Here is a 72089-nt window from a genome sequence, read left to right on the forward strand (position 1 = left end):
GAACCTTATGTTTGGGAAAGGAAAGGATATTACAGAAACGTGTATTATGAGTGTTTTTAAGTTCCTTAAGAACCAAAAAGCTAAAACCCACAAGTAACACTCTTTATTTAGAAAAATTTTTTTTTTTTATTGATCTTCATAGGTACCGAGATGCCAAAATTCAGGGAAAATTCAGGGCAATTATGTGATTAAAAAGTTAATTTAAGCTTTTTTTTCGGACTGTTATTTACCAAACCCTAAAGTGCATCCAAAGCCACCTGTATGGGGAAATTACTCGACTTTATCAGAAACCTCTCATTTGAGTGTTTTCTTTTTTTAGCATGTTAGGCATCAAAAGGATAAATAATATGGAAGTCACTCAATATGGGAATTCAAAACAAAATTACTGAAAACGTGTCTTTTCCGTGTTTTACGTACAAAAACGCTAAAACGGAAGCAAACCAACCAACATGAAGAAATAGAATAACATTACCAAAAAGGTATATTTTGAGTGTTTTTGAGCCTGCTAACCACAAAACACGCGAAAATGGATGCAAAGCACTCTATATTGGGAAACAAAAGGACTTTACGAGAAACGTGTATAATAAGTGTTTTATGGTTTCACAAGAACCACAAAGCAAAAAACGCAAAAACTCGTATATATGAATAAGTTTCTTAGATATCAAAATGCTGAAACTCATGAAGAACACTCTTAATATAGAAACAGAACAACCTTACAAAATGCGTGTATTTTGAGAGCTTTTCACATTCTTAGTTACCAAAACCTCAAATTACTTGCGAAACCAGATTTTTGTGGGAAAAAATGACATTATCAACAAAAGTGTCTTTTGAGTGTTTTTGAGCGTGATAGGATATAAAGCACTAAAAAGGAGGGGAATCACATTAAATTCGAATAAAACCAATTTTTACCAAGAACTTGCCTTTAAGTGTTTTTGAGCTCCTTATATACGAAAACGCTAAAACTCCTGCAAAACACACTTTATGGAGAAACAGAATAACATTACCAAAAACATGTATTTTTGAGTGTTTTTGATCATGTTATCTATAAAAACGCTTAAATACATAGAAAAAACCTTATGTTTGGGAAACTAAAGGACATTACGAGAAACGTGTATTATGAGTGTTTTTAAGTTCCAAAAACTAAAACCCACAAATAACACTCTTTATTTAGAAAAATTAATAAATAAATAAAAAAAAATAAAAAATTGAATTTTTTTTATTTTTGTCATTCATTTTCATAGGAACCGAGATGACAAAATTCTCAGAAAATTCAGGGCAATGATATGATAAAAGAATATTATCAAAAAAGTTGATTTTAGCTTTTTTTTTCGGACTCTTACGTACCAAACCCTAAAGAGCATGCAAAGCCTCCTTTATGAGGAAATTGAATGACTTTACCAGAAATCTGTCTTTTGAGTGTTTTTCAGCATGTTAGGCACCAAAACGATAAATAATAATGAACTCACTTAAAATGGGAATCCAAAACTAAATTACTTAAAACGTGTCTTCTCAGTATTTTACGTAGAAAAACGCTAAAACGGATGCAAACCAACCAATATCAAGAAATATAAAAATATTACCAAAAATTTTGAGTGTTTTTGAGCTTGTTACCTACAAAAAAACGCGAAAATTGATGCAAAGCACTCTATATTGGGAAAGAAAGGGACATTGCGAGAAAAGTGTATAATGAGTGTTTTATAGTTCAAAAGAAAAATAAGGCAAAAAACCAAAAAAATCGTGTATATGGAGAAGTTTCCTAGACACCAAAATGCTGAAACTCATGAATAACACTCTTAATTGAGAAACAGAGCAACCTTACTAAATCCGTGTATTTTGAGTGCTTTTCACATTCTTAGTTACCCAAAACCCAAATTGATTGCGAAACCGCAATCAATGTGGTAAAAAAAATGACATTTTCAGAAAAGTGTCTATTGAGTGTTTTTGAGCGTGATAGGCAGTAAAATGACTAAAAAGAAGGGGAATCACATTACATGGGAATAAAACCAATGTTTACCAAGAACTTGCCTTTAAGTGTTTTTGAGCTCCTTATTTACCAAAACTCAACTTATTTACCAAAAACTCATTATACATGTTTCTCGTAATGTCCTTTTCTTTCCTAATATAGAGTGCGTTTCATCCATTTTCGCATTTTTTTGTAGGTAACAAGCTCAAAAACACATCAAAATATATCTTTTTGGTAATGTTATTCTATTTCTTCGTATTGGTTGGTTTGCATCCGTTTTAGCGTTTTTCTACGTAAATCACTGAAAAGACACGTTTTCAGTAATATTATTGAAATTGCTGAAAAAAAACACTCAAAAGACAGGTTTCTGGTAAAGTCAAGTAATTTCTCCATATAGTTGGCTTTGCATGCACTTCAGGGTTTGATACATAACTCCGGAAAAAAGCTAAAATTTTTTTTTTATAATGATTTTTTTTACAAAATTTCCCTGAATTTTTCCAGAATTTTAGTATCTTGGTACCTATGAAGATGAATAACAATTTTTTTTTCTATATAAAGTGTTATTTGTGAGTTTTAGCTTTTTGGTACTTAAGGAACTTAAAAACACTCATAATACACGATTTTCGTAATGTCCTTTTCTTATAGAAACATAAGGTTCTTTACATGTTTTTATAGGTAACATGATCAAAAACACTCAAAATACATATTTTTGGTAATGTTCTTCTGTTTCACCATAAAGTGTATTTTGCATGCGTTTTAGTGTTTTGGTATATAAGGAGCTCAAAAACACTTAAAGTCATGTTTTTGGTAAAAGTTGGTTTTATTCCCATGTAATGTGATTGTTCTACTTTTTAATACTTTATTGCATATCACGCTCTAAAACACTCAAAAGACATTTTTCCTGTAATGTCTTTTTTCCCACATAAAACTAGTTTTGCTTGTAATTTCGGATTTTCGTAACTAAGAATGTGAAAAACTCTCAAAATATTCACATTTGGTAAGATAGTTCTGTTTCTCAATTAAAAGTTTTATTCATGAGTTTCAGGATTTTGGAATGTAAGATACTTTTTTATATACACGAGTTTTTGCGTTTTTTGCCTTGTGGTTCTTGGGAAACTATAAAACACTCATTATACACGTTTCTCCTAATGTCGTTTTGCTTCCCAATATAGAGTGCTTTCTATCCATTTTCGCGTTTTTTGTAAGTAACAATTTCAAAAACACTCAAAATATACCTTTTTGGTAATGTTATTCTATTTCTTCATTTTGCTTGGTTTGCATCCCTTTTAGCGTTTTTTTTTAAGTAAAACACCGAAAAGACACCTTTTCTGTAATTGTGTTTTGGATTCCCATATAGATTGACTTCCTTGGGTTTTATCGTGTTGGTTCCTAACATGCTGAAAATCTTTTATAAGCCAGTTTCCTGAACTTTCCCCGAATTTTGGCACCTCGTTACCTGTGAATATGAATAAGAATGAAAAAAAAATATAGTATTTTTTTATTTATTTATTTATTTTTTCTCAATAAAGAGTGCAATTTGTGGCTTTTAGCTTTTTCGTACTTAATGAACTTAAAAACACTCATAATACACGTTTCTCGTAATGTCCTTTCGTTTCCCAAAAATAGCGTTCTTTGCATGTATTTCAGCGGTTTTATTGGTAACATGATCAAAAACACTCAAAATACATGTTTTTGGTAATGTTTTCTGGCAAAGACGTTTGATTTCCTAATAAAGGTGGTTTTGTATGCACTTTAGGGTTTGCTACATAACAGTCGAAAATAAAAGCTAAAATTAACTTTTTTGGTAATGTTATTTCACAAAATTTATGAATTTTGCCCGAATTTTGGCATCTTGGTATCTGTGAAGATGAATAAGAAAAAAAAATATCGTATTTTTTTATTTATTTATTTATTTTTTCTCAATAGAGAGTTATTTGTGGCTTTTAGCTTTTTGGTACTTAATGAATTTAAAAACACTCATAATACACGTTTCTCGTAATGTCCTTTCGTTTCCCACAAATAGGATTCTTAGCATGTATTTAATCGTTTTATTGGTAACATGATCAAAAACACTCAAAATACATGTTTTTGGTATTGTTATTCTGTTTCTCCATAAAGTGTGTTTTGCATGCGTTTTGGTAAATAAGGAGCTCAAAAACACTTAAAGGCAAGTTCTTGGTAAACATTGGTTTTATTCCCATGTAATGTGATTCCCCTTCTTTTTAGTGCTTTACTGCCTATCACGCTCAAAAACACTCAATAGACACTTTTCTGAAAATGTTATTTTTTTTTTTACCACGTAAAGGCAGTTTCGCAATCAATTTGGGTTTTGGGTAACTAAGAATGTGAAAAGCACTCAAAATACACGCATTTAGTAAGGTTGTTCTGTTTCTCAATTAAGAGTGTTATTCATGAGTTTCAGCATTTTGGTGTCTAGGAAACTTCTCCATATAAACGATTTTTTGCGTTTTTTGCCTTATTTTTCTTTTGAACTATAAAACACTCATTATACACTTTTCTCGCAATGTCCCTTTCTTTCCCAATATAGAGTGTTTTGCATTAATTTTCGCGTTTTTTTGTAGGTAACAAGCTCAAAAACACTCAAAATTTTTGGTAATATTTTTATATTTCTTGATATTGGTTGGTTTGCATCCGTTTTAGCGTTTTTCTACGTAAAATACTGAGAAGACTCGTTTTAAGTAATTTAGTTTTGGATTCCCATTTTAAGTGAGTTCATTATTATTTATCGTTTTGGTGCCTAACATGCTGAAAAACACTCAAAAGACAGATTTCTGGTAAAGTCATTCAATTTCCTCATATAAGAGGCTTTGCATGCTCTTTAGGGTTTGGTACGTAAGAGTCCGAAAAAAAAAGCTAAAATCAACTTTTTTGATAATATTCTTTTATCATATAATTGCCCTGAATTTTCCGAGAATTTTGTCATCTCTGTTCCTATGAAAATGAATGACAAAAATAAAAAAAAATTCAATTTTTTATTTTTTTGATTTATTTATTAATTTTTCTAAATAAAGAGTGTTATTTGTGGGTTTTAGTTTTTGGTACTTAAGGAACTTAAAAACACTCATAATACACGTTTCTCGTAATGTCCTTTAGTTTCCCAAACATAAGGTTCTTTCTATGTATTTAAGCGTTTTTATAGATAACATGATCAAAAACACTCAAAAATACATGTTTTTGGTAATATTATTCTGTTTCTCCATAAAGTGTGTTTTGCAGGAGTTTTAGCGTTTTCGTATATAAGGAGCTCAAAAACACTTAGAGGCAAGTTCTTGGTAAAAATTGGTTTTATTCGAATTTAATGTGATTCCCTTGCTTTTTAGTGCTTTATATCCTATCACGCTCAAAAACACTCAAAAGACCCTTCTTTTGATAATGTCATTTTTTCCCATATAAATCTGGTTTCGCAAGCAATTTGGGGTTTTGGTAACTAAGAATGTGAAAAGCTCTCAAAATACACGCATTTTATAAGGTTGTTCTGTTTCTATATTAAGAGTGTTCTTCATGAGTTTCAGCATTTTGATATCTAAGAAAATTATTTATATATACGAGTTTTTGCGTTTTTTGCTTTGTGGTTCTTGTGAAACCATAAAACACTTATTATACACGTTTCTCGTAAAGTCCTTTTGACTCCCAATATAGAGTGCTTTGCATCCATTTTCGCGTGTTTTGTGGTTAGCAGGCTCAAAAACACTCAAAATATACCTTTTTGGTAATGTTATTCTATTTCTTCATATTGGTTGGTTTGCTTTCGTTTTAGCGTTTTTGTAGGTAAAACACGGAAAAGACACGTTTTCAGTAATTTTGTTTTGAATTCCCATATTGAGTGACTTCCATATTATTTATCCTTTTGATGCCTAACATGCTAAAAAAGAAAACACTCAAAAGAGAAGTTTCTGATAAAGTCGAGTAATTTCCCCATACAGGTGGCTTTGGATGCACTTTAGGGTTTGGTAAATAACAGTCCGAAAAAAAAAGCTTAAATTAACTTTTTAATAATAACCTTTTATCACATAATTGCCCTGAATTTTCCCTGAATTTTGGCATCTCGGTACCTATGAAGATCAATAAAAAAAAAAAAAATCCTATTTTTCTATTTATTTATTTATTTATTTTTTCTAAATAAAGAGTGTTATTTGTGGGTTTTAGCTTTTTGGTTCTTAAGGAACTTAAAAACACTCATAATACACGTTTCTGTAATATCCTTTCCTTTCCCATACATAAGGTTCTTTGTATGTATTTAAGCGTTTTAAAAAACACTCAAAATACCTATTGTTGGTTATGTAATTTTGTTTCTATATAAAGTGTGTTTTGCATGCGTTTTAGCGCATATAAGGAGCTAAAAAAACACTTAAAGGCAAGTTCTTGGTAAACGTTCGTTTTATTCCATGTAATGTGATTGCCCTGTTTTTTAGTTCTTTATTGCCTAACACTCTCAAAAACACTCAGAAGACTCTTTTCTGGTAATGTCATTTTTTTCCCATATAAAGCTATATTCGCATAGAATTTCGTTTTTTTCTAACTAAGAATATGAAAAAACACTCAAAATACACGCATTTAGTAAGGTTGTTCTGTTCGTCAATTAAGAGTATTATTCATAAGTTTCAGCATTTTGGTATCTAATAAACTTCTCCATATATACGAATTTTTGTTTTTTGCCTTGTGGATCTTGTGAAACTATAAAACACTCATTATACACGTTTCTCGTAATGTTCTTTTGTTTCCCAATATAGAGTGATTGGCATGCATTTTCGCGTTTTTTTGTAGGTAACAAGTTCAAAAACACTCAAAATATACGTTTTTGGTGATGTTTTTCTATTTCTTCGTATTGGTTGGTTTGCATCCGTTTTAGCGTTTTTTTTCTACGTAAAACACTTAGAAGACATGTTTTCAGTAATTTTGTTTTGGATTCCCATATTTACTGATTTCAATGGTATTTATCGTTTTGGTGCCTAACATGCTAAAAAACACTCTAAAGACAGGTTTCTTGTAAAGTCGTTTAATTTCCATGCATCTTAAATTAACATTTTTTCATAATATTCTTTTTTCCACATAATTTGCCTGAATTTTGCCAGAATTTTGGCATCTTGGTACCTATGAAGATGAATAACAAAAATACAAAAAAAAATTGCTATTTTTTTATTTATTTATTTTTTTCTCTATAAAGAGTGTTATTTGTGGGTTTTAGCTTTTTGGTACTTAAGGAACTTAAAAACACTCATAATACACGTTTCTCATAATGTCCTTTCGTTTCCCAAATATAGGGTTCTTTGCATGTATTTAAGCGTTTTTATAGGTAACATGATCAAAAACACTCAAAATACATGTTTTTGGCAATGTTATTCTTTTTGTCCATAAAAGGTGTTTTGCATGCATTTTAGCGTTTTGGTATGTAATGAGCTCAAAAACACCTAAAGGCAAGTTCTTGGTAAAAGTTGGTTTTATTCCCATGTAAAGTGATTGCCCTGCTTTTTAGTGGTTTATTGCCTAACACTCTGAAAAACACTCGAAAGACATTTTCTGGTAATATTATTTTTTTCCCTCATAAAGCTAGTTTCGCATGGAATTTGGGGTTTTGGTAACTAGAAATGTGAAAAACACTCAAAATACAGGCATTTAGTAAGGTTGTTCTCTTTCTTAATTAAAAGTGATATTCATGAGCAAGTTCTTGGTAAAATTTGGTTTTATTCCCATGTAATGTGATTGCCCAGCTTTTTAGTGCTTTATTGCCTAACACGCTCAAAAACACTCAAAAGACACTCGTTTGGTAATGTCATTTTTTTTTTCCACATAAAGCTAGTTTCGCATGCAATTTGGGGTTTTGGTAACTAAGAATGTCAAAACTCTCAAAATACACACATTTGCTAAGGTTGTTCTGTATCTCAATTAAGAGTGTTATTTATGAGTTTCAGCGTTTTGGTACTTAAGAATCTCAAAAACACTTATAATGCACGTTTCTCGTAATGTCGCTCTTTTTCTTCATATAGGGTGCTTTGCATGGATTTCGGCATTTTTTTCACATAATAGTTGAAAAACACTGACAATACACGCTTTTGGTAATAAGAACATAAGAACATAAGAAATAAGTAAATCTGCAAGAAGGCATCAGGCCTACAAGTGGCAGTACTTGTATGAAATATGCCTACCTATTTCCACCTATCATCCCCATCCATAAATGTGTAATTTTCTCTTACTGTTCCCAAATGCCTCAGCACTAACAGCTTGATTACTACGTCCGTTCCAATCATCTACTACTCTATTTGAGAACCAATTCCTTCCTGTCTCCTTTTTGAACATCAAGTTTTCAGGCTTGAACCCATTTTTCTTGTTCTATCATATTTACAGATTCTTAGAATTTTCCTTATGTTCCCTTTATTATTACCCATATACCACTAAAAGACTTGTATTAGGTCCACTCTTAACCAACGTCTCTTTAAAGAATGTAAATTAAAGAGCTTGAATATCGTTTCGTAAGGAATATTCCTCATCCTCTGTATCCTTTTAGTCATTTTCCTTTGTACTGATTCTAGTAGACCTTTATCCTTCCTGTGATGTGGTGGCCAGATTTGGACAGCGTAGTCTATATGAAGTCTGACCAGCGCCAAATGTAACTTTAATATTACTTCGGGAGTTCTACTTTTAGCACTCCTGAAAATGAATCATAATACACTATTTGCTTTGTTTCTGGCCTCTTTCCATTGCTTTCTTAGACGGAGTTCAGATATAACCTTAAATCTCAAATCTTTTACTTACCCTGAACCTACCAGAACTTGGTTGTTCATTATGTAACTACAGTGTGGGTTTCTTCTACTTACGCTAAGTGCTTTTCATTTGTTGACATTAAACTGCATTTGCCATCTGTCCGTCCATTCGTTTAACATATTCAAATCTGCCTGCAAGGCGATGGTATGCGATTCTGACCTAATTAATCTACATATTCTCGTGTCATCCGCAAATTTACTAACAACACTACTAATTCCACTATCCAAGCCATTGACATATATAACAAACAACATCGTCCCTAATACTAATAATCCCTTTGTCACCCCACTAATTACTTGACCCCACTCCGATTTAGAGCCGTTTATTACAACACTCTGTCGCCTGATTCTTAGCCATGACTTTATCCAATCTAAACAACTCATATCTTTCGTGCGCCCTAACATTTCTCAGTAGCCTCTGATGGGGTACCTTGTCAAACGCTTTACTAAAGTCCTGATATAGGATGCCATAACTATCACTATTATCTGCCGCCTTGTAAACCTTACTGTATAAATTTACCATGTTTCTCATGTAAGACTCCCCATTCCAGAAGCCGTGCTGTAACTGAGTTATCAAGTTATGTTTCTCTAAATGCTCTTAAATGTTCTTCGCTATTATTGACTCCATTATTTTACATTTAACAGAAGTTAAGCTGACAGGTTAGACGTTAAAGTTTTATCTCCTTTCTTAAAAGTAGGTACTATATTCGCCTGCCTGCAAATTACCGACACCTCACATGACTAAAGTGATTTCCTAAGGACAGAAACTAACAGATTACTTATATCCTCTTTCCTTTCCTTAAATACTGTGGAATATATTTTATCTGGTCCTGGTGACTTGAACTTTTCAACTTATCTATCTCCTGTTCCACTATCTCTTTTAGTTATGGTAATATCTGTCAGCTTCTCATCCTCTTCTACTCTAAATATCTTCTCACTATTCGGCAAATCCTGCATGTTTTCCTGGGCAAAGACAATTAAAAAATACTCGCTCACAATTTTACTAATCTCCTCTCAACAACTAATCAGGTCCCATTCTGCTGTCTTTAAGGAACTATTGTTTCTCTATTCTTCGTCTTATATGCCTGATAAAATCCTTTGAGGTCCGTCATCGCTTGGCTGGCTACCTTTAATTCATAACTATTTTTAGCTTTCCTTATTAAACTCCTGACTTTTGTAATTCACTATATTATGGCCTTAAAACCACATCCCTTGTCTTTAATCTCATATATACTTCTCCTTCGCCCTATGTAGTGTTTTAACCTCAGTCATCCATTTAGAATCATTCTTCTGCGATCTTTTTTCTTCTGTAAGGGATGTTCCCTAACTGTCCTGAATGTAATTTATCAACGAAATATTTATTTCGCTTCTCCATAAAGGGTGTTTTGCATGGGTTTTAGCGTTTCTGTAAATAAGAACCTATAAAACACGTTTTTAGTAATGTTGTTTTGTATTCCTTTATAGAGTGCTTTCGATGCTTTTTAGCGTTCTGGTGTCTAACACGTTGAAAAACAAAACCACAATGCAAAAAACGCAAAAACTCGTCAATATGCTGAAATTCATGAATAACACTCTTAATTGAGACACAGAGCAACCTTACTAAATGCGTGTCAGAAACACTAAAAGGCAGGTTCTTCGTAAAAGTTAGTTTTATTCCCATGTAATGTGATTGCCCTAACACGCTCAAAAATACTCAAAGACACTTTTCTGCTAATGTCATTTTTTTCCCACATAAAGCTAGTTTCGCATGGAATTTTGGGTTTTGGTAACTAAGAATGTAAAAAAACACTCAAAATACACGCATTTAGTAAGGTTGTTCTGTTTCTTGATTAAGAGTGTTATTCATGAATTTCAGTATTTTGGTATATTAGAAACTTCTCCATACAGTTGAGTTTTTGCGTTTTTTGCCTTGTGATTCTGGTGAAACTATAAAACACTCATTATACACGTTTCTCGTTATGCCCTTTTTTTCCTTATATAGAGTGCATCGCATATATTTTCGCGTTTTTTTTTTTTTTTATGTAACATGCTCAAGAACATACAAAATATATTTTTTGGTAATGTTATTCTATTTCTTCATATTGGTTGGTTTGCATCCGTTTTACCGTTTTTCTACGTAAATCTTTTAAAAGACACGTTTCCAGTAATTTTGTTTTGGATTTCCATATAGAGTGACTTTCATATTATTTATCGTTTTATTGCCTAACATGCTTGTTGGTGCCTTTTGCCTCCCAGTATAGAGTGCTTTCCATCCATTTTTGCGTTTTTTGTAGGTAACAATTTCAAAAACACTCATAATTATTCTATTTCTTCATTTTGGTTGGTTTCCATCCGTTTTAAAGTTTTCTACGTAAAACACCGAAAAGACACGTTTTCAGTAATTTTGTTTTGGATTCCCATATAGATTGACTTCCTTGGGTTTTATCGTGTTGGTTCCTAACATGCTGAAAAACACTCATAAGACAGTTTTCTGACAAAGACGTTTAATTTCCCCATATAGGTGGCTTTGCATGCAATTTAGGGGTTTGGTACATAACAGTCCGAAAAAAAAGCAAAATTTAACTTTTTTGATAATGTTCTTATTTCATATAATTTCCTGAACTTTGCCCGAATTTTGGCACCTCCTTACCTGTGAAGATGAATAGGAAAGAAAAAAAAATATCGTGTTATTTCTGGCTTTTAACTTTTTGGTAATTAATGAACTTAAAAACACTCATAATACACGTTTTCGTAATCTCCTTTTGTTTCCCAATAATAGTGTTCTTTGCATGTATTTAAGCGTTTTCATTGGTAACATGATCAAAAACACTCTAAATACATGTTTTTGGTAATATTATTCTGTTTCACCATAAAGAGTGTTTTGCATGCGTTTTAGTGTTTTGTTATATAAGGAGCTCAAAAACACTTAAAGGCAAGTTCTTGGTATAAATTCGTTTTCCTCCAATGTAATGTGATTGCCCTCCTTTTTAGTGCTTTATTGCCTATCACGCTCAAAAAACACTCAAAAGACACTTTTCTGGTAAGTCATTTTTTTTTCCCACAAATCTATTTTCGCATGCAATATGGGGTTTTGGTAACTAAGAATGTGAAAAGCACTCAAAAAACACGGATTTATTTAGGTTGTTCTGTTTCTCAATTAGGAGTGTTATACATGAGTTTTAGCATTTTTGTATCTAGGAAACCTCTCCATATTCAGGAGATTTTGCATTTTTTGCCTTGTGGTTCTTTTGAACTATAAAACAGTCATTATACACTTTTCTTGCAATGTCCTTTTGTTTCCCGATATAGAGTGCTTTGCATCAATTTTCGCGTTTTTTGTAAGTAATAAGCTCAAAACACTCAAAATATATCTTTTTAGTAACGTTTTTCTATTTCTTGATATTGGTTGCTTTGCATCCGTTTTAGCGTTTTTCTACGTAAAACACTGAGAAGACACGTTTTCAGTAACTGTTTTGGATTCCCATATAGAGTTCCTTATTATTCATCGTTTTGGTGCCTAATATGCTAAAAAAAAACACTCAAAACACAGATTTCTGGTAATGTCGTTTAATTTTCTCATATAGGAGGCTTTGCATGCAATTTAGGGTTTGGTACATCACAGTTCGAAAAAAAACGCTGAAATTAACTTTTTTGATAATATTCTTTTATCATACGATTGGCCTGATTTTCCTAGAATTTTGGCATCTCGGTACTATGAAGATGAATAAAAAAAAAATAAATAAATAAACAAAATCCTATTTTTTTATTTTTTATTTTTTTTATTTTCTAAATAAAGAGTGTTATTTGTGGGTTTTAGCTTTTTGGTACTTAAGGAACTTAAAAAAAACACTCGTAATACACGTTTCTCGTAATGTCCTTTTGTTTCCCAAACATAATGTTCTTTGCATGTATTTAAGCGTTTTTATAGATAACATGATCAAAAACACTCAAAATATATGTTTTTGGTAATGTTATTCTGTTTCTCCATAAAGTTTGTTTTGCGTGCGTTTTAGCGGTTTGTTATATAAGGAGCTCAAAAACACTTAAAGGCAAGTTTTTGGTATAAATTGGTGTTATTCCAATGTAAAATGATTCCCCTGCTTTTTAGCGCGTTATTGCCTATCACGCGCAAAAACACTTAAAAGACACTTTTCTGGTAATGTCATTTTTTTCTCACATAAAGGTGGTTTTGCATGCAATTTGGAGTTTTGGTAACTAACAATGTGAAAAGCACTCAAAATTCTCCCATTTAGTAAGGTTGTTCTGTTTCTCAATTAAGAGTATTATTCATGAGTTTTAGCATTTTGGTATCTAGGAAACTTCTCCATATACACGAGTTCTTGTGTTTTTTGCCTTTTGGTTCGTTTGAACTATAAAAAACTCATTATACACTTTTCTTGCAAAGTCCTTTTGTTTTCTCATATGGAGTGCTTTGGATCAATTTTCCCGTTTTTTTTTTTGTAGGTAACAAGCTCAAAAACACTCTATAATATACCTTTTTGGTAATGTTTTTCTTTTTCTTGATATTGGTTGGTTTGCATCCGTTTTAGCGTTTTTCTACGTAAAACACTGAAAAGACACGTTTTCAGCAATTTTGTTTTGGATTCTCATATAGGGTGAGTTCCTTATTTTTTATCGTTTTGGCGCCTAACATGCTGAAAAACACTCAAAAAAACACATTTCTGGTAAGGTCGTTTAATTTCCTCATATAGGAGTCTTTGGATGCACTTTAGGGTTTCGTATATAACAGTCCGAAAAAAAGCTAAAATTATCTTTTTTGATAATTTTCTTTTATCATATAATAGCCCTGAATTTTCCCAGAATTTTGGGATCTCGGTACCTATGAAGATGAATAACAAAAAAAAAAAAAAAAAATCATATTTTTATATTTTCTTACTTTTTTTCTAAATAAAGAGTGTTATTTGTGGGTTTTAACTTTTTGGTACTTAAGGAACTTAAAAACACTTATAATACACTTTTCTCGTAATGTCCTTTTGTATGTATTTAAGCGTTTTTATAGATAACATGTTCAAAACCCTCACAATATATGTTTTTGGTAATTTTATTCGGTTTCTCCATAAAAGGTGTTTTCCATGCGTTTTAACGTTTTGGTACGTAATGAGGTCAAAAACACTTAAAGGCAAGTTCTTGGTAAAATTTGTTTTTATTCCCATGTAATGTGATTACCCTGCTTTTTAGTGCTTTATTGCCTAACACGCTGAAAAACACTCAAAAGACAATTTTCTTGTAATATCATTTTTTTTTTTCCCACATAAAGCTAGTTTTGCATGGAATTTGGTGTTTTGGTAACTAAGAATGTGAAAAAAAAAACTCAAAACACAGGCATTTAGTAAGGTTGTTCTATTTCTCAAATAAAAGTGTTATTCATGAGTTCCAGGATTTTGTTATGTAAGAAACTTTTCTAATGCACACATTTGGTAAGATATTTCTGTTTTAAAATTAAAAGTGTTATTCATGAGTTTCAGCTTTTTGGTATGTAAGAAACTTCTTTATCTACAGGAGTTTTTGAGCTTTTTACCTTGTGGTTCTTGTCAAACTATAAAACACTCATACAGGTTTCTCGTAATGTCCTTTTCTTTGCCAATATGAAGTGCTTTCCATCCATTTTTGCATTTTTTGTAGGCAACAAGCTCAAAAACACATCAAAATATATATTTTTGGTAATGTTATTCTTTTTCTTCATATTGGTTGGTTTACATCCGTTTTAGCGTTTTTCTACGTAAATCACTGAAAAGACACGTTTTCAGTAATATTGTTGAAATTGCTGAAAAACACTGAAAAGACAGGTTTCTGGTAAAGTCGTGTAATTTCCCCATATAAGTGCATACACTTCAGGGTTTGTACATAACTCCGGAAAAAAGCTAAAATTATGTTTTTTATAATTTTTTTTTTTTACAAAATTTCCATAAATTTTGCCATAATTTTGGCATCTCGGTACCTATGAACATGAATAACAAAAAAAAAAAAAAAAAAAATTCTCTATAAAGAGTTATTTTTGGATTTTAGCTTTATGGTACTTAAGTAACTTAAAAACACTCATAAAACACGATTTTTGTAATGTCCTTTTGTTATACAAACATAGGGTTCTTTGAATGTATTTAAGCGTTTTTATAGGTTACATGATCAAAAACACTCAAAATACATGTTTTTGGTTATGTTACTCTGTTTCTCCATATAGGGTGTTTTGCATGCATTTTAGAGATTTGGTATGTAAGGAGTTAAAAAACACTTAAAGTCAAGTTCTTCGTAAAAGTTGGTTTAATTCCCATGAAAAAGTAATTGTTCTGCTTTTTAGTGCTTTGTTGCATAACACGCTCGAAAACACTAAAAACACACTTTTTTGGTAATGTCATTTTTTTTCCCACATGAAGATAGTTTCGCATGTAATTTGGCATTTTCGTAACTAAGAATATGAAAAACACTCAAAATACACAATTTGGTAAGGTAGTTCTGTTTATCGATTAAAAGTGTTATTCATGCATTTCATCATTTCGGTATGTAAGAAATTTCTCTATATACACGAGTTTTTGCGTTTATTGCCTTGTGGTTCTTTTAAAACTATAAAACACTCATTATACACGTTTCTCGTAATGTCCTTTTGTTTCCTAATATAGAGTACTTTACATCCATTTTTGCATTTTTTTTGTTGGTAACAAGCTCAAAAACACTCAAAATATATCTTTTTGGTAATGTTATTCTATTTCATAATATAGGCTGGTTTCCATCCGCTTTAGCGTTTTTCTACGTAAAACACTGAAAAGACACGTTTTCAGTAATTTTGTTTTGGATTCACATATTGACTGACTTCCATATTATTTATCGTTTTGGTGCCTAACATGCTAAAAAACACTGAAAAGACAGGATTTTGTTAAAATCGTTTTATTTTCCCTATATAGGTGTCTTTCCATGCACTTTAGGGTTTGGTACATAACAATCCGAAAAAAAAGCTATAATTAACTTTTTTGGTAATTTTCTTTTTTCCACATAAATTCCCTGAATTTTTGCAGAATTTTGGCATCTCGGTACCTATAAGGATGAATAACAAAAAAAAATCCCATTTTTTTATTTTTTTGTTTATTATTTTTTTTCTAAATTAAGTGTTATTTGTGGGTTTTAGCTTTTAGGTAGAGAAGGAACTTAAAAAACACTCATAATACACGTTTCTCGTAATATCCTTTCGTTTCGCAAACATAAGGTTCTTTCCATGTATTTAAGCGTTTTTATAGATAATATGATCAAAAACACTCAAAATACATGTATTTGGTAATATCATTCTGTTTCTCCATAAAATGTATTTTCCATGCATTTTAGCGTTTTTGGTATGTAAGGAGCTCAAAAACACTTAAAGGCAAGTTCTTGGAAAAAATTGGTATTATTCTAGTGTAATGTGATTGCCCTTCCTTTTAGTGCTTTATTGAGTAACACGCTCAAAAACACTCAAAAGACATGCAAGGCCTCGCATAGGAGGAAATTAGAGACCTTACCAGAAATCTGTGTTTTGAGTGTTTTTCAGCATGTTATGCACCAAAACGATAAATAATAAGGAACTCACTCTCTGTGGGAATCCAAAAGAAAATTACTGAAAACGTGTCTTCTCAGTGTTTTACGTAGAAAAACGCTAAAACTGATGCAAACCAACCAATATCAAGAAGCAGAAAAACATTACCATAAATGTATATATTGAGTGTTTTTGAGCTTGTTACCTACAAAAAAAAACGCAAAAATTGATACAAAGCACTGTATATTGGGAAACAAAGGGACATTGCGAGAAAAGTGTATAATGAATGTTTTATAGTTAAAAAAAAATTACAAGGCAAAAAACGCAAAAACTCGTGAATATGGAGAAGCTTCCTACCTAATAAAATGCTGAAACTCATGAATAACACTCCTAATTAAGAAACAGAACAACCTTACTACATGCGTGTCAAAAACACTAAAAGGCAAGTTCTTCGTAAAAGTTGGTTTTATGCCTATGTAATGTGATTGCCCTGCTTTTTAATGCTTTATTGCCTAACACGCTCAAAAACACTCAAAGACACTTTTCTGGTAATGTCATTTTTTTCCCACATAAAGTTAGTTTCGCATGGAATTTAGGATTTTGGTAACTAAGAATGTAAAAAATACACTTAAAATACACGCATTTAGTAAGGTTGTTCTATTTCTTGATTAAGAGTGTTATTCATGAGTTTCAGCATTTTGGTATCTTAGAAACTTTTCCACACAGACGAGTTTTTGCGTTGTTTGCCTTGTGATTCTTGTGAAACTATAAAACACTCATTATGCACGTTTCTCGTTATGTCCTTTTTTTTCCTAATATACAGTGCTTTGCATCCATTTTTGCATTTTTTTTTTATGTAACAAGTTCAAAAACACACAAAATATACTTTTCTGGTAATATTATTCTATTTTTTCATATTGGTTGGTTTGCATCCGTTTTAGCGTTTTTCTGCGTAAATCTTTTAAAAGACACGTTTTCAGTAATTTTGTTTTGGATTTCCATATAGAGTGACTTTAATATTATCTATCGTTTTGGTGCCTAACATACGTAAAAACACTCAAAAGACAGGTTTCTTGTAAAGATGTTAAATTTTTCCCAAATAGGTGGCTTTGCATACACTTTATAGTTTGTTACATAACTTCAAAAAAAAAAAGATAAAATTAACATTTTCGATAATGTTCTTTTTTCCAAATAATTTATCTGAATTTTGGCAGAATTTTGGCATCTTGGTACCTATAAACATGAATAACAAAAAAATAAAAATGCTATTTCTTTATTTATTTTTTCTCTATAAAGAGTGTTATTTGTAGGTTTTAACGTTTTAGTACTTAAGCAACTTAAAAACATTCATAATACACATTTCTCGTATTGTCCTTTCGTTTCCCAAATATAGGGATCTTTGCATGTATTTAAGCGTTTTTATAGGTAACATGATAAAAAACACTCAAAAACACTTGTTTTTGGTAATGTTATTTTGCTTCTCCATAAAGCAGTGTTTTGCATGCTTTTTAGCGATTTGTTATGTAAGGAGCTGAAAAACACTTCAAGGCAAGTTCTTGGTAAAAGTTGGTTTTATTCCAATGTAATATGATTGCCCTGCTTTTTAGTGCTTTATTGCCTAACACGCTCAAAAAAACTCAAAAGACACTTCTGGTAATGTCATTTTTTTTTCCCACATAAAGCTAGTTTCGCATGCTATTTGAGGTTTTGCTAAGAATGTGAAAAAAAACACTCAAAATACACGCATTTGGTAACGTTGTTCTGGTTCTGAATTAAGATTGTTATTCATAAGTTTCAGCATTTTGGTGTCTAAGAAACTTCTTTATATACACGATTTTATGCGCCTTTTGCCTTGTGGTTCTTGTGAACCACAAGTTCCTTTGCCCGAAAAAAATAAGACACTCATTAGAGACGTTTCTCGTAATGTCCTTTTCTTTCCCAATAGGGAGTGCTTTGCATTTATTTTCGCGTTTTTTCAAGGTAAGAAGCTCAAAAACACTCAAAATATACCTTTTTGGTAATGTTATTCTATTTCTTCATATTGGTTGGTTTGCATCCATTTTAGCGTTTTTCTACGTAAAACACCGAGAAAACACGTTTTCAGTAAATTTGTTTTCGATTCCCAAAGAATATTGCCAGAATTTTGGCATCTTAGTACCTGTGAAGATGAATAAAAAAAAAATTGTATTTTCTTTTATTTTTTCTCTATAAAGAGTTTTATTTGTGGGTTTTAGCTTTTTTGGTACTTAAGGAACTTAAAAGCACTCACAATACACGTTTCTCATAATGTCCTTTCGATTCCCAAACATAAAGTTCTTTGCATGTATTTAAGCGTTTTTATAAATAACATGATCAAAAACACTCAAAATACATGTTTTGGTAATGTTACTCTGTTTCTCCATAAAAGGGTGTTTTTGCATGCGTTTTAGCGTTTTGGTATTTAAGGAGTTAAAAAAAAAAACCTTAAAGGAAAGTTCTTCGTAAAAGTTGGTTTTATTCCCATGTAATGTGATTGTTCTACTTTTTAGTGCTTCGTTGCATATCACGCTCGAAAACACTCAAAAGACACTATAAAACACTCATTGTACACGTTTCATGTAATGTTCTTTTGTTTCTCAATATTGAGTGCTTTCCATCCATTTTCGCATTTTTTCTAGGTAACAAGCTGAAAATCACTCAAAATATATCTTTTTGTTAATGTTATTCTATTTCTTCATATTGGTTGGTTTGCATTCGTTTTAGCGTTTTTCTTCGTAAATCACTGAAAAAGACACGTTTTTAGTAAAATTTTTGAAATTGCTGAAAAACATTCAAAAGACAGATTTCTGGTAAAGTCGTGTAATTTTTTCATATAGGTGTTTTGGTACATAATTCCGGAAAAAATCTAAATTTTTTTTTATATGTTCTTTCATTTTACAGACATAGGGTTCTTTGCATGTATTTAAGCGTTTTTATAGGTAACATGATCAAAAAACACTCAAAATACATGTTTTTGGTGATGTTATTCTGTTTCTCCATGAAGGGTGTTTTGCATGCGTTTTAGCGTTTTGGTATGTAAGGAGTTAAAAACATTTAAAGGCAAGTTCTTCGTAAAACTTAGTTTTATTCCTATATAATGTGATTATTCTGCTTTTTAGTGTTTTGTTGCATATCACGCTCAAAAACCCTCAAAAGACACTTTTCTGATAATGTCATTTTTTCCCACATAAAGCTAGTTTCGCATGTAATTTGGGATTTTCGTAACTAAGAATGTGAAAAACACTCAAAATACACACATTTGGTAAGGTAGTTCTGTTTCTCAATTAAAAGTGTTATTCATTAGTTTTAGCATTTTGGTATGTAAGAAACTTCTCAATATACACAAGTTTTTGCGTTTTTTGTCTTGTCGTTCTTGTGAAACTATAAAACACTCATTATACACGTTTCTCGTAATGTCGTTTTGCTTCCTAATATAGAGTGCTTTCCATCCATTTGCGCGTTTTTTGTAGGTAAAAAGCTCAAAAACACTTTTTGGTAATGTTTTTTCAATTTCTTCATTTATGTTGGTTTGCATCCGTTTTAGCGTTTTTCTACGTAAAACACTGAGAAGACACGTTTTCAGTTTTTTTTCTTTTGGATTCACATATTGCCTGACTTCCATATTATTTATCGTTTTGGTGCCTAACATGCTGAAAAACACTGAAAAGACAGGTTTCTGGTAAAGTCGTTTAACTTCCTTATATAGGTGGCATGCACTGTTTGGTACATAAAAATCCGAAAAAGAGCTATAATTAACTTTTTTGATAATGTTCTTTTTTTCCACATAAATTCCCTGAATTTTGGCATAATTTTGGCATCTTGGTACCTATGGAAATCAATATAAAAAAAAGCTATTTTCTTTCTTTATTTATTTTTTTCTCTATAAAGAGTGTTATTTATGGGTTTTAACGTTTTGTTACTTAAGGAACGTAAAAACGGTTCTAATACACGTTTCTCGTGATGTCCTTTCGTTTCCCTAACATAGGGTTCTTTGCATGTATTTAAGCGTTTTTATAGGTAACATGATCAAAAGCACTTAAAACACATGTTTTTAGTAATGTGATTCTGCTTCTCCATAAAGGAGTTTTTTGCATGTGTTGTAGCGTTTTGGTTTGTAAGGAGGTCAAAAACACTTCAAGGCAAGTTCTTGGTAAAAGTTGGTTTTATTCCCATGTAATGTAATTGCCCTGTTTTTTTTTTGTGTGTGATTTATTGCCTAAAACGCTCAAAAACACTCAAAAGACACTTCTGGTAATGTCATTTTTTTTCCAACATAGTTTCGCGTTTTATTTGGGGTTTTGCTATGAATGTGAAAAACACTCAAAATACACGCATTTGGTAAGGTTGTTCTGTTTCTCAATTAATAGTGTTATTCATGAGTTTCAGTATTTTGGTATCTAAGAAATTTCTTTATATACACAAATTTTTGCGTTTTTTACCTTGTAGTTCTTGTGAACCACAAGTTCTTTTGCTCAAAAATAATTATACACGTTTCTCGTAATGTCTTTTTGTTTCCCAATAAGGAGTGCTTTGCATCCATTTTCGCGTTTTTTGTAGGTAACAAGCTAAAAAACACTCAAAATGTACTTTTTTGGTAATGTTATTTTTTTTCTTCTTATTGGTTGGTTTGCATCCGTTTAAGCGTTTTTCTACGTAAAACACCGAAAAGACACGTTTTCAGTAATTTTGTTTTAGATTCCCATATAGAGTGACTTGCATGTTATTTACCGTTATGGTGTCTAACAAGCTTAAAAACACTCATAAGACAGTTTTCTGGCAAAGACGTTTAATTTCCCCATATAGGTGGCTTTGCATGCACTTTAGGGTTTGGTACATAACAGTACGAAAAAAAAAGCTAAAATTAACTTTTTTGATAATTGACTCATAATTTCATGAATTTTGCCCAAATTTTGCAAAAAACATACAAAATGTATGTTTTTGGTAATGTTATTCTCTTTCTCCATAAAGTGTGTTTTGCTTGCGTTTTAGCGTTTTGGTATATAAGGAGCTTAAAACACTTAAAAGGCAAGTTCTTCGTAAAAATTGATTTTATTGCCATGTAAAGTGATTCCCCTACTTTTTAGTGCTCTGTTACCTATCACGCTCAAAAACACTCAATAGACACTTTTCTGGTAATGTCACTTTTTTTCCCACATAAAGCTGGTTTCGCATGCAATTTGGGAATTTGGTAACTAAGAATGTGAAAAGCAGTCAAAACACACGCATTTAGTAAAGTTGTTCTGTTTCTCAATAAAGAGTGTTATTAATGAGTTTCAGCATTTTGGTATCTATGAAACTTCTCCATATACACGAGTTTTTGCGTTTTTTGCCTTTTGGTTCTTTTGAACTATAAAACATTCATTATACACTTTTCTCGCAGTCCTTTTGTTTCCCAATATAAAGTGCTTTTTTATCAATTTTCGCATTTTTTAGAGGTAACAAGCTCAAAAACACTCAAAATATACCTTTTTGGTAATGTTTATTTCTACTTTTTGATATTGGTTGGTTTGCATCCGTTTTATCGTTTTTCTACGTAAAACACTAAGAAGACAAGTTTTCAGTAATTTTGTTTTGGTTTGCCATATAGAGTGAGTTCCTTATTATTGATCGTTTTGGTGCCTAACATGCTGAAAAACACTCAAAACACAGATTTCTGGTAAGGTCGTTTAATTTTCTCATATAGGAGGCTTTGCATGCACTTTAGAGTTTGGTACATAACAGTCCGAAAAAAAAAGCTAAAATTAACTTTTTTGATAATATTCTTTGGTTCAAAAAATTTTCCTGAATTTTCCCAGAATTTTGGCATCTCGGTATCTATGAAGATGAAAATAAAAAATTCATATTTTTTTTTCTAAATAAAGTGTTATTTGTGTGTTTTAGCTTTTTGGTACTTAAGGAACTCAAAAAAAAAAAAACACTGATAATACACGTTTTTCGTAATGTCCTTTTGTTTCCCAAACATAATGTTCTTTCCATGTATTTAAGCGTCTTTTATAGATAACATGATAAAAAACCCAAATTACATGTTTTTGGTAATGTTATTCTGTTTCTCCATAAAGTTTGTTTTGCATGCGTTTCAGCGGTTTGGTATATAAGGAGCTCAAAAACATTTAAAGGCAAGTTCTTTGTAAAAATTGGTTTTATTCCAATGAAAAGTGATTGCCCTGCTTTTTAGTGCTTTATTGCTTATCACGCTCAAAAACACTCAAAAGACATTTTTCTAGAAATGTCATGTTTTCCCATATAAATCTGGTTTCGCATGAAATTTGCGTTTTTTGTAACTAAGAATATGAAAACACTCAAAACACAAGAATTTGGTAAGGTTGTTCTGTTTCTCAATTAAGAGTGTTATTCATGAGTTTCATCATTTTGGTGTCTAGGAATCTTCTCCATATCATATACACATGTTTTTGCGTTTTTTGCCTTGTTGTTCTTTTGAACTATAATACACTCATTATACACTTTTCTTGCAATGTCGCTCTGTTTCCCAATATAGAGTGCATTGTATCAATTTTAGCATTTTTTTGTAGGTAACAAGCCCAAAAACACTCAAAATATACATTTTTGGTAATGTTTTTTCTATTTCTTGATATTGGTTGGTTTGCATCCATTTTAGCGTTTTTCTACGTAAAACACTGGGAGGACACGTTTTCAGTAATTTTGTTTTTGATTCCCATATTAAGTGAGTTCCTTATTTATTTATCTTTTTGGTGCCTAACATTCTGAAAAACACTCAAAAGACAGATTCCTTTTAAGGTCGTTTAATTTCCTCATATAGGAGGCTTTGTATGCACTTAAGTTTTTGGTATATAACAGTCCGAAAAAAAAGATAAAATTAACTTTTTTGATAATTTTCTTTTATCATATAATAGCCCGGATTTTTTCCAGAATTTTGGCATCTCGGTATCTATGATGATGATTAACAAAAAAAAATAAATAATATATTTTTTTTTTTTATTTATTTATTTTTCTAAATAAAGAGTGTTATTTGTGGGTTTTAGCTTTTTGCTACTTAAGGAACTTAAAAACACTCATAATACATATTTCTCGTAATGTCCTTTTGTTTCCCAAACATAAAGTTCTTTGCATGTATTTTAGCGTTTTTATAGATAACATGATCAAAAACACTCAAAATACATGTTTTTGGTAATGTTATTCTTTTTCTCCATAAAAGGTGTTTTGCCTGCATTTTAGCGTTTTGGTATGTAATGAGCTCAAAAACACCTAAAGGCAAGTTCTTGGTAAAAGTTGGTTTTCTTCCCATGTAATGTGATTGCCCTGCTTTTTAGTGGTTTATTGCCTAACACTGAAAAACACTCGAAAGACATTTTCTGGTAATATTTTTTTTTCCCACATAAAGCTAGTTTCGCATGGAATTTGGGGTTTTGGTAACTAAAAATGTGAAAAACACTCAAAATACAGGCATTTAGTAATTTTGTTCTGTTTCTTAATTAAAAGTGATATTCATGAGCTTCAGCTTTTTGGTATGTGAAAAACCTCTTTAATACACACATTTGGAAAGTTAGTTCTGTTTCTCAATTAAAAGTGTTATTCATGAGTTTCAGCATTTTGATATGTAAGAAATTTCTTTATGTACACGAGTTTTTGAGTTTTTTGCCTTGTGGTTCTTATGAAACTATAAAACACTCATTATACACGTTTCTTGTAATGCCTTTTTCTTTCCTAATATAGAGTGCGTTTCATCCATTTTCGATTTTTTTTGTAGGTAACAAGCTCAAAAACACATCAAAATATATCTTTTTGGTAATGTTATTCTATTTCTTCATATTGGTTGGTTTGCATCCGTTTTAGCGTTTTTCTACGTAAATCACTGAAAAGACACGTTTTCAGTAATATTGTTGAAATTCCTGAAAAAACACTCAAAAGACAGGTTTAAGGTAAATTCGAGTAATTTCTCCATATATGTGGCTTTGCATGCACTTCAGGGTTTGGTACATAACTCCGGAAAAAAAGCTAAGATTATTTTTTTCATAATGATTCTTTTTTTTACAAAATTTCCCTGCATTTTTCCAGAATTTTTGTATCTCGGTACCTATAAAGATGAAGAACAATTTTTTTTCTCTATAAAGTATTATTTGTGAGTTTTAGCTTTTTGGTACTTAAGGAACTTAAAAACACTCATAATAGACGATTTTCGTAATGTCCTTTTCTTATACAATCATGGGGTTCTTTACATGTATTTAAGCGTTTTTATAGGTAACATGATCAAAAACACTCAAAATACATATTTTTTGGTAATGTTATTTTGTTTCTCTATAAAGGGTGTTTTACATGTGTTTTAGCGTTTTGGCATGTAAGGAGTTAAAAAACACTTAAAGGTAAGTTCTTCGTAAAAGTTGGTTTTATTCCCAAGTAATGTGATTGTTCTGCTTTTTAGTGCTTTGTTGCATATCACGCTCAAAAACACTCAAAAGACATTTTTCTGTAATGTCATTTTTTTCCCACATAAAGCTAGTTTCGCATGTAATTTGGGAATTTCGTAACTATGAATGTGAAAAACACTCAAAATACACAATTTGGTAGGGTAGTTCTGATTTTAAATTAAGTGTTATTCATGCATTTCATCATTTTTGTATGTAAGAAACTTCTCTATATACACGAGTTTTTGCGTTTATTGCCTTGTGGTTCTTGCGAAACTATAAAACACTAATTATACACGTTTTTTTGTTTCCTAATATAGAGTGTTTTCCATCCATTTTTGCATTTTTTGTAGGTAACAAGCTTAAAAACACTCAAAATATATCTTTTTGGTAATGTTATTTTATTTCTTCACATTGCTTGGTTTGCATCCGTTTTAGCTTTTTTCTTCGTAAATCTCTGAAAAGACTCGTTTTCAGTAATATTTTTGAAATTAATTTTGGTACAGGTTTCTGGTAAAGTCGTGTAATTTTCCCATATAGGTGGCTTTGAATGCACTTTAGGGTTTGGTACATAACTCCGGAAAAGAGCAAAAAATTATTTTTTCTTTACCTAATTTCCCTGAATTTTGCCAGAATTTTGGCATCTCGGTACCTATAAAGATGAATAACAAAAAAAAAAAAAAAATTGTATTCATTTATTTATTTTTTTCTCTATAAAGAGTGTTATTTGTGTGTTTTAGCTTTTTGGTACTTAAGGAACCTAAAAACTTTGATAATACTCAATTTTCGAAATATCCTTTCGTTTCACGAACATAGGGTTCTTTGCATGTATTTAAGCGTTTTTATAGGTAACATGATCAAAAACACTTAAAATTCATGCTTTTGGTAATGTTATATTGTTTTTCCATAAAGGGTGTTTTGCATGCGTTTTAGCGTTTTGTTATATAAGGAGTTAAAAACACTTAAAGGCATATTTTTGGTAAAAGTTGGTTTTATTCCCACGTAATGTGATTGTTCTGCTTTTAAGTGCTTTGTTATATATCACGCTCTAAAACACTCACAAGACACTTTTCTGGTAATGTTATTTTTTCCCACATAAAACTAATTTCACTTGTAATTTCGGATTTTCGTAACTATGAATGTGAAAAACACTAAAAATACTCACGTTTGGTAAGATAGTTCTGTTTCTCAATTAAAAGTCTTATTCATGAGTTTCAGCATTTTGGAATGTAAGAAACTTCTTTATATACACGAGCTTTTGCGTTTTTTGCCTTGTGGTTCTTGTGAAACTATAAAACACTCATTATACACGTTTCTCGTAATGTCCTTTTGCTTCCCAATATAGAGTGCTTTCCATCCATTTTCGCTTTTTTTGTAGGTAACAATTTCAAAAACACTCAAAATATACCTTTTTGTTAATGTTATTCTATTTCTTCATTTTGGTTAGTTTGCATCCGTTTTAGCGTTATTGTACGTAAAACTCCGAAAAGACACGTTTTCAGTAATTGTGTGTTGGATTCCCATATAGATTGACTTCCTTGGGTTTTATCGTGTTGGTTCCTAACATGCTGAAAAACACTCATAAGACATTTTTCTGGCAAAGAGGTTTAATTTCCCCATATAGGTGGCTTTCCATGCACTTTAGGGGTGTGGTACATAACAGTCCGAAAAAAAGTTAAATTTAACTTTTTTGATAATGTTCTTATTTCATATAATTTCCTGAACTTTGACCGAATTTTGGCACCTCGTTACCTGTGAATATGAATAAGAATGAAAAAAAAATATCGTATTTTTTTTCTTTATTTATTTTTTTCTCAATAACGAGTGTAATTTGTGGCTTTTAGCTTTTTCGTACTTAATGAACTTAAAAACACTCATAGTACACGTTTCTCGTAATGTCCTTTCGTTTCCCAAAAATAGAGTTCTTTGCATGTATTTAAGCGTTTTTATTGGTAACATGATCAAAAACACTCAAAATACATGTTTTTGGTAATGTTATTCTCTTTCACAATAAAGTGTATTTTCCATGCGTTTTAGTGTTTTAGTATATAAGGAGCTCAAAAACACTTATAGGCAAGTTCTTATTAAAAATTGGTTTGATACCAATGTAATGTCATTGCCCTGCTTTTTACTGCTTTATTACCTAAAACGCTCAAAAACACTCAACAGACTTTTTTCTGTTAATGTTATTTTTTTCTCACATAAAGCTGGTTTCGCATGGAATTTGGGGTTTTGGTAACTAAGAATGTGAAAAGCACTCAAAATACACACATTTTGTTAGATTGCTCTGTTTCTCAATTAAGATTGTTGTTCATGAGTTTCAGCATTTTGGTATCTACGAAACTTCTTCATATATACTAGTTTTTGCATTTTTTGGTTTGTAGTTCTTTTGAACTATTAAACACTCGTTATACACTTTTCTTGCAATGTCCTTTTCTTTCCCATTACAGAGTGCTTTGCATAAATTTTCGTGTTTTTTTTATAGGTAACAAGCTCAAAAACACTCAAAACATACCTTTTGGTAATGTTTTTCATTTTTTTTTATATTGGTTTGTTTGCATCCGTTTTAGCGTTTTTCTACGTAAAACACTGAGAAGACATGTTTTCAGTAATTTTGTTTTCAATTTCCATATAGAGTGTGTTCCTTATTATTTATTGTTTTAGTGCCTAACATGCTGAACAACACTCAAAAGAGAGGTTTCTGATAAGGTCGTTTAATTTTCTCATATAGGAGGCTTTGCATGCACTTTAGTGTTTTAGTACATAAAAGTCCGAAAAAAATGCTAAAATTAACTTTTTTGATAATATTCTTTTATCATATAATTGCCCTAAATTTTTACCAGAATTTTGGCATCTTGGTACCTATGAAGATAAATAAAAAAAAAAAAACTATTTTTTAATTTTTCATTTATTTATTTATTTTTTCTCAATGAAGAGTGTTATTTGTGGGATTTACCTTTTTTGTACTTAAGGAACTTAAAAACACTCATAATACACGTTTCTAGTAATGTCCTTTCGTTTCCCAAACAAAAGGTTCTTTGCATGTATTTAAGCGTTTTTATAGATAACATGATCAAAAACACTCAAAATACAAGGTTTTGGTAATGTTATTCTGTTTCTCCATAAAGTGTGTTTTGCATACGTTTTAACAGTTTTGTATATAAGGAGCTCAAAAACACTTATGGCAAGTTGTTGGTAAATAATGATTTTATTCCAATGTAATGTGATTGCCCTGCTTTTGAGTGGTTTATTACCTATCACGCTGAAAAACACTAAGACACTTTTCTGATGAATTCTTTTTTTTTCCCAAAAAGCTATTTTCGCATGTAATTTGGGGTTTTTGGTAACTAAGAATGTGAAAAGCACTCAAAATCCATGCATTTAGTAATGTTGTTCTGTTTCTCAATTAAGAGTGTTATTCATGAGTTTCAGCATTTTGGTATCTAGGAAATCTCTCCATATACACGAGTTTTTGCGTTGTTTTCTTTATGGTTCTTTTGAACTATGAAACAGTCATTGTACACTTTTCTTGCAATGTCCTCTTCTTTCCCAATAAAGAGTGCTTTTCATGAATTTTCGCGTTTTTTGTAGGTAAAAAGCTCAAAAACACTCAAAATATACCTTTTTGGTAACGTTTTTTCTATTTCTTGATATTGGTTGGTTTGCATCCGTTTTAATGTTTTTTTACGTAAAATACTGAGAAGACACGTTTTCAGTAACTTTGTTTTGGATTCCAATATAGAGTGAGTTCCATATTATTTATCGTCTCGGTGCCTAACATGCTAAAAAACACACAAAACACAGATTTCTGGTAAGGTCGTTTAATTTCCTCATAAAGGAGGCTTTGCATGCACTTTAGGGTTTGGTACATAAGTCCAAACAAAAAAAGCTGAAATTAACTTTTTTGATGATATTCTTTTATCACATAATTGCCCTAATTTTCCCAGAATTTTGGCATCTCGGTACCTATGAAAATGAATAACAAAAAAAAAATCATATTTATTTTATTTTTTTATTTATTTTTTTTCTAAATAAAGAATGTTATTTGTGGGTTTTAGCTTTTTGGTACTTAAGGAACTTATAAAAACACATAATACACGTTTCTCGTAATGTCCTTTTGTTTCTTAAACATAATGATCTTTGCATGTACTTAAGCGTTTTTATAGATAACATGATCAAAAACACTCAAAATACATGTTATTGGAAATGTTATTCTGTTTCTCCATAAAGTTTTTTTTTGCATGCGTTTTAGCGGTTTGGTATATAAGTGGTTAAAAACATTTAAAGGCAAATTCTTCGTAAAAGTTGGTTTTATTCCCATGTAATGTTTTTTTTTCTACTTTTTAGTGATTTGTTGCATATCACGCTCAAAAACACTCAAAAGACAATTTTCTGGTAGTCATATTTTTTCCCACATGAAGCTAGTTTCGCATGTAATTTGGCATTTTCGTAACTAAGAATATGAAAAACACTCAAAATACACAATCTGGTAAGGTAGTTCTGTTTATCGATTAAAAGTGTTATTCATGCATTTCATCATTTTTGTATGTAAAAATTTCTCTATATACACGAGTTTTTGCGTTTATTGCCTTTTGGTTCTTTTAAAACTATAAAACACTCATTATACACGTTTCTCGTAATGTCGTTTTGTTTCATAATATAGAGTGCTTTACATCCATTCTTGCATTTTTTGTAGTTAACAAGCTCAAAACACTCAAAATATATTTTTTTGGTAATGTTATTCTATTTCTTCATATAGGATGGTTTGCATCCGCTTTAGCGTTTTTCTACGTAAAACACTGAAAAGACACGTTTTCAGTAATTTTGTTTTCGATTCGCATAATGACTGATTTTCATATTATTTATCGTATTAGTGTCTAACATGCTGAAAAAAACTGAAAACACAGATTTCTGGTAAAGTCGTTTAACTTTCCTATATCGGTGGCTTTGCCTGCCCTTTAGGTTTTGGTACTAACAATCCGAAAAAAAAACTATAATTATTTTCATGATAATGTTCTTTTTTCCACATAAATTCCCTGAATTTTGGCAGAATTTTGTTAAATCGGTACCTATGAAGATAAAAAAAAAAAAATCCTTTTGTTTTATTTATTAATTTTTTTTCTAAAAAAGTGTTATTTGTGGGTTTTAGCTTTTTAGTACTGAAGGAACTTGAAAAACGCTTATAATACATGTTTCTCGTAATGTCCTTTCTTTACCCAAATATAAGTTTCTTTGCATGTATTTAAGCGTTTTTATCAATAACATGATCAAAAACACTCAAAATACATGTATTTGGTAATGTTTTTCTGTTTCTCCATATTTTGAATGCGTTTTAGCGTTTTGGTATATAAGGAGCTCAAAAACACTTAAAGGCAAGTTCTTGGTAAAATTTGGTTTTATTCCCATGTAATGTGAATCCCCTGCCTTTTAGTGCTTTATTGCATAACACGCTCAAAAAAATACTGAAAAAACATGCAAAGCCTCCCATATGAGGAAATTATAGACCTTACCAGAAATCTGTCTTTTGAGTGTTTTTCAGCTTGTTAGACACCAAAACGATAAATAATAAGGAACTCACTCTATGTGGGAATCCAAAAGAAAATTACTAAAAATGTGTCTTCTCAGTGTTTTGATGCAAACCAACCAATATCAAGAAGCAGAAAAACATTACCAAAAGTGTATATTTTGAGTGTTTTTGAGCTTGTTACCTACAAAAAAAAAACGCAAAAAATTGATACAAAGCACTCTATATTGGGAAAGAAAGGGACATTGCGAGAAAAGTGTATAATGAATGTTTTATAGTTAAAAAAAAACACAAGGTAAAAAACACAAAAACTCGTGTATATGGAGAAGTTTCCTAGATACCAAAATGCTGGAACTCATGAATAACAATCTTAATTGAGAAACAGAAAAACCTTACTAAATGCGTGTCAAAATCACTAAAAGGCAAGTTCTTCGTAAAAGTTGGTTTTATTCCCATGTAATGTGATTGCCCTGCTTTTTATTGCTTTATTGCCTAACATGCTAAAAAACACTTAAAGACACTTTTTTGGTAATGTCATTTTTTTCCCACATAAAGCTAGTTTCGCATGGAATTTGGGGTTTTTGGTAACTAAGAATGTAAAAAAACACTCAAAATACACGCATTTAGTAAGGTTGTTCTGTTTCTTGATTTAGAGTGTTTTTCATGACTTTCAGTATTTTGGTATCTTAGAAACTTCTCCACACAGTCGAGTGTTTGCGTTTTTTGCCTTGTGATTCTGGTGAAACTATAAAACATTAATTATACACGTTTCTCGTTATGTCCTTTTTTTTCTTATATAGAGTGCTTAGCATCCATTTTCGCGTTTTTTTTTTTTTTATGTAACAAGCTAAAAAACACACAAAATATACTTTTTTGGTAGTATTATTCTATTTCTTCATATTGATTGGTTTGCATCAGTTTTAGCGTTTTTCTACGCAAATCTTTTAAAAGACACGTTTTCAGTAATTTTGTATAGGATTTCCGTATAGAGTGACTTTCATATTATTTATCGTTTTGATGCCTAACATGCAAAAAAACACTCAAAAGACAGGTTTCTTGTAAAGTCGTTAAATTTTATCAAATTATTTGCATACACTTTATGGTTTGGAACATAACTCCGAAAAAAAAAAAAATTAACTTTTTCGATAGTTTTTTCCACATAATTTCCCTGAATTAAGGCAGAATTTTGGCATCTTGGTACCTATGAACATCAATAACAAAACAATAAAAATGGTACTTTTTTATTGATTATTTTTTTCTCTATAAAGAGTGTTATTTGTAGGTTTTAACGTTTTGGTACTTAAGGAACTTATTAAAAAACATTCATAATACACATTTCTAGTAAAGTCCTTTCGTTTCCTAAATATGGGGATCTTTGCATGTATTTAAGCGTTTTTATAGGTAACATGATAAAAAACACTCAAAACACTTGTTTTTATTAATGTTATTCTGCTTCTCCATAATGGAGTGTTTTACATGCGTTTTAGCGATTTGGTATGTAAGGAGCTGAAAAACACTTCAAAGCAAGTTCTTGGTAAAAGTTGGTTTTATTCCAATGTAATATGTTTGCCCTGCTTTTCAGTGCTTTATTTCCTAACACGCTCAAAAACACTGAAAAGATACTTCTGGTAATGTCATTTTTTTTCCACATAAAACTAGTTTCGCATGCTATTTAGGGTTTTCGAAAGAATGTGAAAAAACACTCAAAATACATGCATTTGGTAATGTTGTTCTGTTTCTCAAAATTGTTTTTCATGAGTTTCAGCATTTTGGTATCTAAGAAATTTCTTTATATACACGAATTTTTGCGTTTTTTGCCTTCCTGTTCTTGTGAACCAAAAGTTCTTTTGCCCGAAAATAATAAGGCACTCATTATACATGTTTCTCGTAATGTCCTTTTCTTTCCCAAAAGGGAGTGCTTTGCATCCATTTTTGCGTTTTTTGTTGGTAACAAGCTCAAAAACAATCAAAATATACCTCTTTGATAATGTTATTGTATTTCTTCATATTGGATGGATTTCATCTGTTTTAGCGTTTTTTCTACGTAAAACATCGAAAAGACACGTTTTCAGTAATTTTGTTTTCGATTCCCAAAGAATATTGCCAGAATCTTGGCATCTTAGTACCTATGAAGATGAATAACAAAAGAAAGTGTTAAAGAGTGTTATTTGTGTGTTTTAGCTTTTTTGGTACTTAAGGAACTTAAAAAACATTCATAACACACGTTTCTCGTAATGTCCTTTCGTTTCCCAATAAATAGGGTTCTTTGCGTGTATTTAAGCGTTTTTATAGGGAACATGATCAAAAACACTCAAAATACATGTTTTTGGTAATGTTCTTCTGTTTCACCATAAAGTGTATTTTGAATGCGTTTTAGTGTTTTGGTATATAAGGAGCTAAAAAACACTTAAAGACAAGTTCTTTTTAAAAATTGATTTTATTCCAATGTAATGTATTTGCCCTGCTTTTTAGGGCTTTATTGCCTAGAACGCTCAAAAACACTCAGACATTTTTCTGGTAATGTCGTTTTTTTCCTACATAAAGCTGGTTTCGCATGCAATTTGGGGTTTTGGTAACAAAGAATGTGAAAAGCACTCAAAATAATCGCATTTCCTAAGATTGTTCTGTTTCTCAATTAAGAGTGTTGTTCCAGAGTTTCAGCATTTTAGAATTTAGAATGTAAGAAACTTCTCTATATACACGAGTTTATGCGTTTTTTGCCTTGTAGTTCTTGTGAAACTATAAAACACTCATTATACACGTTTCTCGTAAGGTCCTTTTCCTTCCCTATATAGAGAGCTTTCCATCCATTTTTGCGTTTTTTGTAGGTAACAATTTCAAAAACACTCAAAATATACCCTTTTGGTAATGTTATTTTATTTCTTCATATTGGTTGGTTTGCATCTGTTTTAGCGTTTTTCTACGTAAAAAACCGAAAAGACACGTTTTTATTCTTTTTTATTGATCCCCATATAGATTGACTTCCATGTTATTTATCGTGTTGGTTCCTAAGATGCTGAAAAGCACTCATAAGACCGTTTTCTGGCAAAGACGTTTTATTTCCCCATATAGGTGGCTTTGCATGCACTTTAGGGGTTTGGTACATAACACTCCCCAAAAAAAAGCTAAATTTAACTTTTTTGATAATGTTCTTATTTCACATAATTTCCTGAATTTTGCCCGAATTTTGGCATCTTGGTAGCTGTGAAGATGAATAAAAAAGAAAAAAAATATCACTTTTTTTATTTATTGTTTCTCAATAAAGAGTGTTATTTGTAGCTTTTAACTTTTTGGTAATTAATTAACTTAAAAACACTCATAATACACGTTTCTCGCAATCTCCTTTCGTTTCCCAAAAATAGTGTTCTTTGCATGTATTTAAGCGTTTTCATTGGTAACATGATCAAAAACACTCAAAATACATGTTTTTGGTAATATTATTCTGTTTCACCATAAAGAGTTTTGCATGCGTTTTAGTGTTTTGGTATGTAAGGAGCTCAAAAACACTTAAAGGCAAGTTTTTGGTAAAAATTCGTTTTTTCTCCAATGTAATGTGATTGCCCTCCTTTTTAGTGCTTTATTGCCTATAACGCTCAAAAACACTCAAAAGACACTTTTTTGGTAGAGTCTTTTTTTCCACAAATCTATTTTCGCAATTAATTTTGGGTTTTGGTAACTAAGAATGTGAAAAGAACTCAAAATACACGCATTTATTAAGGTTGTTCTGTTTCTCAATTAGGAGTGTTATACATGAGTTTTAGCATTTTTGTATCTAGGAAACCTCTCCATATACACGAGATTTTGCGTTTTATGGCTTGTGGTTCTTTTGAACTATAAAACACTCATTATACACTTTTCTTGCAATGTCCTTTTGTTTCCCAATATAGAGTGCTTTGCATCAATATTCTCGTTTTTTGTAGGATACAAGCTCAAAAACACAAAATATACCTTTTTAGTAAAGTTTTTCTATTTCTTGATATTGGTTACTTTGCATCCGTTTTAGCGTTTTTTTCTACGTAAAACACTGAGAAGACATGTTTTCAATAACTTTGTTTTGGATTCCCATATAGAGTGAGTTCCTTATTATTTATCGTTTTGGTGCCTAACATGCTAAAAAACACTGAAAAGACAGGTTTCTGTTAAAATCGTTGAAAACACACATTTCTGGTAAGGTCGTTTAATTTCCTTATATAGGAGGCTTTGCATGCACTTTAGGGTTTGGTACATAACAGTCCGAAAAAAGAAGCTAAAATTAACTTTTTTGATAATATTCTATTATCATATGATTGCCCAAAATTTTCCCAGAATTTTGTCATCTCGGTACTATGAAGATGAATAACAAAAAAAAAAAAAAAAAAAAAAAATTCCTATTTTTTTTTTTTTTTTTTTTTTTATAAATAAAGAGTGTTATTTGTGGGTTTTATCTTTTTGGTACTTAAGGAACTTAAAAAACACTCATAATACACGTTTCTCGTAATATCCTTTTGTTTCCCAAATATAATGTTCTTTGTATGTATTTAAGCGTTTTTATAGATAACATGATCAAAAACACCCAAAATTCATGTTTTTGGTAATGTTTTTCTGTTTCTCCATAAAGTTTGTTTTGCATGCGTTTTAGCTGTTTGTTATATAAGGAGCTCAAAAAAACTGAAAGGCAAGTTTTTGGTATGAATTGGTGTTATTCCAATGTAATATGATTGCCCTCCTTTTTAGTGGTTTATTGCCTATCACGCTCAAAAACATTTAAAAGTAACTTTTCTGGTAATGTCATTTTTTTCTCACATAAAGGTGATTTCGCATGCAATTTGGGGTTTTGGTAACTAAGAATGTGAAAAGCACTCAAAAAACACGCATTTAGTTTAGTAACGTTGTTGTGTTTCTCAATTAAGAGAGTTTTTCATGAGTTTCAGCATTTTGGTATCTAGGAACCTTCTTCATATACACGAGTTTTTGTTTTTTGTCTTTTACTTCGTTTGAACTATAAAAAAAACTCATTATACACTTTTCTTGCAAAGTCCTTTTGTTTTCTAATATAGAGTGCTTTGCATCAATTTTCCCGATTTTTGTAGGTAACATGCTCAAAAACACTCAAAATATACCTTTTTGGTAATGTTTTTCTTTTTCTTGATATTGGTTGGTTTGCATCCGTTTTAGCGTTTTTCTACCTAAAACACTGAAAAGACACGTTTTCAGCAATTTTGTTTTGGATTCTCATATAGAGTGAGTTTCTTATTATTTATCGTTTTGGTGCCTAATATGCTGATAAACACTAAAAAAAAACAGATTTCTGGTAAGGTCGTTTAATTTCCTCATATAGGAGTTTTTGGATGCACTTTGGTTTGGTATATAACAGTCCAAAAAAAAAAGCTAAAATTATCTTTTTTGATAATTTTCTTTTATCATATAATAGACCTGAATTTTCCCAGAATTTTGGCATCTCGGTACCTATGAAGATGAATAACAAAAAAAAAAAATCCTATTTTTTTATTTTCTTACTTTTTTTTTTCTAAATAAAGAGTGTTATTTGTGGGTTTTAACATTTTGGTACTTAAGCAACTTAAAAACACTTATAATACACATTACTCGTAATGTCCTTTCGTTTCGCAAACATAAGGTTCTTTGTAGGTATTTAAGCGTTTTTATAGATAACATGATCAAAACCCTCAAAATGTATGTTTTTGGTAATTTTATTCTCTTTCTCCATAAAAGGTGTTTTGCTTGCGTTTTAATATATACAAACGTAATGTCCTTTTCCTTCCTAATATAAGGTCAAAACACTCAAAATATACCTTTTTAGTAATGTTTTTCTATTTCTTGATATTGGTTGCTTTGCATCCGTTTTAGCGTTTCTCTACGTAAAACACTGAGAAGACACGTTTTCAGTAACTGTTTTGGAATCCCATATAGATTTTCTTATTATTTATCGTTTTGGTGCCTAACATGCTAAAAACACACTCAAAACACAGATTTCTGGTAAGGTCGTTTAATTTTCTCATATAGGAGGCTTTGCATGCAATTTACGGTTTGGTACATAACAGTTCGAAAAAAAAAAAGCTGAAATTAACTTTTTTGATAATATTCTTTTATCATACGATTGCCCTGATTTTCCCAGAATTTTGGCATCTCGGTATTATGAAGATGAATAACAAAAAAAAAAATCCTATTTTCTTATTTATTTATTTATATTTTTTTCTAAATAAAGAGTGTTATTTGTGGGTTTTAGCTTTTTGGTACTTAAGGAACTTAAACAAACACTCATAATACACGTTTCTCGTAATGTCCTTTTGTTTCCCAAACATAATGTTCTTTGCATGTATTTAAGCGTTTTTATAGGTAACATGATCAAAAACACTCAAAATATATGTTTTTGGTAATGTTATTCTGTTTCTCCATAAAGTTTTTTTTGTATGCGTTTTAGCGGTTTGTTATATAAGGAGCTCAAAAACACTTAAAGGCAAGTTTTTGGTATAAACTGGTGTTATTCCAATGTAAAATGATTGCCCTGCTTTTTAGCGCTTTATTGCCTATCACGCTCAAAAACACTTAAAAGACACTTTTCTGGTAATGTCATTTTTTTCTCACATATAGGTGGTTTCGCATGCAATTTGGGGTTTTAGTAACTAAGAATGTGAAAAGCACTCAAAATACACGCATTTAGTAAGGTTGTTCTGTTTCTCAATTAAGAGTATTATTCATGAGTTTTATCATTTTGGTATCTAGGAACCTTCTCCATATACACGAGTTTTTGTGTTTTTTGGCTTTTAGTTCCTTTGAACTATAAAAAACTCATTATACACTTTTCTTGCAAAGTTCTTTTGTTTTCTAATATAGAGTGCTTTGCATCAATTTTCCAGTTTTTTGTAGGTAACAAGCTCAAAAACACTCCATAATATATCTTTTTGGTAATGTTTTTCTATTTCTTGATATTGGTTGGTTTGCATCCGTTTTAGCGTTTTTCTACGTAAAACACTGAAAAGACACGTTTTCAGCAATTTTGTTTTGGATTCTCATATAGAGTGAGTTCCTTATTATTTATCGTTTTGGCGCCTAACATGGGGAAAAACACTCAAAAAACAGATTTCCGGTAAGGTCGTTTAATTTCCTCATATACGAGTCTTTGGATGCACTTTAGGGTTTGGTATATAATAGTCTGAAAAAAAAGCTAAAATTAACTTTTTTGATAATTTTCTTTTATCATATAATAGCCCTGAATTTTCCCAGAATTTTGGCATCTCGGTACCTATGAAGATGAATAAAAAAAAAAAAACTTTTTTTTTATTTTCTTACTTTTTTTTTCTAAATAAAGAGTGTTATTTGTGGGTTTTAACTTTTTGGTACTTAAGGAACATAAAAACACTTATAATACACATTTCTCGTAATGATCTTTTGTTTCGCAAACATAAGGTTCTTTGTATGTATTTAAGCGTTTTTATAGATAACATGATCAAAACCCTCTAAATATATGTTTTTGGTAATTTAATTCTGTTTCTCCATAAAATGTGTTTTCCGTGCGTTTTAGCGTTTTGGTATGTAATGAGCTCAAAAACACTTAAAGGCAAGTTCTTGGTAAAAGTTGTTTTTATTCCCATGTAATGTCATTACCCTGCTTTTTAGTGCTTTATTGCCTAACACGCTGAAAAACACTCAAAAGACACTTTTCTTGTAATATCATTTTTTTTCCCACATAAAGCTAGTTTTGCATGGAATTTGGTGTTTTGGTAACTAAGAATGTGTAAGCGTTTTTATAGATAACATGATCAAAACCCTCTAAATATATGTTTTTGGTAATTTAATTCTGTTTCTCCATAAAAGGTGTTTTCCGTGCGTTTTAGCGTTTTGGTATGTAATGAGCTCAAAAACACTTAAAGGCAAGTTCTTGGTAAAAGTTGTTTTTATTCCCATGTAATGTCATTACCCTGCTTTTTAGTGCTTTATTGCCTAACACGCTGAAAAACACTCAAAACACACTTTTCTTGTAATATCATTTTTTTTCCCACATAAAGCTAGTTTTGCATGGAATTTGGTGTTTTGGTAACTAAGAATGTGAAAAAAAAACTCAAAACACAGGCATTTAGTAAGGTTGTTCTATTTCTTAATTAAAAGTGTTATTCATGAGTTCCAGCATTTTGTTATGTAAGAAACTTTTCTAATACACACATTTGATAAGGTATTTCTGTTTTAAAATTAAAAGTGTTATTCATGAGTTTCAGCTTTTTGGTATGTAAGAAACTTCTTTTTGTACACGAGTTTTTTAGTTTTTTACCTCGGGTTCTTGTCAAACTATAAAACACTCATACACGTTTCTCGTAATGTCCTTTTCTTTGCCAATATAAAGTGCTTTCAATCCATTTTTGCATTTTTTGTAGGTAACAAGCTCAAAAACACATCAAAAATTATGTTTTTGGTAATGTTATTTAATTTCTTCATATTGGTTGGTTTACATCTGTTTTACCATTTTTCTACGTAAATCACTGAAAAGACACGTTTTCAGTAATATTGTTGAAATTGCTGAAAAACACTGAAAAGACAGGTTTCTGGTAAAGTGTAATTTCCCCATATAGGTGGATTTGCATACACTTCAGGGTTTGTACATACTCGTAACTCCGGAAAAAAGCTAAAATTATTTTTTTATAATGTTTTTTTTTTTTTTTTACAAAATTTCCATGAATTTTGCCAGAATTTTGGCATCTCGGTACCTATGAAGATGAATAAGAAAAAAAAAATTCTCTCTATAAAGAGTGTTTTTTTTGGGTTTTAGCTTTTTGGTACTTAAGTAACTTCAAAAACACTCATAATACACAATTTTTGTAATGTCCTTTTGTTATACAAATATAGGGTTCTTTGAATGTATTTAAGCATTTTTATAGGTTACATGATCAAAAACACTCAAAATACATGTTTTTGGTAATGTTACTCTGTTTCTCCATAAAGGGTGTTTTGCATGCGTTTTAGAGATTTGGTATGTAAGGAATTAAAATAACAAAGGCAAGTTCCTCGTAAAATTTGGTTTTATTCCCATGGAAATGTGATTGTTCTGCTTTTTAGTGCTTTGTTGCATATCACGCTCGAAAACACTAAAAAACACACTTTTTTTGGTAATGTCATTTTTTTTTTTTCCACATGAAGGTCGTTTCGCATGTAATTTGGCATTTTCGTAACTAAGAATATGAAAAACACTCAAAATACACAATTTGGTAAGGTAGTTCTGTTTATCGATTAAAAAGTGTTATTCATGCATTTCATCATTTCGGTATGTAAGAAATTTCTCTATATACACGAGTTTTTGCGTTTATTGCATTGTTGTTCTTTTAAAACTATAAAACACTCATTATACACGTTTCTTGTAAGGTCCTTTTGTTTCCTAATATAGAGTATTTTACATCCATTTTTGCATTTTTTTGTTGGTAACAAGCTCAAAAACACTCAAAATATATCTTTTTTGGTAATGTTATTCTATTTCATAATATAGGTTGTTTTGCATCCGCTTTAGCGTTTTTTCTACGTAAAGCACTGAAAAGACACGATTTCAGTAATTTTGTTTTGGATTCACATATTGACTGACTTCCATATTATTTATCGTTTTGGTGCCTAACATGCTGAAAAACACTGAAAAGACAGGTTTCTGTTAAAATCGTTTAATTTCCCTATATAGGTGTCTTTGCATGCACTTTAGGGTTTGGTACATAACAATCCGAAAAAAAACCTATAATTAACTTTTTTGGTAATTTTCGTTTTTCCACATAAATTCCCTGAATTTTGGCAGAATTTTGGCATATCGGTGCCTATGAGGATGAATAACAAAAAAAAATTCCATTTTTTTATTTTTTTCTTTATTATTTTTTTTTCTAAATAAAGAGTGTTATTTGTGGGTTTTAGCTTTTAGGTAGTGAAGAAACTTAAAAAACACTCATAATACACGTTTCTCGTAATATCCTTTCGTTTCCCAAACATAAGGTTCTTTGCGTGTATTTAAGCGTTTTTATAGATAATATGATCAAAAACACTCAAAATACATGTATTTGGTAATATTATTCTGTTTCTCCATAAAATGTAATTTGCATGCGTTGTAGCGTTTTGGTATGTAAGGAGCTCAAAAACACTTAAAGACAAGTTCTTGGAAAAATTTGGTTTTATTCCAGTGTAATGTGATTGCCCTTCCTTTTAGTGCTTTATTGCGTAACACGCTGAAAAACACTCAAAAGACATGCAAGGCCTCGCTTATGAGGAAATTAGAGACCTTACCAGAAATCTGTCTTTTGAGTGTTTTTCAGCATGTTATGCACCAAAACGATAAATAATAAGGAACTCACTCTATGTGGGAATCCAAAAGAAAATTACTGAAAACGTGTCTTCTCAGTGTTTTACGTAGAAAAACGCTAAAACTGATGCAAACCAACCAATATCAAGAAGCAGAAAAACATTACCAAAAATGTATATATTGAGTGTTTTTGAGCTTGTTACCTACAGAAAAACGCAAAAACTGATACAAAGCACTCTATATTGGTAAACAAAGGGACATTGCGAGAAAAGTGTATAATGAATGTTTTATAGTTAAAAAAAACACAAGGCAAAAAAAGCAAAAGGTCGTGTATATGGATAAGCTTCCTAGATACTAAAATGCTGAAACTCATGAATAACACTCCTAATTAAGAAACAACAACCTTACTAAATGCGTGTGAAAAACACTAAAAGGTAAGCTCTTCGTAAAAGTTGGTTTTATTCCTATGTAATGTGATAGCCCTGCTTTTTAATGCTTTATTGCCTAACACGCTCAAAAACACTCAAAGACACTTTTTCTGGTAATATCATTTTTTTCCCACATAAAGTTAGTTTGGCATGGAATTTAGGGTTTTGGTAACTAAGAATGTAAAAAAAACACTCAAAATACACGCATTTAGTAATGTTGTTCTGTTTCTTGATTAAGAGTGTTATTCATGAGTTTCAGCATTTTGGTATCTTAGAAACTTCTCCACACAGACGAGTTTTTGCGTTGTTTGCCTTGTGATTCTGGTGAAACTATAAAACACTCATTATATACGTTTCTCGTCCTTTTTTTTTCCTAATATACAGTGCTTTGCATCCATTTTTGCGTTTTTTTTATGTAACAAGCTCAAAAACACATAAAATATACTTTTCTGGTAATATTATTCTGTTTTTTCATATTGGTTGGTTTGCATCGGTTTTAGCGTTTTTCTACGTAAATCTTTTAAAAGACACGTTTTCAGTAATTTTGTTTTGTATTTCCATATAGAGTGACTTTAATATTATATATCGTTTTGGTGCCTAACATTCTTGGTTTCTTGTAAAGACGTTATATTTTCCCAAATAGGTGGCTTTGCATACAGTTTATGGTTTGGTACATAACTTCAAAAAAAGGGTAAAATTTAACTTTTTCGATAATATTCTTTTTTCCACATAATTTCCTTGAATTTTGGCAGAATTTTGGCATCTTGGTACCTATGAACATGAATAACAAAAAAATAAAAATAATATATTTTTATTTATTTAATTTTTTCTCTATAAAGAGTGTTATTTGTAGGTTTTAACGTTTTGGTACTTAAGCAACTTAAAAACATTCATAATACACATTTCTCGTAATGTCCTTTCGTTTCCCAAATATAGGTATCTTTGCATGTATTTAACATGATAAAAAACACTCAAAAACACTTGTTTTTGGTAATGTTATTCTGCTTCTCCATAAAGGAGTGTTTTGCATGCGTTTTAGCGATTTCGTATGTAAGGAGCTGAAAAACACTTCAAGGCAAGTTCTTGGTAAAAGTTGGTTTTATTCTAATGTAAAATGATTGGCCTGCTTTTTAGTGCTTTATTGCCTAACACGCTCAAAAACACTCAAAAGACACTTCTGGTAATGTCATTTTTTTTCCCAAATAAAGCTAGTTTCGCATGCTATTTGAGGTTTTCCTAAGAATGTGAAAAAACACTCAAAATACACGCATTTAGTAACGTTGTACTGGTTCTGAATTAAGATTGTTATTCATAAGTTTCAGCATTTTGGTATCTATGAAACTTCTTTATATACACAACTTTATGCGCTTTTTGCCTTGTGGTTCTTTTGAACCAAAAGTTCCTTTGCCCGAAAATAATAAGACACTCATTATAGACGTTTCTCGTAATGTCCTTTTCTTTCCCAATAGGGAGTGCTTTGCATTCATTTTCAAGTTTTTTCTAGGTAAGAAGCTCAAAAACACTCAAAATATATATTTTTAGTAATGTTATTCTATTTCTTCATATTGGTTGGTTTGCATCCGTTTTGCATTTTTCTACGTAAAACACCGAAAAAACACGTTTTCAGTAAATTTGTTTTCGATTCCCAAAGAATAATGCCAGAATTTTGGCATCATAGTACCTGTGAAGATGAATAACAAAAAAAAAAAATATTTTATTTTTTTTTTCTCTATAAAGAGTTTTATTTGTGGGTTTTAGCTTTTTTGGTACTTAAGGAACTTAAAAACACTCATAATACACGTTTCTCGTAATGTCCTTTCGATTCCCAAACATAAAGTTCTTTGCATGTATTTAAGCGTTTTTATAAATAACATGATCAAAAAAACTCAAAATACATGTTTTTGGTAATGTTGCTCTGTTTCTCCATAAAAGGGTGTTTTTGCATGCGTTTAAGCGTTTTGGTATTTAAGGAGTAAAAAAAAAAGGCAAGTTCTTTGTAAAAGTTGGTTTTATTCCCATGTAATGTGATTGTTCTGCTTTTTAGTGCTTTGTTGCATGTCACGCTCGAAAACATTCAAAAGACACTTTTCTGTTAATATTTTTTTTTTCCCACATAAAGCTAGTTTTTTGCGTTTTTTGCCTCGTGGTTCGTCTATAAAACACTCATTGTACACGTTTTTCGTAATGTTCTTTTATTTCCAAATATTGAGAGCTTTCCATCCATTTTCGCATTTTTTCTAGGTAAACAAGCTGAAAAACACTCAAAATATATCTTTTTGTTAATGTTATTCTATTTCTTCATATTGGTTGGTTTGCATTCGTTTCAGCGTTTTTCTTCGTAAATCACTGAAAAGACACGTTTTTAGTAAAATTGTTGAAATTGCTGAAAAACACTCAAAAGATTTCTGGTAAAGTCGTGTAATTTCCCCATATAGGTGGCTTTGCATGCACATCTGGTTTTGGTACATAATTCCGGAAAAAAGCTAATTTTTTTTTTTTACATATTCTTTCGTTTCACAGACATAGGGTTCTTTGCATGTATTTAAGCGTTTTTATAGGTAACATGATCAAAAACACTCAAAATACATGTTTTTGGTATTGTTACTCTGTTTCTCCATGAAGGGTGTTTTGTATGCGTTTTAGCGTTTTGGTATGAAAGGAGTTAAAAATATTTAAAGGCAAGTTCTTCGTAAAATTTAGTTTTATTCCTATATTATGTGATTTTTCTGCTTTTTATTGCTCTCAAAAGGCACTTTTCTGATAATGTCATTTTTTCCCACATAAAGATAGTTTCGCATGTAATTTGGGATTTTCGTAACTAAGAATGTGAAAAAACACTCAAAATACACACATTTGGTAAGATAGTTCTTGTTCTCAATTAAAAGTGTTATTCATGAGTTTTAGCATTTTGGTATGTAAGAAACTTCTCAATATACACGAGTTTTTGCGTTTTTTGTCTTGTGGTTCTTGTGAAACTATAAAACACTCATTATACACGTTTCTCGTAATGTCCTTTTGCTTCCTAATATAGGTCAAAATTATAATTTTGACCTATATACAAAGTTAAGTTAATTACTCTATAAAGAGTGTTATTTGTGGGTTTTAGCTTTTTGGAACTTAAGTAACATAAAAACACTCCTAATATACGATTTTCGTAATGTCCTTTTGTTATACAAACCTAGGGTTCTTTACATGTATTTAAGCGTTTTTATAGGTTACATGATCAAAAACACTTAAAATACATGTTTTTGGTAATGTTATTATTCTGTTTCTCCATAAAGGGTGTTTTGCATGCGTTTTAGAAATTTGGTATGTAAGGAGTTCAAAAACACTTAAAGGCAAGTTCTTCGTAAAAATTGGTTTTATTCCCATGTAATATGATTGTTCTGCTTTTTAGTGCTTTGTTGCATATCACGCTCAAAAAACACTAAAAAGACACTTTTTGTGTAATGTCATTTTTTTCCCCACATAAAGGTAGTTTCGCAAGTAATTTGGCATTTTCGTAACTAAGAATGTGAAAAACACTTAAAATACACAATTTGGTAAGGTAGTTCTGTTTATCAATTAAAAGTGTTATTCATGCATTTCATCCTTTCGGTATGTAAGAAATTTCTCTATATATACGAGTTTTTTGCGTTTTTTGCCTTGTGGTTCTTTTAAAACTATAAAAAAAAACTCATTATACATGTTTCTCGTAATGTCCTTTTGTTTCCAAATATAGAGTACTTTACATCTATTTTCGCATTATTTTGTTGGTAACAAGCTGAAAAACACTCAAAATATATCTTTTTGGTAATATTATTCTATTTCATCATATAGGTTGGTTTGTCTCCGCTTTAGCGTTTTTCTACGTACAACAGTGAAAAGACTCGTTTTCAGTAATTTTGTTTTTTGATTCACATATTGACTGAATTCCATATTATTTATCGTTTTGGTGCGTAACATGCTGAAAAACTTAGAAAAGACAGGTTTCTGTTAAAATCGTTTAACTTCCCTTTATAGGTGTCTTTGCATGCACTTTAGGGTTTGGTACATAACAATCCGAAAAAAAGCTATAATTAACTTTTTTGGTAATGTTCTTTTTTCCACATAAATTTCCTGAATTTTGGTAGAATTTTGGCATCTCGGTACCTATAAGGATGAATAACCAAAAAAAAAAAATCCAATTTTTTTATTTTTTAGTTCATTATTTTTTTTTCTCAATAAAGAGTGTTATTTGTGGGTTTTAGCTTTTAGGTACTGAAGGAACTTAAAAAAACACTCATAATACACGTTTCTCGTAATGTCCTTTCGTTTCCTAAACATAAGGTTCTTTGCATGTATTTAGTCGTTTTTATAGATAATATGATCAAAAACACTCAAAATACATGTATATGGTAATATTATTCTGTTTCTCCATAAAATGTATTTTGCATGCGTTTTACCGTTTTGGAATGTAAGGAATTCAAAAACACTTAAAGGCAAGTTTTTTGGTAAAATTTGGTTTTATTCCCATGTAATGTGATTGCCCTTCCTTTTAGTGCTTTATTGCGTAACACACTCAAAAACACTCAAAGGACATGCAAGGCCTCGCATATGAGGAAATTAGAGACCTTACCAGAAATCTGTGTTTTGAGTGTTTTTCAGCATGTTAGGGACCAAAACGATAAATAATAAGGAACTCACTCTATATGAGACTCCAAAAGAAAATTACTGAAAACGTGTCTTCTCAGTGTTTTACGTAGAAAAACGCTAAAACTGATGCAAACCAACCAATATCAACAAGCTGAAAAACATTACCAAAAATGTATATTTTGAGTATTTTTGAGCTTGTTACCTAAAAAAAAAACGCAAAAATTCATACAAAGCACTCTATATTGGGAAACAAAGGGACATTGCAAGAAAAGTGTATAATGAATGTTTTATAGTTCAAAAAAAAACACAAGGCAAAAAACGCAAAAACTCGTGTATATGGAGAAGCTTCCTACATACTAAAATGCTGAAACTCATGAATAACACTCTTAATTGAGAAACAGAATAACCTTACTGAATGCGTGTCAAAAAAACTAAAAGGCAAGTTTTTTCGTAAAAGTTGGTTTTATTCCCATGTAATGTGATTGCCCTGCTTTTTAGTGCTTTATTGCCTAACACGCTCAAAAACACTCAAAGACACTTTTCTGGTAATGTCATTTTTTTCCTACATAAAGTTAGTATCGCATGGAATTTGGGGTTTTGGTAACTAAGAATGTATAAAAACACTCAAAATACATGCATTTAGTAAGGTTGTTCTGTTTCTTGATTAAGAGTGTTATTCATGAGTTTCAGCATTTTGGTATCTTAGAAACTTCTCCAGACAAACGAGTTTTTGCGTTGTTTGCCTTGTGATTCTGGTGAAACTATAAAACACTCATTATACACGTTTCTCGTTGTCCTTTTTTTTCCTAATATACAGTGCTTTGCATCCATTTTTGCGTTTTTTTTATGTAACAAGCTCAAAAACACACAAAATATACTTTTCTGGTAATATTATTGTATTTTTTCATATTGGTTGGTTTCCATCCGTTTTAGAGTTTTTCTACGTAAATCTTTTAAAAGACACGTTTTCAGTAATTTTGTTTTGTATTTCCATTTTGAGTGACTTTAATATTATCTATCGTTTTGGTGCCTAACATGCGTAAAAATACTCAAAAGACAGGTTTCATGTAAAGTCTAAATTTTCCCAAATAGGAGGCTTTGCATACACTTTATGGTTTGGTACATAACTCCGAAAAAAAAAGGTAAAATTAACTTTTTCGATAATGTTCTTTTTTCCACAAAATTTCCCTAAATTTTGGCAGAATTTTGGCATCTTGGTACCTATGCACATGAATAACAAAAAAATAAAAAATGCTATTTTTTTTATTTATTTTTTTTTTCTCTATAAAAGAGTTTTATTTGTAGGTTTTAACGTTTTGGTACTCAAACAACTTAAAAACATTCATAATACACATTTCTCATTTCGTTTCCCAAATATAGGGATCTTTGCATGTATTTAAGCGTTTTTATAGGTAACATAATAAAAAACACTCAAAACACTTGTTTTTGGTAATATTATTATGCTTCTCCATAAATGAGTGTTTTGCATGCGTTTTAGCGATTTGTTATGTAAGGAGCTGAAAAACACTTCAAAGACACTCAAAAGACACTTCTGGTAATGTCATTTTTTTCCCACATAAAGCTAGTATCGCATGCTATTTGAGGTTTTGCTAAGAATGTGAAAAACACTTAAAATACACGTATTTGGTAATGTTGTTTTTTTTCTCAATTAAGATTGTTATTCATAAGTTTTAGCATTTTGGTATCTAACAAACTTCTTGATATACACGACTTTTTGCGTTTTTTACTTTGTGATTCTTGTGAACCACAAGTTCTTTTGCCCGAAAATAATAAGACACTCATTATAGACGTTTCTTGTAATGTCCTTTTCTTTCCCAATAGGGAGTGCTTTGCATTCATTTTCGCGTTTTTTCTAGGTAACAAGCTCAAAAAAACTCAAAATATACCTTTTTGGTAATGTTATTCTATTTCTTCATATTGGTTGGTTTGCATCCGTTTTAGCGTTTTTCTACGTAAAACACCGAAAAAACAAGTTTTCAGTAATTTTGTTTTCGATTCCCAAAGAATATTGCCAGAATTTTGGCATCTTAGTACCTATAAAGATGAATAAGAAAAAAAAATGTTGTATTATATATTTTTTTCTCTATAAAGAGTTTTATTTGTGGGTTTTAGCTTTTTTGTACTTAAGGAACTTAAAAACACTCATACACGTTTCACGTAATGTCCTTTCGATTCCCAAACAAAAGGTTCTTTGCATGTATTAAAGCGTTTTTATAAATAACATGATCAAATACACTCAAAGTACATGTTTTTGGTAATGTTACTCTGTTTCTCCATAAAAGGGTGTTTTTGCATGCGTTTTAGCGTCTTGGTATGTAAGGAGTTAGAAAAAAAACACAAAGACAAGTTCTTCGCAAAAGTTGGTTTTTATTCCCATGTAATGTGATTAATCTGCTTTTTAGTGTTTTGTTGCATATCACGCTAAAAAAACACTCATAAGACACTTTTCTGGTAATTTCTTTTTTTTTCCCACAGAAAGCGTTTCGCATGTAATTTGGGATTTTTCGTAACAAAGAATGTGAAATCACTCAAAATACACACATTTGGTAAGGTAGTTCTGTTTCTCAATTAAAAGTGTTATTCATGCATTTCAGCATTTTGGTATGTAAGAAACTTCTCTATATACACGAGTTTTAGCGTTTTTTGCCTTGTGGTTCCTGTGAAACTATAAAACACTCATTATACTCGTACACGTTTCTCGTAATGTTCTTTTGTTTCCCAATATAGAGTGCTTTCCATCCATTTTCGCATTTTTTCTAGGTAAAAAGCTGAAAAACACTCAAAATATATTTTTTTGGTAATGTTATTCTATTTCTTCATATTGGTTGGTTTGCATCCGTTTTAGCGTTTTTCTTCGTAAATCACTGAAAAGACATGTTTTGAGTAATATTAATGAAATTGCTGAAAAACACTCAAACGACAGATTTCTGGTAAAGTCGTGTAATTTCCCCATATAGGTGACATTGTATGCACTTTTGGGTTTGGTACATAATTCCGGAAAAAACCTAGTTTTTTTTTTTATATATCCTTTTGTTTCACAGACATAGGGTTCTTTGCATGTATTTAAGCGTTTTTATAGGTAACATAATCAAAAACACTCAAAATACATGTTTTTGTTAATGTTATTCTGTTTCTCCATAAAGGGTCTTTTCCATGCGTTTTAGCGTTTTGGTATGTAAGGAGTTAAAAACACTTAAAGGCAAGTTCTTCGTAAAAGTTAGTTTTATTCCTATATAATGTGATTATTCTGATTTTTAGTGCTTTGTTGCATATCACGCTCAAAAACACTCAAAAGACACTTTTCTGATAATGTCATTTTTTTCCCACATAAAGCTAGTTTCGCATGTAATTTAGGATTTTCGTAACTAAGAATGTGAAAACACTCAAAATACACACATTTGGTAAGGCAGTTCTGTTTCTCAATTAAAAGTGTTATTCATGAGTTTTAGCATTTTGGTATGTAAGAAACTTCTCTACATACACGAGTTTTTGCGTTTTTTTGTCTTGTGGTTCTTGTGAAACTATAAAACAATCATTATACACGTTTCTCTAAATGTCCTTTTGCTTCCCAAAATATAGTGCTTTTACATCTATTTTTTGCGTTTTTTGTAGGTAAAAAGGTTAAAAGGTAAAAAGGTAAAAATAAAGTTAAAAAGATCAAAAACAGTTTTTGGTAATGTTATTCTTCTTCTTCATATTTGTTGCTTTGCATCCGTTTTAGCGTTTTTTCTACGTGAAAAACTGAAAAGAAACGTTTTCAGTAATTTTGTTTTGGATTTACATATTTACTGATTTCCATATTATTTATCGGTTTGGTGCCTAACATGCTGAAAAACACTGAAAAGACAGGTTTCTGGTAAAGTCGTTTAATTTCCTCATATAGGTGGCTCTGCATGCACTTTAGGGTTTCATAAATAAAAATCCGAAAAAAGCTATAATTAACTTTTTTGATAATATTCTTTTTTCCACATAAATTCACTGAGTTTTGGCAGAATTTTGGTATCTCGGTACTTATGAAAATCAATAAAAAAAAAAAATGCAATTTTTTAATTTATTTTTTAATTTACTTTTTTCTCTTTAAAGAATGTTATTTGTGGGTTTTAACGTTTTGGTAATTAAGGAACTTAAAAACAGTCATAATACACGTTTCTCGTAATGTCCTTTCGTTTCTTAAAGATAGGGTTCTTTGCATGTATTTAAGCGTTTTTATAGGTAAAATAATCAAAAACACTTAAAACATGTTTTTTGTAATGTTTTTCTGCCTCTCCATAAAGGAGTGTTTTGCATGCGTTTTAGCGTTTTGGTATGTAAGGAGCTCAAAAACACATAATGGCAATTTCTTGGTCAAAGTTGGTTTCATTCCCATTTAATGTGATTGCCCAGCTTTTTAGTGCTTTATTGCCTAACACGCTCAAAAACACTCAAAAGACACTTCTGGTAATGTCATTTTTTTCCCACATAAAGTTAGTTTCCCATGCTATTTAGGATTTTGCTAAGAATGTGAAAAACACTGAAAATACACGCTTTGGTAAGGTTGTTCTGTTTCTCAATTAAGATTGTAATTCATGAGTTTCAGCATTTTGGTATCTAAGAAACTTCTTTATATACACGAGGTTTTGCATTTTTTGCCTTGTGGTTCTTGTGAACCACAAGTTCTTTTGGTCAAAAATAATAAGACACTCATTATACACGTTTCTCGTAATGTCCTTTTGTTTCCCAATAGGAAGTGGTTTGCATTCATTTTCACCTTTTTTGTAGGTAACAAGCTCAAAAACACTCAAAATATACCTTTTTGGTAGTTATTTTTTTTTTTCATATTGGTTTATTTGCATCCGATTTAGCGTTTTTCTACGTAAAACACGGAAAAGACACGTTTTCATTAATTTTGTTTTAAATTCCCATATAGAGTGACTTCCATGTTATTTATCGTTTTGGTGCCCAACATGCTGAAAAACACTCATAAGACAGTTTTCTGGCAAAGACGTTTGATTTCCCCATATAGGTGCTTTTGCATGCACTTTAGGGTTTGCTACATAACAGTCGAAGAAAAAAAGTTAAAATTAACTTTTTTGATAATGTTCTTATTTCACAAAATTTCATGAATTTTGCCCGAATTTTGGCATCTCGGTAACTGTGAAGATGAATAAGAAAGAAAAAAAAATATCGTATGTTTTTATTTATTTTTTTTTCTCAATAAAGAGTGTAATATGTGGCTTTTAACTTTTTCGTACTTAATGAACTTAAAAACACTCATAATACACGTTTCTTGTAATGTCCTTTCGTTTCCCAAAAATAGGGTTCTTTGCATGTATTTAAGCGTTTTTATTGGTAACATGATCAAAAACATTCAAAATGTATGTTTTTGGTAGTGTTATTCTGTTTCACCATAAAGTGTATTTTGCCTGCATTTTTTTGGTATATAAGGAGCTCAAATACACTTAAAGGCAAGTTCTTGTTAAAAATTGGTTTTATTCTAATGTAATGTAATTGCCTTGCTTTTTAGTGCTTTTTTTGCCTAACACGCTTTGGAAGTTTTTAAATTTATAATGTACCAAAACGATAAGACATGCAAAATACCCTTCCAGCAGAAACATAAAAACATTACCAAAAACGAGCATTTTGGGCGATTTTTCAGCTTGTTATGTACAAAAGCGTCAAAATGCATATAAAGTATCCAAATAAGAAAACGAAAAGACGTTAAGAGAAACCAGTATTATGAGTTTTTTTTTTCAGCTTATTAGGTACCGAAAACACACGATTTGCCTTCTGTATGGAGAAAACGTGCATTTTAAGTGTATTTAGCTTTGTTAGGTATCAAAACTCCAAAATGCATGCAAAACACCCGATATGGGGAAAATAAACGACATTTCCAGAAACATGTCTTTTGAGAGTTTATGAGTGTGTTAGGCACAAAAAGGTCTTAAAAAGCATGGAAAGTGTCGTAAATGGGAAAACATTAAGTGTTTTGAGGTACTTACATACCAAACCGCTAAAACGGTTGCAAACACACTTTATGGAGAAACTCAACAGCTTTACCACAAACATGCATTTTGAGAGGTTTTGCGCCTGTTACGTACAAAAACGATAAAATACATGCAAATAACCCTAAAAGGGGAAAATAAAACATAATGTATATTTTGAGTGGTATTGAGCTTGATAGGTACCAGAACACTAAAACGTATGAATAATACTCTATATGGAGAAACGGAACAAGATTAACCAACCCTTGTGTTTTAAGGCTTTTTTCACGTTATTAGGTACCGCAACGCGAAAATGCATGCAAAGTATACTATATGGGGAAAGGAAACATTTCCAGAAACATGTCCTTTCACTGTTTATGAGCATGTTATGTACCAAGAAGCTAAAAACCAAGGAAAGCACCCTATAAGAGAACACAAAAGATTACAAAAACTTTTAATTTCAGTGGTTATGAGCTACTTACATACAAAAATACTTAAACGCATCCAAAACGCTTTGAAAAAACTAAATAACATTAGCAAAAAAGCGTGTATTTTCAATGTTTTGAGCTTGTTACGCAAAAAAAAAAGTAACCAACGACATTGAGAAAGTTATATAAAGAGTGTTTTTGAGCTTCTCAGGTACCAAAACGCGAAAATGCATAAATAATACTCTCTTTAGAGAAACAAAACAATATTAGATACCAAAACGTTAAAAAGCAACGAAAGCTCCCTATTTGGAAAAGCAAAACATTACCAAAAGCGTGCCTTTTGAGAGTTTTTACAGCTACTGACGTACCAAAACGCTAAAATGCATGCAAAGCACATTTTATGGAGAAACAGAATAACATTACCAGAAACGTGCATTTTGAGTTTTTTTTATCTTACGTATAAAAAAAAGCAAAAATGCATGCAAAACATCCTAAATGGCGATACGAAAAGAAATAAAAAGACACTTCATTTATCAGTGTTTTTGAGATTCTTAGGTAGCAAAATGCACAAACGCATGTATAACATTGTATATGAAGAAACAGAAGAACATTACAAAAAACGTATATTTTGAGTGTTTTTTCACATTGTTACGTAACAAAAACGCCAAAATGCATGGAAATCACCTAATATGGATAAAATAAAGGACATTACGAGAAAGATGCCGTTAGTGTTTTTGAGCGTCTTAGGTACCAAACGCGAAAACTATTTAGTACCACTGTATATGGAGAAACAGAACATTACCAAAAACGTTTATTTTGTTTTTTTTTCACAATTTTATGTACCAAAACGTCAAAATGACTCCAGACCACCATCTATGGGGAGATGAAACGATATTTCCAGAAACATGTCTTTTGTGTGTCGATAGTTGTTGTTAGGTACCAAAGTTATAAAATGCATGGAAAGCTACCTATATGAAAGAAAAAGTCAACCAAAAATTTATCTTTTGGGTATTTTCAGCTACTTACGTACCGTAACGCTGAAATGTATGCAAAACCCTTTATTACCATAAACAATATTTTTTTCTTTTTACATATAAAAAGAAACAAATGCATGCAAAATACTTTGCATGACGAAACAAAAAGACATTAGAAGAAACTTTTATAATAAGAGTTTTTTTTTTTTTTATTTCTTAGGTACCAAGATCTGTTTGACGCATTGAAGAACAGTCTATATGAAGAAAAGAACAAGATTACCAAAAATTTTTTTCACATTGTTAGGTACGAAAACACTCTATAAAGAGTGTTATTTGTGGGTTTTAGCTTTTTTATACTTAACGAACTTGAAAAAAAAACTCATAATACACGTTTCTCGTAACGTCCTTTCATTTTTCAAACATAGGGTTCTTTCGATGTATTTTAGCTTTTTTTATAGGTAACATGATGAAAAACATTCAAAATACATGTTTTTTGCTAATATTTATCTGTTTCTCCATAAAGGGTTTTTTGCATGCGTTTTAACGTTTTGGTATGTAAGGAGCTCAAAAACACTTAAAGGAAAGTTCTTCGTAAAAGTTCGTTTTATTCCCATGTAATGTGATTCCCGTGCTTTTTACTGCTTTATTGCCTATCACGCTCAAAAACTATTTGGTAATGTCATTTTTTTTCCCACATAAAGCTAGTTTCGCATGCATTTTGAGGTTTTGGTAACTAAGAATGTGAAAAGCACTCAACATACACGCATTTGGTAAAGTTGTTCTGTATTCTTAATTAAGAGTGTTATTCCTGAGTGTTAGCATTTTGGTATCTAAGAAAATTCTTTATATACACGAGTTTTTGCGTTTTTTGCCTTGTGGTTCTTGTGAAACTATAAAACACTCATATACATTTCTCGTAATATCCTTTTGTATCCCAATATAGAGTGCTTTCCATCCATTTTTGCATATTTTGAAGGTAAGAAGCTCAAAAAACATTAAAAATATACCTTTTTTGTAATATTATTCTATTTCTTCATATTCGTTGGTTTGCACCCTGTTTAGCGTTTTTCTTCGTAAAACACTTAAAGGACTTTTTTTCAGTAATTTTGTGATGGATTCCCATTTTGAGTGACTTCCATATTATTTATCGTTTTGGTGCCTAACATGCTAAAAAAAACACTCAAAAGACAGGTTTCTGGTAAAATCGTTTAATTTCCCAATATAGGAGACTTTGGATGCACTTTAGTGTTTGGTACATAACAGTCCGAAAAAAAGATTAATTAACTTTTTTTCATAATGTTCTCTTTTCACATAATTTCTCTCAATTTTTCCAGAAATTTGGCATCTCGGTACCTATGAAGATGAATAACAAAAAAAAAAAAAATTCCTATTTTTATATTTTTATTTATTTATTTTTTTCTTTATAAAGAGCGTTATTTGTTGGTTTTGGCTTTTTGGTACTTAAGGAACTTAAAAAAAACACTCATAATACACGTTTCTCGAAATGTTCTTTCGTTTCTCAAACATAGGGTTCTTTGCATGTACTTAAGCGCTTTTATAGGTAACATGATCAAAAACACTCAAAATACATGTTTTTGGTAATGTTATGATGTTTTTCCATGTAGGGTGTTTTTCATGTTTTTTTTTTAGCATTTTTGGTATATAAGGAGCTCAAAAACACTTAAAGGCAAGTTCTTGCTAAAAGTTGGTTTTATTCCTATGTAATGTGATTTCCCTGCTTTTTATTGCTTTATTGCCTATCATGCTAAAAAAAAAACACTTAAAAGACACTTTTCTGGTAATGTCATTTTTTTCCCACATAAAGCTACTTTCACATGCAATTTGGGGTTTTGGTAACTAAGAATGTAAAAAAAACTCAAAATACACGCATTTGGTAAGGTTGTTCTGTTTCTCAATTAAGAGTGTTATTCAGGAGTTTCAGCATTTTGGTATCTAAGAAACTTCTCCATATATACGAGTTTTTGCGTTTTTTGCCTTGTGGTTCTTCAGAATCTATAAAACACTCATTATACACATTTCTCGTAATGTCGTTTTGTTAACCAATATAGAGAGCTTTGCATCCATTTTCACGTTTTTTGTAAGTAAAGAGCTCAAAAACACTCAAAATGTAAATTTTTGGTAATGTTATGCTATTTCTTCATATTGGTTGGTTTGCATCCGTTTTAGCGTTTTTCTACGTAAAACACGGAAAAGACACGTTTTCAGTAATTTTGTTTTGGAGTCCCACATAGAATGACTTCCATATTAATTATTGTTTTGGTGACTAACATGCTGAAAAACACTCACAACACAGGTATCTCGTAAAGTCGTTTAATTTCCTCATATAGTTAGCTTTGCATGCATGTCCGAAAAAAAAAGCTATAATTAACTTTTTTAATAATGTTCTTTTTTTATATAATTTCCCTGAAATTTTGCCAGAATTTTAGCATGTCGGTACCTATGAAGAAGAATAACAAAAAAAAAAAAATCCTATTTTTTTATTTATTTATTTTTTTTTTTTTTTTCTCTATAAAGATGTTTTAGCACGAGTTTTTGCGTTTTTTGCCTTGTGGTTCTTTCGAACTATAAAACATTCTTTATACACTTTTCTCGCAATGTCCCTTTGTTTCCAAATATAGAGTGCTTTGCATCAATTTTCGCGTTTTTTTGTACGTAACAAATTAAAAAACACTCAAAATATACCTTTTTGGTAATGTTTTTCTACTTCTTGATATTGGTTGGTTTGCATCCGTTTAAGCGTTTTTCTACGTAAAACACTGAGAAGACACGTTTTCAATAATTTTGTTTTGGTTTGCCATATAGAGTGAGTTCCTCATTATTTATCGTTTTGGTGCCTAACATGCTGAAAACACTCAAAACACAGATTTCTGGTAGGGTCATTTAATTTCCTCATATGGGAGGCTTTGCATGCACTTTACTGTTTGGTACATAACAGTCCGAAAAAAAAGCTAATATTTATCTTTTTGATAATATTCTCTTATCATATAATTGCCCTAATTTTTCCCAGAATTTTGGCATCTCGGTACATATGAAGGTGAATAACAAAAAAAAAGAAAATCTTTTATTTATTTATTTATTTTTTATTTTTTTCTAAATAACGAGTGTTATTTGTGTGTTTTAGCTTTTTGGTAGTTAAGGAACTTAAAAACACTCATAACACACGTTTCTCGTAATGTCCTTACGTTTCCCAAACATCAGGTTGTTTGCATGTATTTAAGCGTTTTTATAGATAACATTATCAAAAACACTCAAAACACATGTATTTGGTAATGTTATTCGGTACCTATGAATATGAATAACAAAAAAAAAGTCCCATTTTTCTTATTTTTTATTCATTTTTTTTTCTAAATAGTTTTTTTTGTGGGTTTTAGCTTTTTGGTACTGAAGGAACTGAAAAATCACTCATAATACACGTTTCTCGTAATGTTCTTTCTTTTCCCAAACATATGGTTCTTTGCATGTATTTAAGCGTTTTTATAGATAATATGATCAAAAACACTCAAAATACATGTATTTGGTAATGTAATTCTGTTTCTCCATAAAATGTATTTTGCATGCCTTTTAGCGTTTTGGTACGTAAGGAGCTCAAAAACAGTTAAAGGCAAGTTCTTGGTAAAATTTGGTTTTATTCCCATGTAATGTGATTGCCCTGGCTTTTAGAGCTTTATTGCGTAACACGCTCAAAAACACTGAAAAGACATGCAAAGCGTCCCATATGAGGAAATTAAAGACCTTACCAGAAATCTGTCTTTTGAGTGTTTTTCAGCATGTTAGGCACCAAAACGATAAATAATAATGAACTCAATCTATGTGGGAATCCAAAAGAAAATTACTGAAAACGTGTCTTCTCAGTGTTTTACGTAGAAAAACGCTAAAACTGATGCAAACCAAGCTATATCAAGAAGCAGGAAAATATTACCAAAAATGTATATTTTGAGTATCTTTGAGTTTGTTACCTACAAAAAAACGCAAAAATGGATACAAACCACTCTATATTGGGAAACAAAGGGACATTGCGAGAAAAGTGTATAATGAATGTTTTATAGCAAAAAAAAAAAAAAACACAAGGCGCAAAACGCAAAAACTCGTGTATATGCTGAAACTCATGAATAAGACTCTTAATTGAGACACAGAGCAACCTTACTAAATGCGTGTCAAAAACACTAAAAAGCAAGTTCTTTTTAAAAGTTGGTTTTATTTTCATGTAATGTGATTGCCCTACTTTTTAGTGCTTTATTGCCAAACACGCTGAAAAACACTCAAAGACACTTTTATGGTAATGTCATTTTTTTCCCACATAAAGCTAGTTTCGCATGGAATTTGGGGTTTTGGTAACTAAGAATGTAAAAAAAACACTCAAAATACACGCATTTAATAAGGTTGTTCTGTTTCTTGATTAAGAGTGTTATTCATGAATTTTAGTATTTTAGTATCTTAGAAACTTCTCCATACAGTCGAGTTTTTGCGTTTTTTGAAATGTGATTCTGGTGAAACTATAAAACACTTATTATACACGTTTCTCGTTATGTCTTTTGTGCTTTGTATCCATTTTCGCGTTTTTTTTTAATGTAACAAGCTCAAGAACACACAAAATATAGTTTTATGGTAATGTTATTCTATTTCTTCATATTGGTTGGTTTGCATCCGTTTTAGCGTTTTTCTACGTAAATCTTTTAAAACACACGTTTCCAGTAATTTTGTTTTGGTTTTCCATATAGAGTGACCTTCATATTTTTTATCGTTTTGGTGTCTAACATTCTTTTTGGTGCCTTTTGCTTCCCAATATAGAGTGCTTTCCATCCATTTTTTCGTTTTTTGTAGGTAACAATTTCAAAAACACTCGAAATATACCTTTTTGGTAATGTTATTCTATTTCTTCATTTTGTTTGATTTACATTCGCTTTAGCGTTTTCTACGTAAAACACCGAAAAGACACATTTTCAGTAATTTTGTTTTTGATTCCCATATAGATTGACTTCCTTGGGTTTTATCGTGTTGGTTACTAACATGCTGAAAAACACTCATAAGACAGTTTTCTGGCAAAGACGTTTAATTTCCCCATATAGGTGGCTTTGCATGCAATTTAGGGGTTTGGTACATAACAGTCCGAAAAAAAGCTAAATTTAACTTTTTTGATAATGTTCTTATTTTTTATAATTTCCTGAACTTTGCCCGAATTTTGGCACCTCCTTACCTGTGAAGATGAATAAGAATGAAAAAAAAAATATCGTATTTTTTTATTTATTTATTTATTTTTTCTCAATAAAGAGTGTAATTTGTGAATTTTAGCTTTTTCGTACTTAATGAACTTAAAAACACTCATAATACACGTTTCTCGTAATGTCCTTTCGTTTCCCAAAAATAGGGTTCTTTGCGTGTATTTAAGCATTTTTATTGGTAACTTGATCAAAAACACTCAAAATACATGTTTTTGGTAATGTTCTTCTGTTTCACCATCAAGTGTATTTTGCATGCGTTTTAGTGTTTTGTTATATAAGGAGCTCAAAAACACTTAAAGGCAAGTTCTTTTAAAAATTGATTTTATTCCAATGTAATATGTTTGCCCTGCTTTTTAGTGCTTTATTGCCTAGAACGCTCAAAAACACTCAAAAGACATTTTTCTGGTAATGTTTTTTTCCCACATAAAGCTGGTTTCGAATGCAATTTGGGGTTTTGGTAACTAAGAATGTGAAAGGCACTCAAAATTAACGCATTTAGTAAGATTGTTCTGTTTCTCAATTAAGAGTGTTGTTCCAGAGTTTCAGCATTTTAGAATGTAAGAAACTTCTCTATATACACGAGTTTTTGCGTTTTTTGCCTTGTAGTTCTTGTGAAACTATAAAACACTCATTATACACGTTTCTCGTAATGTCCTTTTCCTTCCCAATATAGAGAGCTTTCCATCCATTTTCGCGTTTTTTGTAGGTAATAATTTCAAAAACACTCAAAATATACCTTTTTGGTAATGTTATTTTATTTCTTCATATTGGTTGGTTTGCATCCGTTTTAGCGTTTTTCTACGTAAAACACTGAAAAGATATGTTTTTAGTAATTTTGTTTTGGATTCCTATGTAGATTGACTTCCATGTTATTTATCGTGTTGGTTCCTAAGATACTGAAAAACGCTCATAAGACCGTTTTCTGGCAAAGACGTTTAATTTCCCCTTATAGGTGACTTTGCAGGCACTTTAGGGGTTTTGTACATAACAGTCCGAAAAAAAAGCTATATTTAACTTTTTTGATAATGTTCTTATTTCACATAATTTGCTGAATTTTGGCCGAATTTTGGCATATCGGTACCCGTGAATATGAATAAGAAAGAAAAAAAATATCGTATATTTTTTCATTTATTTATTGTTTCTCAATAAAGAGTGTTATTTGTGGCTTTTAGCTTTTTGGTAATTAATGAACTTAAAAACACTTATAATACACGTTTCTCGTAATCTCCCTTTCGTTTCCGAAAAATAGTGTTCTTTGCATGTATTTAAGCGTTTTTATTGGTAACATGATCAAAAACACTCAAAATACATGTTTTTGATAATGTTATTCTGTTTCACCATAAAGTGTGTTTTGCATGCGTTTTAGTGTTTTGGTATATAAGGACCTCAAAAACACTTAAAGGCAAGTTCTTGGTAAAAATTCGTTTTACTCCAATGACATGTGATTGCCTTCCTTTTTAGTGCTTTATTTCCTATCACGCTGAAAAATACTCAAAAGACACTTTTCTAGTAAAGTTTTTTTTTCCTACAATCTATTTTCGCATGCAATTTGGGGTTTTGGTAACTAAGAATGATAAAAGCACTCAAAATACATGCATTTAGTAAGGTTGTTCTGTTTCTCAATTAAGAGTGTTATACATGAGTTTTAGCATTTTGGTATCTAGGAAACAATCCGAAAAAAAAGCTATAATTACATTTTATGATAATGTTCTTTTTTCCACATAAACTCCCTGAATTTTGGCACAATTTTGGCATCTCGGTACCTATGAATATGAATAAAAAAAAAAAAAGGCCCATTTTTCTTATTTTTTATTCATTTTTTTTTTCTAAATAGTTTTATTTGTGGGTTTTAGCTTTTTGGTACTGAAGGAACTGAAAAATCACTCATAATACACGTTTCTCGTAATGTTCTTTCTTTTCCCAAACATAAGGTTCTTTGCATGTATTTAAGCGTTTTTATAGATAATATGATCAAAAACACTCAAAATACATGTATTTGGTAATGTAATTCTGTTTCTCCATAAAATGTATTTTGCATGCCTTTTAGCGTTTTGGTACGTAAGGAGCTCAAAAACAGTTAAAGGCAAGTTCTTGGTAAAATTTGGTTTTATTCCCATGTAATGTGATTGCCCTGGCTTTTAGAGCTTTATTGCGTAACACGCTCAAAAACACTGAAAAGACATGCAAAGCGTCCCATATGAGGAAATTAAAGACCTTACCAGAAATCTGTCTTTTGAGTGTTTTTCAGCATGTTAGGCACCAAAACAATAAATAATAATGAACTCAATCTATGTGGGAATCCAAAAGAAAATTACTGAAAACGTGTCTTCTCAGTGTTTTACGTAGAAAAACGCTAAAACTGATGCAAACCAAGCTATATCAAGAAGCAGGAAAATATTACCAAAAATGTATATTTTGAGTATCTTTGAGTTTGTTACCTACAAAAAAACGCAAAAATGGATACAAACCACTCTATATTGGGAAACAAAGGGACATTGCGAGAAAAGTGTATAATGAATGTTTTATAGCAAAAAAAAAAAAAAAAACACAAGGCGCAAAACGCAAAAACTCGTGTATATGCTGAAACTCATGAATAAGACTCTTAATTGAGACACAGAGCAACCTTACTAAATGCGTGTCAAAAACACTAAAAGGCAAGTTCTTTTTAAAAGTTGGTTTTATTTTCATGTAATGTGATTGCCCTGCTTTTTAGTGCTTTATTGCCAAACACGCTGAAAAACACTCAAAGACACTTTTATGGTAATGTCATTTTTTTCCCACATAAAGTTAGTTTCGCATGGAATTTGGGGTTTTGGTAACTAAGAATGTAAAAAAAAACACTCAAAATACACGCATTTAATAAGGTTGTTCTGTTTCTTGATTAAGAGTGTTATTCATGAGTTTTAGTATTTTAGTATCTTAGAAACTTCTCCATACAGTCGAGTTTTTGCGTTTTTTGAAATGTGATTCCGGTGAAACTATAAAACACTTATTATACACGTTTCTCGTTATGTCTTTTGTGCTTTGAATCCATTTTCGCGTTTTTTTTTAATGTAACAAGCTCAGGAACACACAAAATATAGTTTTATGGTAATGTTATTCTATTTCTTCATATTGGTTGGTTTGCATCCGTTTTAGCGTTTTTCTACGTAAATCTTTTAAAACACACGTTTCCAGTAATTTTGTTTTGGATTTCCATATAGAGTGACCTTCATATTATTTATCGTTTTGGTGTCTAACATTCTTTTTTGTGCCTTTTGCTTCCCAATATAGAGTGCTTTCCATCCATTTTTTCGTTTTTTGTAGGTAACAATTTCAAAAACACTCGAAATATACCTTTTTGGTAATGTTATTCTATTTCTTCATTTTGTTTGATTTACATTCCTTTTAGCGTTTTCTACGTAAAACACCGAAAAGACACATTTTCAGTAATTTTGTTTTTGATTCTCATATAGATTGACTTCCTTGGGTTTTATCGTGTTGGTTACTAACATGCTGAAAAACACTCATAAGACAGTTTTCTGGCAAAGACGTTTAATTTCTCCATATAGGTGGCTTTGCATGCAATTTAGGGATTTGGTACATAACTCCGAAAAAAAAGCTAAATTTAACTTTTTTGATAATGTTCTTATTTTTTATAATTTCCTGATCTTTGCCCGAATTTTGGCACCTCCTTACCTGTGAAGATGAATAAGAATGAAAAAAAAATATCGTATTTTTTTATTTATTTATTTATTTTTTTCTCAATAAAGAGTGTAATTTGTGAATTTTAGGTTTTTCGTACTTAATGAACTTAAAAACACTCATAATACACGTTTCTCGTAATGTCCTTTCGTTTCCCAAAAATAGGGTTCTTTGCGTGTATTTAAGCGTTTTTATTGGTAACTTGATCAAAAACACTCAAAATACATGTTTTTGGTAATGTTCTTCTGTTTCACCATAAAGTGTATTTTGCATGCGTTTTAGTGTTTTGGTATATGAGCTCAAAAACACTTAAAGGCAAGTTCTTTTTAAAAATTGATTTTATTCCAATGTAATGTGTTTGCCCTGCTTTTTAGTGCTTTATTGCCTAGAACGCTCAAAAACACTCAAAAAACATTTTTCTGGTAATGTCGTTTTTTTCCCACATAAAGCTGGTTTCGAATGCAATTTTGGGTTTTAGTAACTAAGAATGTGAAAAGCACTCAAAATTAACGCATTTAATAAGATTGTTCTGTTTCTCAATTAAGTGTTGTTCCAGAGTTTCAGCATTTTAGAATGTAAGAAACTTCTCTATATACACGAGTTTTTGCGTTTTTTGCCTTGTAGTTCTTGTGAAACTATAAAACACTCATTATACACGTTTCTCGTAATGTCCTTTTCCTTCCCAATATAGAGTGCTTTCCATCCATTTTCGCGTTTTTTGTAGGTAACAATTTCAAAAACACTCAAAATATACCTTTTTGGTAATGTTATTTTATTTCTTCATATTGGTTGGTTTGCATCCGTTTTAGCGTTTTTCTACGTAAAACACCGAAAAGACAGTTTTTTAGTAATTTTTTTTTTTGGATCCCCATATAGATTGACTTCCATGTTATTTATCGTGTTGGTTCCTAAGCTGCTGAAAAACACTCATAAGACCATTTTCTCGCAAAGACGTTTTATTTTCCCATACAGGTGGCTTTGCATGCATTTTAGGGGTTTGGTACATAAAACCAAAAAAAAAAAGCTAAATTTAACTTTTTTGATAATGTTCTCATTTCACATAATTTCCTGAATTTTGCTTGAATTTTGGCATCTTGGTACCTGTGAAGATGAATAAAAAAGATAAAAAAAAATATCACATTTTTTTTTTATTTATTTATTGTTTCTCAATAAAGAGTGTTATTTGTGGCTTTTAGGTTTTTGGTAATTAATGAACTAAAAAACACTCATAATACACGTTTCTCGTAATCTCCTTTCGTTTCCCAAAAATAGTGTTCTTTGCATGTATTTAAGCGTTTTTATTGGTAACATGATCAAAAACACTCAAAATACATGTTTTTGGTAATATTATTCTGTTTCACCATAAAGAGTGTTTTGCATGCGTTTTAGTGTTTTGGTATGTAAGGAGCTCAAAAACACTTAAAGGCAAGTTCTTGGTAAAAATCCGTTTTTCTGAAATGTAATGTGATTTCCCTCCTTTTTAGTGCTTTATTGCCTATCACGCTCAAAAACACTCAAAAGACACTTTTCTGGTAGTCATTTTTTTTTCCACAAATCTATTTTCGCAATTAATTTTGGGTTTTGGTAACTAAGAATGTGAAAAGCACTCAAAATACATGCATTTATTAAGGTTGTTCTGTTTCTCAATTAGGAGTGTTATACATGAGTTTAGCATTTTTGTATCTAGGAAACTTCTCCATATACACGAGATTTTGCGTTTTATGCCTTGTGGTTCTTTTGAACTATAAAACACTCATTATACACTTTTCTTGCAATGTCCTTTTGTTTCCCAATATAGAGTGCTTTGCATCAATTTTCGCGTTTTTTGTAGGTAACAAGCTCAAAAAACACTCAAAATATACCTTTCTAGTAACGTTTTTCTATTTCTTGATATTGGTTGCTTTGCATCCGTTTTAGCGTTTTTCTACGTAAAACACTGAGAAGACATGTTTTCAGTAACTTTGTTTTTGATTCCCATATAGAGTGAGTTCCTTATTATTTATCGTTTTGGTGCCTAACATGCTAAAAAACACTCAAAACACAGATTTCTGGTAAGGTCGTTTAATTTCCTTATATAGGAGGCTTTGCATGCACTTTAGGGTTTGGTACATAACAGTCCGAAAAAAGAAGCTGAAATTAACTTTTTTGATAATATTCTTTTATCATATGATTGCCCTGAATTTTCCCAGAATTTTGTCATCAGGGTACTATGAAGATGAATAACAAAAAAAAAAAAAAATTCGTTTTTATTTTTTTATTTTTTATTTTCTAAATTTGTGTGTTTTAGCTTTTTGGTACTTAATGAACTTGAAAAACACTCATAATACACGTTTCTCGTAATATCCTTTTGTTTCCCAAATATAATGTTCTTTGCATGTATTAGAGCGTTTTTATAGAAAACATGATCAAAAACACTCAAAATACATGTTTTTGGTAATGTTATTCTGTTTCTCCATAAAGTTTGTTTTGCATGCGTTTTAGCGGTTTGTTATATAAGGAGCTCAAAAAAACTGAAAGGCAAGTTTTTGGTATAAATTGGTGTTATTCCAATGCTTTTTAGTGGTTTATTGCCTATCACGCTCAAAAACATTTAAAAGACACTTTTCTGGTAATGTCATTTTTTTCTCACATAAAGGTGATTTCGCATGCAATTTGGGGTTTTGGTAACTAAGAATGTGAAGAGCACTCAAAAAACACTCATTTAGTAACCTTGTTCTGTATCTCAATTAATAGTGTTTTTCATGAGTTTCAGCATTTTGGTATCTAGCAACCTTCTCCATATACACGAGTTTTTGTGTTTTTTTCCTTTTGGTTCGTTTGAACTATAAAAAAAAAATTATACATTTCTCTTGTAAAGTCCTTTTGTTTTCTAAAATAGAGTGCTTTGCATCAATTTTCCCGTTTTTTGTAGGTAACAAGCTCAAAAACACTCAAAATATACCTTTATGGTAATGTTTTTCTCTTTCTTGATATTGGATGGTTTGCATCCGTTTTAGCGTTTTTCTACGTAAAACACTGAAAAGACACGTTTTCAGCAATTTTGTGTTTGATTCTGATATAGAGTGAGTTTCTTACTATTTATCGTTTTGGTGCCTAACATGTTGATAAACACTCAAAAAACAGATTACATACAAATAGAAAATTCCCAGATTTGCATACAAAGCCTTTTATGTAAGGAAATTAAACGATCTTACTAGAAATCTGTCTTTTGAGTGTTTTTCAGCATATTAGGCACCAAAATGATAAATAATAAGGAACTCACTTTATATGAGAATCCAAAACAAAATTACTGAAAATGTGTGTTCCCAGTGTTTTACGTAGAAAAACGCTAAAATGGATGCAAAACAACCAATATCAAGAAATAGAAAAAACATTACCAAAAAGGTATATTTTGAGTATTTTTGAGCTTGTTACCTACAAAAAATAAACGCTTAAATGAATACAAAGCACTCTATATTGGGAAACAAAGGGATTTTGCGAGAAAAATGTATAATGGGTGTATTATAGTTCAAAAAACACCACAGCAAAAAACGCAAAAACTCGTGTATATGGAGAACTTTCCTAGATACCAAAATGCTGAAACTCATGAATAACACTCTTAATTGAGAAACAGAACATCCTTACCAAATTCGTGTAATTTGAGTGTTTTTCATATTTTTAGTTACCAAAAACCCAAACTTCATGCGAAACCAGATTTATTTGGGAAAACATGACATATCCAGAAAAATGTCTTTTGAGTGTTTTTGAGCGTGATAGGCAATAATGTATTAAAAAGAAGGGCAATCACTTTTCATTGGAATAAAACAAATTTTTACCAAGAACTTGCCCTTAAATGTTTTTGAGCTCCTTATATACCAAATCCCTAAAACGCATGCAAAACAAACTTTATGGAGAAACAGAATAACATTACCAAAAACATGTAATTTGGGTGTTTTTTTTAATCATGTTATCTATAAAAATGCTTAAATACATGGAAAGAACATTATGTTTGGGAAACAAAAGGACATTACGAGAAACGTGCATTATGAGTGTTTTTTTTTTTTTAGTTCCTTAAGTACCAAAGCTAAAACCCACAAATAACACTCTTTATTTAGAAAAAAAAAATAAAAATTTTTCCCATCTTCATTGGTACCGAGATGCCAAAATTCTGGGAAAATTCAGAAAAATTATATGAACAAAAGAATATTATCAAAAAAGTTAATTTTAGCTTTTTTTTTCGGACTGTTATGTACCAAACCCTGAAGTGCATGCAAAGCCTCCTATATGAGGAAATTAAACGACATTACCAGAAATCTGTGCTTTGAGTGTTTTTCAGCATGTTAGGCACCAAAACGATAAATAATAAAGAACTCACTCTATATGGGAATCCAAAACAAAATTACTGAAAATGTATCTTCTCAGTGTTTTACGTAGAAAAACACAAAAACTCGTGTATATAAAGAAGTTACTTAGATACCAAAATGCTGAAACTTATGAAAAACAATATTAATTGAGAAACAGAACAACCTTAGGAAATGCCTGTATTTTGAGTGTTTTTCATATTCCTAGTTACCAATACCCAAAATAGCATGTGAAACTAACTTTATGAGAGAAAAAAATGACATTACCAGAAGTGTCTTTTAATTGTTTTTGAGCGTTAGGCAATGAAGTACTAAAAGCAGGGCAATCACATTACATGGGAATAAAACCAACTTTTACCAAGAACTTGCCAATATATATTTTTCAGCTCCTTACATACAAAACCGCTAAAAGGCATGGAAAACAAACTTTATGGAGAACCAGATAACATTACCAAAAATATGTATTTTGAGTGTTTTTGATAATGTTATCTATAAAAACGCTTAAATTCATGCAAAGAACCTTATGTTTGGGAAACGTAAGGACATTACGAGAAATATGTATTATGAGTGTTTTTAAGTTCCTTAAGTAGCAAAAATCTAAAACCCACAAATAACACTCGTTATTTAGAAAAAAAAAAAAAAAAAAAATGAAATGTTTTTCTTTTCTTTTTTTGTTATTCACCTTCATAGGCACCGAGATGCCAAAATTCTGGGAAAAATTAGGGCAATTATATGATAAGAGAATATTATAAAAAAAAGTTGATATTAGCTTTTTTTCGGACTGTTATGTAGATAACACTAAAGTGCACTCAAAGCCTCCCATATGAGGAAATTAAACGACCTTACCAGAAATCTATGTTTTGAGTGTTTTTCAGCATGTTAGGCACCAAAACAATAAATAATACGGAACTCACTCTATATGGGAATCCAAAACAAACTTACTGAAAACGTGTCTTCTCAGTATTTTACGTACAAAAACGTTAAAACGGATCCAACCAAGCAATATCAAGAAATAGAAAAAACGTTACCAAAAAGGTATATTTTGAGTGTTTTTGAGCTTTTTACCTACAAAAAACGCGAAAATTGATGCAAAGCACTCTTTATTGGGACATTTCAACAAAAGTGTATAATGACTGTTTCATAGTTCAAAAGAACCACAAAGCAAACAACGCAAAAACTCGTGTATATGGAGAGATTTCCTAGATACCAAAATGATGAATCTCATGAATAACACTCTTAATTAAGAAACAGAACAACCTTACTAAATGCGTGGATTTTAAGTGCTTTTCACATTCTTTGTTACCAAAAACCCCAAATTACATGCGAAAATAGCTTTTTGGAAAAAAAAAAATAATTTACCAGAAAAGTGTCTTTTGAGTGTTTTTCAGCGTGATAGGTAATAAACCACTCAAAAGCAGGGCAATCACATTACATTGGAATAAAATCATTTTTTACCAACAACTTGCCATAAGTGTTTTTGAGCTCCTTATATACAAAACTGCTCAAACGTATGCAAAACACACTTTATGGAGAAACAGAATAACATTACCAGAACCTTGTATTTTGAGTGTTTTTGATCATGTTATCTATAAAAACGCTTAAATACATGCAAAGAACCTTTTGTTTGGGAAACCAAAGAACATTACGAGAAACGTGTATTATGAGTGTTTTTAAGTTCCTTAAGTACCAAAAAGGTAAATCCCACAAATAAAACCTTTCATTGAGAAAAAATAAATAAATAAATAAAAAATTAAAAAATAGGATTTTTTTTTTATTTATCTTCTTAGGTACCGAGATGCCAAAATTCTGGTAAAAATTCAGGGCAATTATATGATAAAAGAATATTATCGAAAAAGTTAATTTTAGCATTTTTTCGGACTGTTATGTACCAAACACTAAAGTGCATGCAAAGCCTCCTATATGAGGAAATTAAACGACCTTATCAGAAATCTCTCTTTTGAGTGTTGTTCAGCATGTTAGGCACTAAAACAATAAATAATAAGGAGCTCACTCTATATGGGAATTCAAAACAAAATTACTAAAAAACGTGTCTTCTCAGTGTTTTACGTAGAAAAACGCTAAAACGGATGCAAACAATCCAATATAAAGAAATAGAAAAACATTACCAAAAGGTATATTTTGAGTGTTTTTGAGCTTGTTACCTATAAAAAAAACCACGAAAATTGATGCAAAGCACTCTATAATGGGAAAGAAAAGAACATTGCAAGAAAAGTGTATAATGAGTGTTTAATAGTTCAAAAGAACCACAAGCCAAAAAATGCAAAAACTAGTGTATATGAAGAAGTTTCGTAGATACCAAAATGCTGAAACTCATGAACAACAATCTTAATTGAGAAACAGAACAATTTTACAAAATGTGTGTATTTTGAGTGCTTTTCACATTCTTATTTACCAAAACTCCAAATTCCATGCGAAACCAGCTTTATGTGGGAAAAAAATAACATTAACAGAAAAATGTCTGTTGAGTGTTTTTGAGCGTGTCAGGTAATAAAGCAGTAAAAAGCAGGGCAATGACATTACATTGGTATAAAACCAATTTTTAATAAGAACTTGCCTATAAGTGTTTTTGAGCTCCTTATATACTAAAACACTAAAACGCATGCAAAATACACTTTATTGTGAAACAGAATAACATTACCAAAAACATGTATTTTGAGTTTTTTTGATCATGTTACCAATAAAAACGCTTAAATACATGCTAAGAACACTATTTTTGGGAAACGAAAGGACATTACGAGAAATGTGTACTATGTGTATTTTTAAGTTCATTAAGTACGAAAAAGGTAAAAGCCACAAATTACACTCTTTATTGAGAAAAAATAAATAAAAAAAAAATACGATAATTTTTTTTTCATTCTTATTCATATTCACAGGTAACGAGGTGCCAAAATTCGGTCAAAGTTCAGGAAATTATATGAAATAAGAACATTATCAAAAAAGTTAAATTTAGCTTTTTTTTGGACTGTTATGTACCAAACCCCTAAAGTGCATGCAAAGCCACCTATATGGGGAAATTAAACCTCTTTGCCAGAAAACTGTCTTATGAGTATTTTTCAGCATGTTAGGAACCAACACGATAAAACCCAAGGAAGTCAATCTATATGGGAATCAAACACACAATTACTGAAAACGTGTCTTTTCGGAGTTTTACGTACAATAACGCTAAAACGGATGCAAACCAACTAAAATGAAGAAATAGAATAACATTAACAAAAAGGTATATTTTGGGTGTTTTTTAAATTGTTACCTACAAAACACGCGAAAATGGATGGAAAGCACTCTATATTGGGAAGCAAAAGGACATTACGAGAAACGTGTAAAATGAGTGTTTTATAGTTTCACAAGAACCACAAGGCAAAAAACGCAAAAACTCGTGTATATAAAGAAGTTTCTTACATTCCAAAATGCTGAAACTCATGAATAAGACTTTTAATTAAGAAACAGAACTATCTCAAGAAATGTGAGTATTTTGAGTGTTTTTCACATTCTTAGTTACGAAAATCCGGAATTACAAGTGAAATTAGTTTTATGTGGGAAAAAATGACATTACCAGAAAAGTGTCTTGTGAGTGTTTTAGAGCGTAATATACAACAAAGCACTAAAAAGCAGAACAATCACATTACGTGGGAATAAAACCAACTTTTACCAAAAATATGCCTTTAAGTGTTTTTAACTCCTTATATAACAAAACGCTAAAAACGCATGCAAAACACCCTTTATGGAGAAACAAAATAACATTACCAAAAGCATGAATTTGAAGTGTTTTTTATCATGTTACCGATAAAAACGCTTAAATACATGCAAAGAACTCTATGTTCGTGAAACGAAAGGATATTTCGAAAATTGTTTATTATGAGAGTTTTTAGGTTCCTTAAGTACCAAAAAGCTAAAACACACAAATAACACTCATTATAGAGAAAAAAATAAATAAATGAATACAATTTTTTTTTTCATCTTCATAGGTACCGAGATGCCAAAATTCTGGCAAAATTCAGTTAAATTCACTTAAAATAATTTTTTGCTTTTTTCCGGAGTTATGTACCAAACCCTAAAGTGCATTCAAAGTCACCTATATGGGATAATTACACGACTTTACCAGAAACCTGTACCAGAATTAATTTCAACAATATTACTGAAAACGAGTCTTTTCAGAGATTTCCGAAGAAAAAAGTTAAAACGGATGCAAACCAACCAATGTCAAGAAATAGAATAACATTACCAAAAAGATATATTTTGAGTGTTTTTAAGCTTGTTATCTACAAAAAATGCAAAAATGGATCGAAAACACTCTATATTAGGAAACAAAAAAACATTACGAGAAACGTATATAATTAGTGTTTTATAGTTTCACAAGAACCACAAGGAAAAAACACAAAAACTCGTGTATATAGAGAAGTTTCTTACATACAAAAATGATGAAATGCATGAATAACACTTTTAATTTAAAAACAGAACTACCCTACCAAACTGTGTATTTTGAGTGTTTTTCACATTCATAGTTACGAAATTGCCAAATTACATGCGAAACTAGCTTTATGTTGAAAAAAAAATGACATTACCAGAAAAATGTCTTTTAAGTGTTTTTGAGCGTGATATGCAACAAAGCACTAAAAAGCAGAACAATCACATTACTTGATAATAAAACCAACTTTTACGAAGAACTTACCTTTAAGTGTTTTTTAACTCCTTACATGCCAAAACGCTAAAACGCATGTAAAACACCCTTTATAGAGAAACAGAATAACATTACCAAAAATATGTATTTTCAGTGTTTTTGATCATGTTACCTATAAAAAACGCTTAAATACATGTAAAGAACCCCATATTTGTATAAGAAAAGGACATTACGAAAATCATCTATTATGAGTGTTTTTAAGTTCCTTAAGTACCAAAAAGCTAAAACTCACAAATAACACTTTATAGAAAAAAAAAAATTTTCTTCATCTTTATAGGTACCGAGATACAAAAATTTCTGGAAAAATGCAGGGAAATTTTGTTAAAAAAAGATCATTATGAAAAAAATAATCTTAGCTTTTTTCCGGAGTTATGTACCAAACCCTGAAGTATATGCAAAGCCACATATATGGAGAACTTACTCAAATTTACCAGAAACCTGTCTTTTGAGTGTTTTTTTTTTTTGAGCAATTTCAACAATATTACTGAAAACGTGTTTTCTCAGTGATTTACGTAGAAAAACGCTAAAACGGATGCAAACCAACCAATATGAAGAAATAGAATAACATTACCAAAAAGATATATTTTGATGTGTTTTTAAGCTTGTTACCTACACAAAAATTCGAAAATGCATGAAACGCATTCTATATTAGGAAAGAAAAAGGCATTACAAGAAACGTGTATAATGAGTGTTTTATAGTTTGACAAGAACCACAAGGCAAAAAACTCAAAAACTCGTGTACATAAAGAAGTTTTTTATATACCAAAATGCTGAAACTCATGAATAACACTTTTAATTGAGAAACAGAACTAACTTACCAAATGTGTGTATTAAAGAGGTTTCTCACATACCAAAATGCTGAAGCTCATGAATATCACTTTTAATTAAGAAACAGAACAACCTTACTAAATGCCTGTATTTTGAGTGTTTTTCACATTTTTAGTTACCAAAACCCCAAATTCCATGCGAAACTAGCTTTATGTGGGAAAAAATAATATTACCAGAAAATGTCTTTCGAGTTTTTTCAGAGTGTTAGGCAATAAACCACTAAAAAGCAGGGCAATCACATTACATGGGAATAAAACCAACTTTTACCAAGAACTTCCCTTTAGGTGTTTTTGAGCTCATTACATACCAAAACACTAAATTGCATTCAAAACACCTTTTATGGAGAAAAAGAATAACATTACCAAAAACATGTATTTTAAGTGTTTTTGATCATGTTATCTATAAAAACGCTTAAATACATGCAAAGAACCTTACGTTTGGGAAACGAAAGGACA

The sequence above is a fragment of the Scylla paramamosain genome, chromosome 39 (genome assembly GCF_035594125.1).
Source record: "Scylla paramamosain isolate STU-SP2022 chromosome 39, ASM3559412v1, whole genome shotgun sequence".
Taxonomy (NCBI): Eukaryota; Metazoa; Arthropoda; class Malacostraca; order Decapoda; family Portunidae; genus Scylla; species Scylla paramamosain.